The sequence below is a fragment of the Dendrobates tinctorius genome, unplaced genomic scaffold (genome assembly GCF_039654945.1).
Source record: "Dendrobates tinctorius isolate UK_male_01 unplaced genomic scaffold, ASM3965494v1 ptg000156l, whole genome shotgun sequence".
NCBI classification, from domain to species: Eukaryota; Metazoa; Chordata; class Amphibia; order Anura; family Dendrobatidae; genus Dendrobates; species Dendrobates tinctorius.
Genome location: NW_027361823.1, coordinates 20,963,944 through 21,036,032, shown reverse-complemented (window position 1 = coordinate 21,036,032; position 72,089 = coordinate 20,963,944). Strand labels below are relative to the sequence as shown.

The 72,089-nt window shown below is 45.0% G+C and overlaps 1 protein-coding gene across 1 annotated transcript; it reads left to right on the top strand.

Annotated features, from left to right (window-relative positions):
• Nucleotides 1-14,136: 14,136 nt before the first annotated feature.
• IPMK (inositol polyphosphate multikinase) lies at nt 14,137-59,975 on the top strand. Its single transcript, XM_073548248.1, has 6 exons — nt 14,137-14,593; nt 36,248-36,333; nt 39,541-39,637; nt 45,019-45,191; nt 55,918-55,999; nt 57,378-59,975. The coding sequence occupies exons 1-6, from the start codon at nt 14,452-14,454 to the stop codon at nt 57,986-57,988; spliced, it is 1,191 nt and encodes a 396-aa protein (XP_073404349.1). The 5' UTR covers nt 14,137-14,451; the 3' UTR covers nt 57,989-59,975.
• The last annotated feature ends 12,114 nt before the right edge of the window (nt 59,976-72,089 follow it).

The following is a 72,089-nucleotide window of genomic DNA, read 5'->3' as shown; positions in this document are numbered from 1 at the left end:
ACCAGATCTCAATCCAATAGAGCATCTTTGGGATGTGGTGGAACGGGAGATTCGCATCAGGGATGTGCAGCCGACAAATCTGCGCCAACTGTGTGATGCCATCATGTCAATATGGTCCAAAATCTCTGAGGAATGCTTCCAGCACCTTGTTGAATCTCTGCCACGAAGAATTGAGGCAGTTCTGAAGGCAAAAGGGGGTCCAACCCGTTACTAGCATGGTGTACCTAATAAAGTGGCCAGTGAGTGTATATTCAGCAAAAAGTTGAGGTACTGTAATAAAACATAACTTTTAAAAGATTAAATAAAACAAGTGCTGCCTTAAAAAAAAGAAAAAAGCTTAAGCCTCAGTCGCTATGTCAGAGGTATACAGTACGTAAAGCCTAAACAAAATCAGACATAAACTAATAGGTGCTCTGGCTATAGAGGTAACTGAACATATACTGGATGCAATGGTCACCTATAATGACAGCGCAATTTAGCTATCAAAAGCATCTACGTATGACCACATCCAATTCTGCAGTTTCACAGAGACTGGACAAACCTCAACTATCTACTATACCAAGATTAATAGATGTAACTAATTAGAACAATCATATCTACAAGGTATTTCTAGAAAGTCACTAACAGTGGTCAGAGGAAAATCCCAAGCAAAAGGCCCAATATCACCAATATCACAGCAGGCTTTAGCTATTCATATAGTAAAAACCAATGTAATAAACCCGTGTAAAGAAGCCTAAACATGAGAGGTGTTGGTTAAAAAAAAAACTTTATGTCACGGGGTCCTTCTCCGATACCACACAATCAACAGAACGAGGGAAGTGTGAACGATCCCAAGACCTTTATTATGGGCAAAATTAGAAGGTCCATAAACAATCCACCACACTGAGGATGCAGTAGTCCAGAACAAGAATGCAGTCCAGTAACAGGATAAAATGTCCAGGGAGATGAGAGTCCAAAACTCTAGCAGCCAGAGGATAAAATGGGTCCATACGCTTCCTTCTCTCTGACGTGACGTCTTCACACGATCATCACCACACAGGAACTGACTTGTCCAGCCCCTGTCCTCCCCCGCCCCCTCCTTATGTCCAGGGGAAGTCAGACAGGTTGGGGCGGTTTGCAGGCCTCCCAGAGGAGACAAAGGAGCCTTGGGGATTAAGGAACTACAGGGGGTCATCAAGAGACAGATACAGTCAGGCTATAGACATACAAGACAACAAGAAAAACACTTTGAAAATCAGTGAAATAGAAATATACACAAAATGATATCCACATAGCATATCACACCATCACAACCTCTTCCCCCTCATAATAAGTGAGCATGCTATGAGGTCTACACAGACCTCTGGCCTGCTCACTTTAGTCCACATTGCTCACTCATTTACAGCTCCTTGTACAGTGGCAGGGGTAGGTCGGCCTGGGGAGCCTATGGTTCTTCTTGTCGAGATAGACCATCGGCGTTCAGGTGTTGGCTTCCCCGCTTGTATTGGATGGAGAAGCTGTAGGGTTGTAAGGACAAGCTCCACCGCAGCAATCTTCCATTGTCCCCTGATACGCGGTTCAGCCATATGAGTGGGTTGTGGTCTGAAACAATTGTTAAGTCTCTGCCATACAAGTATGGCTGCAATTTTTTTAGCGCCCATACGATGGCAAGGCACTCCTTTCCAATAGTGGCATAGGCAACTTCCCGATCCAGTAGTTTCCGACTGGCAAAAGCAACAGGATGTTCTTCTCCGGCGACGTTCACTTGGCTAAGTACTGCCCCAATCCCAAAGGTGGATGCATCTGTCTGCACGAGGAACCTGCGCTTATAATCAGGGGCAGTCAAGACAGGAGGAGTGATGAGGGCGGTCTTTAACGCTGATAAGGCATCCTCGCATGCTGTCGTCCACGTCACATTCCTAGGCATGTTCTTGCAGGTCAGGTTGGTTAGGGGCTTGGCCAAGGTGCTGAAGTTAGAGACAAATTTGCGATAGTAACCAGCAGTTCCTAAAAATGCAAGTACCTGCTTTTTAGTCTGGGGTCTACACCAGTTGCTAATGGCTTCCACCTTGGCAGGCTCAGGCCTTAGGGTCCCACCCCCTACTCTATGCCCGAGGTACTGCACCTCAGCCATCCCTATTTGGCACTTATCAGGGTGAATGGTCAGTTCTGCAGTAAGGATACAGTCTAGCACTATGCCCAAGTGTTTAAGATGTTCCTCCCAGGTTGTGCTAAAAATGGCAATGTCATCTAAGTAAGCACAGGCAAAGTCCTGACATTCGAGTGAAGCCATCCCCATTATCACCCATGTGCCCAGTTTCTGCCTTTCACCTAAGGGCTGCTAAGGTAGTTTCACCCTCTGTTTCTCTCCTAAACTCCTCTCTGTCCCAAGACTCTCCCAATGTAGTAGCAGCGAACGTATTGCTTACCAACTCTGATGCGGTTCGTGGTGGTTGCTCCTCGGTGAGGTCCGGATGACGTAGTGCTTGAAGGGCCTGTAGTAGTTTGACTGCTCCCACAAATTAGCACTGTAACTCCCCAATGTCGTTCCCAAGGAGGATATCTGCAGGAAGTCCTCCCATAACTCCAATCCAACACAGTTTTTCTCCACAACCATAATCCAAACGCACAGAAGCTCGCTGTATATATTTGCAGGCACCCCCCGCCAGGACAATGGGAATTCCTAGACCCTGGTAAATTGCCTCAGTCGAACCACGCGGGGGTCAGCAATAGTCAGGAATGCCCCTGTGTCTCTAAATCCTGACACTTTGAATCCATCAATTAAGACATCCTGCAGTTGGCGTTGCCGTTGCTCTGAGTAGCTAAAGGACAGAGGCCGGAGTCCGTACACTCCAGGAGGAGTGTCTATGGTGCCGTGGTCCACTCTTGTGGGGGTGGTGGTAGCTCTTCCTCAGGCGGAGTGGAGTGTACAAGATGCACTGGATGAGGTGGAGCTGCATGGGGCTCCCTCCGAATCCTTGAGGGACAGCCAGACTGCAAACGTCCAGGTTGCCCACACCCATAACACCTCCTCTCTGTGATACCCCCAGGTCGATGGCGGAACTGTTGGGGCCCAGGATTGTGAGGCATGATTGTCATCCGACTAGGTGGAAGGGCAGATATAATCGGAGGGGGACGGGGCGCGGGAGCAGGCCCGTGGTTCATTGTCCAGAAGCCTCCTCCATTGCAGCCGGATAGTAAGGGCTTCATCGGCCAGGGATGCAGCTCTATCCACGGTACACGGCGTGCGCTCCCGGACCCATTCCCGTACCTCTGCGGGATGCTTGGCAAGAAATTGTTCTATAAGGAACACCTGTATAACATCTTCCACAGTAAAGGCGTTTTCTGCTTCCAGACATCTCCGACATGCCTGGGACATCTTATGTGCATACATCCTAAACGATCCCCCTGTGGTGCATGGGAGGTCTCGGAACTTGGCCCTATATGAGTCTGGGGTGATAGCATGGTAATCCCGGATGGTCTGCTTTACAATGCTATAATCCCGATTCCGCTGTGCGTCAATGGTTCGGTAAGCCTCCGCCATGCTTCCGTTCAGGAGTCCCACTAACAAACGCATCCAGCTAGAGTGGGGCACCTCCATCACAGCACACTGCTGCTCAAAGTCCTTGAAGAACCCCCCCCACATCTCTGGAAGCCTCATCAAATGGCTTAAACTCTGTCCGGGTGATCCGCACAGGCTCCTGGATCGTTGGGGTTACACTCCACATTGAGTTACTCCCTCTTTCAAGCTCCATTGTTTCTTGTCTCCACTGTGCTCAGCGGGCAGCCTCCTCCTTGTACTCCTGAGAGACGCCTGGGCCCAGAACCGCCATCTCTTCTTCGTACCACACCAACCACTGGCTTTTTTGGATGGGGATCCCTGTCTCCAGTGCTCGTCCTTCAGACATCTGGGGGGAGGAGGTGGCTGGGCTAGCGCCCACCAGTAGGTCAATTACGGATTCTTTAGTCAGTCCCTGGTAGGTCAGGCCCAGGTCTCTGGCTCTCTCCTGTAAACTGGATACAGTCCAATTTCTGTACTCACTCTGTGGGTGGTTCTCCAATGGGTTACACTCTGTTGATCCCACCGCTGCCACCAGTTGTCACGGGGTCCTTCTCCGATACCACACAATCAACAGAACGAGGGAAGTGTGAACAATCCCAAGACCTTTATTATGGGCAAAATTAGAAGGTCCATAAACAATCCACCACACTGAGGATGCAATAGTCCAGAACAAGAAAGCAGTCTAGTAACAGGATAAAATGTCTAGGGAGATGAGAGTCCAAAACTCTAGCAGCCAGAGGATAAAATGGGTCCATACGCTTCCTTCTCTCTGACATGCCATCTTCACACGATCATCACCACACAGGAACTGACTTGTCCAGCCCCTGTCCTCCCCCGCCCCCTCCTTATGTTCAGGGGAAGTCAGACAGTTTGGGACGGTTTGCAGGCCTCCCAGAGGAGAGAAAGGAGCCTTGGGGATTAAGCAACTACAGGGGGTCATCAAGAGACAGATACAGTCAGGCTATAGACATACAAGGCAACAAGAAAAACACTATGAAAATCAGTGAAATAGAAATATACACAAAATGATATCCACATAGCATATCACACCATCACACTTTATTTTTTGTACAGTTGGATACGTGGCGGAAAAGAAAAAGAGGGCACACATGTTAAAATACAAGCCAAGAACCTGGAGGGGTTCTAGATAAAAGAATTGTGGCCGCAGGACAGATGACAGGAGAGAAACATCATTAAATAGTAATATTGTTATTACAAATCATTCTCAAAAAATTATGATTGGATGGACAGTGTCCATGGAGTGATGGTCAGTGGTGTGATGTCAATAATTGCACATACCCTTGGGCTTATACAGAGGCGTATCTGGGGGGGGGGCAGTCGGGGGCGTGTGCCCCGGGCGCAGCCGGCGGGGGGAGCAGTCAGGCTTTCCAATGTGCAAACCAGACATGCCTAAATGCATCTGCACTAATACAGAGGTTGTGAACCAGAAGCCCTGCATTCCCTGTGTGAACACTGCCACATGCGGATTATTTCTTCTGCACTGGTGTACCACACGGCCAATCCCTGATTGTAGGCTGGCTGTTTCATTTGGTATTTATGCACCTGTGCAGCTGCCATTTTACTTGGGTCTGCTGCACCCTGTATTACTGCAGTTGCATTTAGGCCTGTCTGGTTTGTATCTGATTTTTTTGGAGAACTTTTTCCTCTTTTTGAGGTTTTCAAGCTTTCCAATGTGGCGGTCCACAGTGTCTCTTACAGACACAAGTACAATTGAAGCTCTGGCCCTGGGTTAGAGCGACATAAGCAGCGTGATCAGGTCATGTGATCACACTGCTGACATCACTCGCCCAGGCTGCTGAGGCGCACATTGGTGGTAAGTGCTCCAGTGGATCTGAAGACACCGAAGATTAAGTGCACGGGGTGGCGTAGATTTAATGTGCTTGGGAAGATTTGAAGTGGGGATGGCATGATTTAAGGCCGGGGTCACACTAACCGACGCAAAATACGGTCAGTATTTTACATGCATAATATGGATGAATGGCCCCTAAACAGTGCTCCGTATGTCATCCGTAAGCAAGGTGTGGTCGCGTATTTTGCGCATGTAAGCATCTGTATGTAATCCGTATGGCATCCGTATGGCGAGATTTTCTCGCAGGCTTGCAAAATGGACATATTATGGAGCCCTATGACAGGTTTTATAACAGAAACCAAAGAATAGATATAGACACATAGAATGCATATAATGCATATATATATATATATATATGTATTCTATGTGTCTATATCTATTCTTTCGTTTCTTTATTAAACCTGTCAGTGTGAGTTTACTGTATAGCGCACTGAATTGCCAGCTTTGCTAAAAGACACCGTGTGCGTATTTCTCGCAAGTCACATGTGTGGTCCATGTGTAATCCGTATTTTTTGTGCACCCATAGACTTGCATTGGCGTACTACGGCCGTAGTACGCTGACAATCGCAGCATGCTGCGATTGGCACGAACCGTAGAATACGGATGAGAAATATACGGCTGGTGCGAGTGACCCCATAGAGAATCATTGGTCCGTGTCTAATGCGTGCTTTTAGCGCCTCTCACTCGGCCGTATTCCTCGCCAGTGTGACCCCGGCCTAAGGCTCATTCACACGTCAGTATTTGGTCAGTATTTTGCATCAGTGTTTGTATGCCAAAGCCAGGAATGGAACTTACCGAGAAAAAAATATAATTGAAAGACTGACTCCTGTTCCTTACTTTGGAGACACTCCTGGTTTTGGCATACAAATACTGATGAAATACTGATCAAAAATACTGATGTGTGAAAGAGGCCTTAACCCCTTCACCCCCAAGGGTGGTTTGCACGTTCATGACCAGGCCAATTTTTAAAATTCTTACCACTGTACCTTTATGAGGTCATAACTCTGGAACGCTTCCATTGATCCCGGTGATTCTGACATTGTTTTCTCGTGACATATTGTACTTCATGTTAGTGGTAAAATTTCATTCAAATAACTTGCGTTTATTTGTGAAAAAAATGGAAATTTGGCAAAAATTTTGAAAATTTTGCAATTTTCCAACTTTGAATTTTTATGCCCTTAAATCACAGAGATACGGCACACAAAAAACTTGATAAGTAACATTTCCCACATGTTTACTTTACATCAGCACAATTTTGGAACCAAAATTTTTTTTTGTTAGGAAGTTATAAGGGTTAAAAGTTGACCAGCGATTTCTCATTTTTACAACACCATTTTATTTTTAGGACCACATCACATTTGAAGCCACTTTGAGGGGTCTATATGATAGAAAATACCCAAAAGTGACACCATTCTAAAAACTGAACCCCTTAAGGTGCTCAAAACCACATTCAAGAAGTTTATTAACCCATTAGGTGCGTCACAGGAATTTTTTTGAATATTTAAAAAGAAATGAACATCTAACTTTTTTTCACAAAAAAAATACTTCAGGTTCCATTTTTTTTATTTTACCAAGGGTAACAGGAGAAATTGGACTGCAAAAGTTATTGTGCAATTTGTCCTGAGTACGCTGATACCTGATTTGTGGGGGGGAACGACTGTTTCGGCGCATGGCAGACCTCAGAATGGAAGGAGCGCCGTTTGACTTTTTCAATGCAAAATTGGCTGGAATTCAGATTGGACGCCATGTCACGTTTGGAGAGTCCCTGATGTACCTAAACAGTGGAAACCCCCTACAAGTGACCCCATTTTGGAAACTAGACCCCCAAGGAACTTATCTAGATATGTGGTGAGAACTTTGAACCCACAAGGGCTTTACAGAAGTTTATAACGTACAGCGGTACAATTAAAAAATCATATTTTTTCCACAAAAATGATCTTTTCACCCCAATTTTTATTTTCCCAAGGGTAACAGGACCCTAAAAGTTATTGTGCAATTTGTCCTGAGTACGCTGGTACCCCACATGTGGGGGTAAACCACTATTTGGGCGCATGGCAGAGCTCGGAAGGGAAGCAGCGCCATTTGACGTTTTTGGCTGGAATTGAGATCGGACACCATGTCGCGTTTGGAAAACCCCTGATGTACCAAAACAGTGGAAACCCCCCACAAATGACACCATTTTGGAAACTAGACCCCCTAAGGAACTTATCTAGATGTGTGGTGAGAACTTTGAACCCCCATGGGCTTCACAGAAGTTTATAACATAAAGCCATACAATTAAAAAATCATATTTTTTCCACAAAAATGATCTTTTCACCCTCAATTCTTATTTTTCCAAGGGTATCAGGACCGTAAAAGTTATTGTGCAATTTGTCCTGAGTACGCTGATACCCCACATGTGGGGGTAAACCACTATTTGGGCGCATGGCAGAGCTCGGAAGGGAAGCAGCGCCATTTGACGTTTTTGGCTGGAATTGAGATCGGACACCATGTCGCGTTTGGAAAACTCCTGATGTACCAAAACAGTGGAAACCCCCCACAAATGACACCATTTTGGAAACTAGACCCCCTAAGGAACTTATCTAGATGTGTGGTGAACACTTTGACCCCCCCAGTGCTTCACAGAAGTTTATAATGCCCGGGCGTGAAAATAAATAATTCGTATTTTTTCCACAAACATGATCTTTTAGTCACCATTTTTTTATTTTCCCAAGGGTACCAGGAGAAATTGGACCCCAAAAGTTGTTGTCCAATTTGTCCTGAGTATGCTGATACCCCATATGTGGGAGAAAACTACTGTATGGGCACACGTCGGGGCTCGGAAGGGAAGTAGTGACGTTTTGGAATGCAGACTTTGATGGAATGGTCTGCGGGTGTCATGTTGCCTTTGGAGAGCCCCTAATGTACCTAAACAGTGGAAACCCCCCACAAATGACACCATTTTGTAAACTAGACCCCCCAAGGAACTTATCTAGATGTGTGGTGAGCACTTTGAACCCCCCAGTGCTTCACAGAAGTTTATAACGCCCGGGCGTGAAAATAAAAAATTCGTATTTTTTCCACAAACATGATCTTTTAGTCACCATTTTTTTATTTTCCCAAGGGTACCAGGAGAAATTGGACCCCAAAAGTTGTTGTCCAATTTGTCCTGAGTATGCTTATACCCCATATGTGTGAGAAAACTATTGTATGGGCACACGCCAGGGCTCGGAAGGGAAGTAGTGACGTTTTGGAATGCAGACTTTGATGGAATGGTCTGCGGGTGTCATGTTGCCTTTGGAGAGCCCCTAATGTATCTAAACAGTGGAAACCCCCCACAAATGACCCCATTTTGAAAACTAGACCCACTAAGGAACTTATCTAGATGTGAGGTGAGCACTTTGAACCCCCAAGGGCTTCACTGAAGTTTATAATGCCAGGGCATGAAAATAAAAAAATCGTATTTTTTCCAGAAACATGATCAATTAGTCCCCAATTTTTTCATTTTCCCAAGGGTAACAGGAGAAATTGGACCCCCAAAAGTTGTTGTCCAATTTGGCCTGAGTACGCTGACACCCCATATGTGGGAGAAAACTACTGTATGGACACACGTCGGGGCTCGGAAGGGAAGCAGTGACGTTTTGGAATGCAGACTTTGATGGAATGGTCTGCGGGTGTCATGTGCGTTTGGAGAGCCCCTGATGTACCTAAACTATTGAAACTCCCCACAAGTGACCCCATTTTGGACACTAGACGCCCCACGGAACTTATCTAGATGTGTGGTGAGCACTTTGAACCCCCAAGTGTTTCACAGAAGTTTATAACACTCGGACGTGAAAATAAAAAAATCATTTTTTTCCACAAAAATGATATTTTTGCCCCCAATTTTTTATTTTCCTAAGGGTAACAGGAGAAATTGGACCCCAAAAATTGTTTTGCAATTTGTCCTGGGTAGGCTGATACCCTACATGTGGGGGTAAAACACTGTTTGGGCGCATGGCAGAGCTTGGAAGGGAAGGAGCACCATTTGACTTTTTCAACTCAGAATTGGCTGGAATTGAGATCAGACGCCATGTTGCATTTGGAGAGCCCCTGATGTGCCCAAACAGTGGAAACCCCCAATTATAACTCCAACCCTAACCCCAACACACCCCTAACCCTAATCTGAGCCCTAACCCTAGCCCTAACCCTAGCCCTAACCCTAACCCTAGCCCTAACCCTAACCCTAGCCCTAACCCTAGCCCTAACCCTAGCCCTAGCCCTAAGGCTGTGTGCACACGCTGCGGATTTTGCTGCGGTTCCGCAGCGGTTTTGGCTGCTGTGGACCCGTAGCAGTTTCTGCTGCGGTGTACAGTACCATGATTCCCTATGGGAATCAAAAACCGCAGTGCAGACGGTGCGGAATTTTCCGCGCGGATTATCTGCGGTTTTCAATCCGCAGAAAGAATTGACATGTCAATTCTTTCTGCGGATTCTCCTGCGGTTTGCCATCTCCTCTATTGAGGAGATGAAAAACCGCAGGACAAAACCGCAGAGCAATCCGCAGGTAAAACCGCAGGTCTTTTGACCTGCGGTTTCACCTGCGGATTTTACAAAATCCGCGCGGATGAATCCGCACCTAATCCGCAGCGTGTGCACACAGCCTTACCCTAACGGGAAAATGGAGATAAATACTTTTTTTTTACTTTTATTATTTTTCCCTAACTAAGGGGGTGATATCGGGGGGTTTGATTTACTATTTATGGCGGTTTTTATATTTGGCGGCTGTCACACGCTAAAAGACGCTTTTTATTGTAAAATAGTTTTTGCATCACCACATTTTGAGAGCTATAATTTTTCCGTATTTTGACCCACTGAGTCATGTGAGGTCTTATTTTTTGCGGGACGAGTTGACGTTTTTATTGGTACCATTTTCGGGCACGTGACTTTTTTTATCGCTTTTTATTCCTATTTTTGGGACGTAGAATGAACAAAAACCAGCGTTTCATGAATTTCTTTTGGGGGGGTGCGTTTACACCGTTCCGCGTGCGGTAAAATTGATAAAGCGGTTTTATTCTTCGGGTCAGTACGGTTACAGCGATACCTCATTTAGGTCATTTTTTTTATGTTTTTGTCGGTTTTATGCAATGAAAACTATTTTATATAAAAAATAATTATTTTTGCATCGCTTTATTCTGTGAGCTATAACTTTTTTATTTTTTCGCTGATGATGCTGTGTGGCAGCTCGTTTTTTGCGGGACAAGATGACGTTTTCAGCAGTACCATGGATATTTATATGCGTCTTTTTGATCGCGCGTTATTACACTTTTTGTTTGGCGGTATGATAATAAATCATTATTTTTTGCTTCGTTTTTTATTTTTATTTTTTAAGGGGTTCGCTAAAAGGGTTAACTAATGGGACAGTTTTATAGGGTGGGTCATTACGGACGCGGCGATACCTAATATGTGTACTTTTATTGTTTTTTTTTATTATTATTTCCAAAAAATGGATTTATTGAGGGAATATTTTTTTTTTTTTTTCTAATTTATTTGGCGATTTTTTTTAATTTATTTTTACATTTTTTTTTTATTTTTTTTTTACTTTATTACATAGTCCCAGGTGGGACATCACTGTCCTGTGACAGATCGCTGATCTGTCACATCACAGATCACTGTGACAGATCAGCAATCTGTCACAGGCATTGAATTAGACTTCCTCTTGCCTGCGCTTTGCAGGCACTGAGGAAGCCAGCTTCCTCAGGTCCCCGAAGGCCCCCGTCGCCATCTTGGATTCGGGGGCCTGGAGGATAGGAGCCCCCCGCAGCAGCGCTGCACATTGCGCTGCCGTGGGGGGCTCAGGGAAGCACGGAGGGAGCCCCCTCCCTGCCGATGCTTCCCTTTAACTCCCGGTACACCGCGATCATGTTTGATCGCGGTGTGCAAGGGGTTAATGTGTCGGGGGCGGTCCGTGACCGCCCCTGACACATTGTGCCGGATGTCAGCTGTGATAATCAGCTGACACCCGGCCGCGATCAGCGGCACTCACCGCGGTAGACGTACTATCCCGTCCACGGTCATACGGGCCCGGGTACCGTGGACGGGATAGTACGTCGGATGTCAGGAAGGGGTTAATGTGTGTGGGGAAATATAGAGTGAGGATGGGGGGATTTAATGTGTGTGGGGAGATATAGAGTGGGGATGGGGGATTTACTGTGTGGGGAGAGATTTGGAGTGGGGATGGACGATTTAATGTGTGGAGGGAATTGAGGATACAAATGAGGAGCAAAAGGGGAGATGTAGAGCATGTTTGAGGAAACAGTATGGGGGAATGGGAAAAGACACAGAATGGTGAGTGGGGATGTATGCGGACACAGTATGAGTAGCGTTGGAAAAATGTACTCGTATGTGGACACAGTATGGGGAGTAAGGGTGATGGGATGTGTGCAGACTCAGTATGTGGAGTTGGGGGTATGTGTGAGCAGGCAGTATAGTGAGTGAGTGGGTAAATATATGAGGAGACAGTATGGTGAACAGGTGGGATGTGAGAAGAGACAGTATGAAGAGGGAGGAAACAGTGTGAGGAGACAGTATGGGGGGAGATAAGTGAGTGGTCACAGAATAGAGACTGAATAGTGGGGGTGTAGCATGGGGGGACAGTGTAACGGTACAGCCAGGAGGGGACAGTATACCAAGGAGTGGGAGTGTGGTCAGAGGGTACAGTATAGAGACTGGGCCCCATAGAGAGGACACAGTGTGAGAGGACAGTGTGAAGAAGGGGGCAGTATGGAAAGGAGGGGTCAGTGTGAAGAGCATGTAACTTAAGAGGGACAGTGTGGGGTCATATTTTGGGCAGACAATATAGTGAAGAGCAATTATTTATTCAGGGGCTCAGCATACTTCAGATATTTTTATTCAGAAGCATTAGGCCGGGATCACACATGCGAGGAATACGGCCGAGTCTTGCATGTTAATACCCGGCACTGCCGCCGGCACTCAGATCGGAGCGTCCGGCCACATAGTAATAAATGGAGCCGCACGCTCCACTCCTGAGTACCAGCGACAGTGCAGGGTGTTAACATGCGAGACTCGTCCGTATTCCTTGCGTGTGTGATCCCGGCCTTATAATGACACTTCTATCTTTAAGGGCATCATGTGGAGATTTGCTGCAGAAGACCGGAGAAGATGGAAGTCTGCAGAGATGGCTGTAGATGAGAAAACTCATCATGGGGTCGGCACAAGATGAAGACAAGAAGGAGAACGACTCCAGAGACGACGTCATCTATAAGGTACCTGATTGTAAATATTTTTGGTGATACTAATTCTCATGTTTTTATGTTAGGAGCATTAAATGGAATCTGTCTCCCCATTTTTGGCATATAAGCTGCGGCCACCGCCATTAGGGGCTTATCTACAGCATTCTGTAATGCTGCAGATAAGCCCCCTATGTAACCTGAAAGATAAGAAAAACGAGTTAGATTATACTCACCCAGGCGTCCGGTCTGGTCCGATGGGTGTCGCGGTCCGGCGCCTCCCATCTTCTAGCGATGACGTCCTCCTCCTTACCTCTGCCGCGGCTCCTGAGCAGTACTATATCTACCCTGTTGAGGGTAAAGTACTGCAGTGCGCAGGCGCTGGACCTCTCTGACCTTCCCCGATGCCTGCGCACTGCAGTACTTTACCCTCAACAGGGCAGATATGGTACTCCTGCTCAGGAGCCGCCGCAGAAGTAAGGAGGACTTCATCACTGCAAGCTGGGAGGCACTGGACCGGACCACGACACTCACCGCTTCCGATGAGTATAATCTAACATGTTTTTCTTATCTTTCAGGTTACATCGGGGGCTTATCTACAGCATTACAGAATGCTGTAGATAAGCCCCTGATGGTTGTGGCCACATCTTATAGGCCAAAAAATAGGTCACAGATTCTCTTTAAAGGGGGTTGTCCAGGTTTGTGCTGAGTCTGCAGTTATTCTATGTGACTGCAGACTTCTGAATTCTCACAGTGCTCACTGAACGCTGTTAGGATTCTCTCATGCTGGTAATTTACATCCATGCGGTCACATGCTGACTAGACATGTGTGGCCTCACTCAATGAAAATGAGCAGAGCGAGGCCGGGCACGTCTAGTCGGAATGTGGCCGGAAGTATATAAATCACATGCGTGTGCTGACATATGACCGTGCACTCTTGCCACCGGTACGGGAGAATCCTAAAAGTGTTCAGTGCATTCGTTGTGAGAATTCAGAAGCTGCAATGTCAGGATTCAGCTCTGCAGGTTCCAGTAGTCATCACATGGACACCTCACTCATATGTGACTTTCATACTTGTGGTCCTGTGACAACGAGCTTCTCTTCTGCTTCTCTAGGTTTTTCACTGACCATTGAGAGTATTGGGGAGAGCAGCTCTGTACACGAGTAAGTGCAAATTGCATGACTGCCCCGGGTGCCAGAAAGCCTAGCTACACCTCCAGGCCTATAGGTATTCCACTATACGTTATATTGCACATGCCCTATATAGCACGTATATCATGGGCACGTACCCTAAGTGGTTAATAGACGCTGAAAAGACTGGACATGTGCACAGCTCGCCGATGTTCCATACAAATGCATCTGGTCAGTGTTTTGAGCGCTCTCCTCCTGACAGAGCTGTGCTGCGCCCACCAGCACCTCCTCTGCCCTGACGTGACCTTTGCCCTCTAGCTGTATACATCTATAACCCGCTGATAACAACCGGCCCTGCCCTCATTCTGACTCGGAGACAGGAGGGTTAACGCTCGCGCACAGCACAACCAAGCCCGCTGCCGTGATTTGCATGGGGACCACGCCCCCTGTGACGTTGCGGAGCGGCCAGCGTGTGCCTTCTGTACTGGCAAGCGCGACGTGTGAGCGTCCGTGACGTCAGCAGGGGGAGGTGGGCGGCTACGAAGCTGCCAGAAAAGTAACGAGCTGACGCAGGAGGCTCAGAGCCCAGCTGCGGCGCCTTGTGGACGGGGATGTGCGGACCTGAGCCGGCGCTCGGCATGCCGGAGCTCGGGGACGGGGAGCGCGGCCGGTGAGCGGGCGGCTCCTCTCATCTGTGCAGCATGGCCACGCAGCAGCACGGTGGCAGCGAGCCCCTGGACCTCCAGCATCGGCCCCCCGGGGAGAAAGACAACAAGTTACTCAATGGCTGCGTCCCGCTGTCGCATCAGGTGGCCGGCCACATGTACGGCAAGGATAAAGTGGGTGTGTATCGCGGGGCTGTGGGGTCACATGGGCAGATTTCACAGAGATGTCACTGCAGGGGGCGCTAGTGCCTCTAGCTGTGATGGAGGATGCTGGGTGCTTGGGGTTTTCCTGTATGTGATCCGTATAATCCGGTGTCAGGAATGACCTGATTGGAGATCAGACCCCGGAAAGGGATATCACTTAGGTGGCAGGGACTTTTCCAGAAAGCGGCAAGTGTAGTCCTATAGGGAATGAAATGCAGCGACAGTGGAGCCTGCGGAGAAGTGGCCAGTTCTTCTGATTGTTGGCTCAGAGTCCAGTCCCAGTGGTCAGACCTTCCCGCAGCGATCTGAAAACTGTGACTTGTCCTGTGGATAGGTGATTGCTTCTTCTGACCGGAGCTGTGGAATCGTTATGACATGGACCTCCTCCTAAATAGATTGGGTTCAGTAGTACAATGCAGGATGTTTGTATTGGGAGCCTAATGAAATGTCTGTTCTGTTCCTGATGGAAGGATCTGGGCTTTGAGATAAATCTGCTGCACTTTCTGCACATGCTCAGTAGTGAGGGGGTTGGAGGTTTTGCTTACCAACTCCGCAACCCTACTTCCAGTTGGAATATTCCTGTTCACACTTGTCTATAAATGTAGGACGCTGGGAGTCTGACTATTGAGACCCTCACTGATCCTGAGAATAGTGGTCCTAGTAGTGATGAGCCAGTACACTCGTTGCTCGGGTGTCCTCTGAGTATTTTGGCGTGCTCGGAGATTTAGTTTCAGTCGCCTCAGCTGCATGATTTGTAGATGCTGAATACATGCTGGGGACTGCCTGTTAGGAAATCCACACAGCCACAAATCAGGAAGCTGAGGCGACAAACTAAATCTTGGAGGACACCCGAGCAAGCAGTATACTAAGAGCTCCAGTGTGTCAGGATCAGCGGTATGTTTGTGTAGTAGTGGGTACATACGTACACTGCTATTCACATAGTGGTCTTTGGAGCCGATGTTATCTGATCATTGGTCGTCCCAACAATCAGACCTCTTGTCAATCATAGTTATCAAATGTATTTAGTGAAATAACCCTTTCAAGACTAATATACCACATAATTATTATTGCTTTTTTTTTTTTTTTGGGGGGGGGGGGGTGATGGGTTGAGGATCTGTTAGATGGAATCTTCTCTTCCCCTAAGCTCTGTACAGAACTACATTTTATGTTTTTCCCCATGAATTAACAGTGTGGAGCATCTCTTCTTTGTACTCTGCTTTGTGCCGTTCCTCTGTTGTTCCTCCTAGAAATACATGAATGAATGGACATCTGGATTACCTACTTCAGGGGCGTGTCTGCACTCTGGCATTGTCAGCACTGATTGGACAGTGCGCAGGGCACGCCCCCTGACAGGTATGCCCAGCTTTACTTCCTATTACTAGGCGGAGTAGTGGGGACCGCATCAATGAGATCTACGAGATGAGCCCGCGATACTTGTCTGTTGGGAAATAATTCTGTAGTAAAGCGGTGCTGTTAGGGGAGTGTTATCATTGAGATGTCATCTGACCATATTAGCTGATGTGGAAAACCTCTCTGTTGGTCACATTACTTTCTCCTAAACTGCAGCTGTAAGGATATATGTAATTTTTTTTAAGCCATAAAGGGGATGTGTTGGGCTAACTCCTCAGCCATGATAGATGGGGGGCGCTACTGCTGGGGTCAGCTAGTTATTGGATCTGCAGCTTAAAAAAACAAAACTTGCTGTCTAAAGACATAACTTCTCGCTTTCGTGAGCAGAGATGATTGCGGATGTTGTTCATCGGCGCTGAACCTACAGGGTGTGACAACTATAATCCTACATGATCGCTGCTGGGTGATGAATGTGAAGGGTTGATGTACTCCATGGATAACGCTGTCCAAGGTATTGGAGTACGACTGGTTGTGTTTATTAAGCTGCCGCACTCTTTCTGAGTTTAACTCTTTCATATTTGGTGGAAGGGATGTGTTGCATTTTTTTCTGCCTCTTTTTAATGAACATTGACTTTCTGAACCCTTAATGGGGTTATCTAACGCTTCCCACTTTCACATTGGCTGGTGAAGGCGCTGTCAGTGACCACCTACTAGGTTTTGTACCCCTCTCCTACTTACTAGAAGACCTGAGTGTCTGTCTACACAACGTCGGGGCCTTTTGCCTCCCTATGCAAAAGTTGGTGCTGGGTGACTCCTCTGACTCTTCAGTACCAATTGAATTGGTTTCTCTTTAAACCTTTGGGACAAATATTCCTTTAGTCTTCAAAATATTAAGAGTACGGCAGCACAGAATGACTCGGTTACTTGCTGCGCCTCTGACGTGGCAAACAACTCGGTGCACCTTCCCACCTGCTCCTCGTTTTCCATCTCTTTCCTTCCTCACCTGAAGTGGAGATGGTTGGGACTGAACGCTTTGGCATTGCCCAGGTTCTCCGAGCACCTGTGCTTGGTTTGAAAAGTAATTTTCTGACCGACTCCTTATCACCATTCGCGGTCTCTGGGAACACGGTGTCCGCTACCCTCTGTCACTCTACTACTAAACAGCTTGGTGGTAAATCGTTAACAAGCGTGCCCCAATACTGGCACAGTGGGGAGCCTGAGATAGAAAGGACATGGGTGGCTTTTACTACGCCATCTGATCTTTGTGTAAATCATCTTGTAGTTTCCAGATAATAACGGAGGTGAGGTGTGAAAATTGTGATCTTTACTGATGCCGGATATGAAGATCTGAGTCTGATTTTGTAGAAAGCATTGGACTTCTACACTTTCTGCTGGAAATGCTCATTGCAGACCCGTAGGACTTGTGTACTTGGCATCTTTCTCAAGCGGCTTATGCCTGAAAAACTGCTCCCTACAGTAGACCTAATATACAGCAGTGTCGGAGCCACTTGTTCTCTTATGTCACTACTTCTAACACCTTGAGGGTTCGGAAGCCCTTAAGTGACCTGCTCAGTCTGACTCAGCGTTGCCTCAAGCGATTTCCACTGGAGCTTGTTGTTTTTGACTGCCTAACAAAAAAAACAACCCCATAACCTCCATGTGCATGTTATCTAAGGCTGTCCCTTATTGCACTAGCGGTGTGCTCTGTTAACCATTACTGAGCGGCGCCTGTACAAGAACCAGGGTAACTTGCAGTTAGACTGGTACAGCTTGGTCGCGTGATGCACCACACTTGTAAATGGAAGACATTTGTGTAATGGGTTAGTTATACTTCTGTGCATCACTACACTGTATATTTCCTCCTATTTTCTCTAAATTACCTATATGAATTGCAGTCATTGTTGTTTTCCAGTCATCTAATATTCTAGTATAATTGCAATATTTTTGAACAAACTGCCTATGAAAACAGTATATTTTTAAAAATAAGAAACACTCGAGATGCTTTTTCCAAATTATGCACAGCAGAGTTTTCAAACTTTTTATTTTGAACAAAAAAATGCGGTCAATTGTGAAATTATAAGCATTATCAGCTTATTACAAAACGAAATCAAACAGTTTTCAAGTCAAAACTTTTTTCTAGGTGATGTTACATTTGCACATAGGACCCTTTGTTCGAAAGAAGCTTCTGAACGCTCTCGTCCATTGAATTTGTCAGTTTTTGGATGGTTTGTGCTTCAGTTGTTTGGCATGTGGACAGAATACCCTCCCAGAGCTGTTGCTTAGATGTGACCTGCCTCCCGCCATCATAGACACTCCTTTTGATGATGCTCCAGAGGTTCTCAATGGGGTTGAGGTTAGGGGAAGATGGTGGCCACACCATAAGTTTGTCCTCTTTTATGCCCATAGCAGCCAGAGATGCAGATGTGTTATTTGCAGCATGAGACGGTGCATTATCATGCATGAAAATGATCTTGCTGCGGAAAGCACGGTTCTTCCTCTTGAACCATGGCAGGTAGTGCTGTTTTAGAAACTCCACATAGATTATGGAGTTCATCTTTACCCCTTCAGGGATCCTAAAGGGGCCGACAATCTCTTTCCCCATGATTCCAGCCCAAAACATTACTCTACCTCCTCCTTGTTGACGCCTTAGCCGTGTTTTCATGGGGTGTCCATCAACCAGCCATCCTCCACTCCATCCATCTGGACCATCGAGCGTTGCACGGCACTCATCGGTGAACCAGTTTGGAAGTCAGTCTTCATGTATCGCTTGGCCCACTGGAGTCGTTTCTGCTTGTGTGCAGTGGATAGAGGTGGTCGACAGGATGGCTTACGCACAGCTGCAAACCTCTGAAGGACCCTGCATCTTGTTGTTCGGGGGACGTTGGAGGCACCAGCAGCTTCAAAAACTTGTCTGCTGCTATGACAAGGCATTTTTGCAGCTGCTCTTTTAACCTGACGCAATTGCCTGTTGGACAGAGTCCTCAATTTTTCCTTATCAGCACGCACACGTGTGTGCTGGGAATCAGCTACATACTTCTTGATTGTGCGATGATCACGATGAAGTGTCTTGGCAATGTTGATTGTAGTCATGCCTTGACCTAAATACTCCACAATTTGTTGCTTCTCAGCAGCCGACACATCCTTTTTCTTTCCCATTTTGGCAAAAAATGTAGGCTGCTTAATAATGTGGAACAGCCTTCTTAAGTAGTCTTGCCTTTATTTGGACACACCTGCCAAACTAATCTGCACAGGTATCTGCAATTGCTGTCAGTGATATAAAGCGCCCTGACACACATCACCATCAATGAGTTTAAATGACAAACAAAAAAATTATAACCTTATCACTCCTAAACTCTTTTTGCATAATAATTTGGAACACAGTGTACATACTCTCTTGCTTAAAGGGAAGGTGCCATCCAAAAAATTTTTTTTCAGCAATTGAAAAAATGTAAAGAATTAATGTTTACGTTTTCTTAAAAAATATTATCGTTTGTTTTTAATTTTGCAAAATATGAAAAATAATTTTAAAAAGTTTGGCATTTCCACTTGTTAACACTAGGGGGAGCAGCTACTGAAATCTGGCACAAAAACCTATGACATCTATAGACACAGTGAGCAGCCATTTTGATGGGGCTTGCAAAGTTACTGACTGTCTTTGCATGTAAAGTCTGGATCAGAACAGGCCATCAATCAGCAGACATGTTTCCTGGATTTCTGTGGAGCAGACAAGCAGACGGTCCATCCATGTGAATAAAACACAGCGCTCTTTGTACAATCCCTGGCACCGAACAGGGCGCCCCCCATAGACCAGCACACTGCTCTCCTGAAATACTCTGTGCTGCTGTCGCCCTGCTCCTTCCACCATACATCAGGCCCCTGTCCCCTCAGTTTCACACATCGCCAGGACGGGATCTGAGGAGAGGAATGGGGTCTTCGGTCACCGAGGATGGCAGGCAGCAAGGATTCTGGGAGCAGAGTGACAGCAGCACAGAGTATTTCAGGAGAGCAGTATCACACGGGATAAGATTAGATACACGGCTCAGCAGGCAGCATCACACAGGATAGGATTAGATACACAGCTCAGCAGTCAGTATCACACAGAAGAGGATTAGATGCACGGCTCAGCAGGCAGTATCACACAGGATAGGATTAGATACACGGCTCAGCAGGCAGTATCACACAGAAGAGGATTAGATACACGGCTCAGCAGGCAGTATCACACAGGAGAGGATTAGATACACGGCTCAGCAGGCAGTATCACACAGGAGAGGATTAGATACACGGCTCAGCAGGCAGTATCACACAGGAGAGGATTAGATACACAGCTCAGCAGGCAGTATCACACAGGATAGGATTAGATACACGGCTCAGCAGGCAGTATCACACAGGAGAGGATTAGATACACGGCTCAGCAGGCAGTATCACACAGGAGAGGATTAGATACACGGCTCAGCAGGCAGTATCACACAGGAGAGGATTAGATACACGGCTCAGCAGGCAGTATCACACAGGAGAGGATTAGATACACGGCTCAGCAGGCAGTATCACACAGGAGAGGATTAGATACACGGCTCAGCAGGCAGTATCACACAGGAGAGGATTAGATGCACGGCTCAGCAGGCAGTATCACACAGGAGAGGATTAGATGCACGGCTCAGCAGGCAGTATCACACAGGAGAGGATTAGATACACGGCTCAGCAGGCAGTATCACACAGGAGAGGATTAGATACACGGCTCAGCAGGCAGTATCACACAGGATAGGATTAGATACACGGCTCAGCAGGCAGTATCACACAGAAGAGGATTAGATACACGGCTCAGCAGGCAGTATCACACAGGAGAGGATTAGATACACGGCTCAGCAGGCAGTATCACACAGGAGAGGATTAGATACACGGCTCAGCAGGCAGTATCACACAGGAGAGGATTAGATACACGGCTCAGCAGGCAGTATCACACAGGAGAGGATTAGATGCACGGCTCAGCAGGCAGTATCACACAGGATAGGATTAGATACACGGCTCAGCAGGCAGTATCACACAGAAGAGGATTAGATACACGGCTCAGCAGGCAGTATCACACAGGAGAGGATTAGATACACGGCTCAGCAGGCAGTATCACACAGGAGAGGATTAGATACACGGCTCAGCAGGCAGTATCACACAGGAGAGGATTAGATGCACGGCTCAGCAGGCAGTATCACACAGGAGAGGATTAGATGCACGGCTCAGCAGGCAGTATCACACAGGAGAGGATTAGATGCACGGCTCAGCAGGCAGTATCACACAGGAGAGGATTAGATACACGGCTCAGCAGGCAGTATCACACAGGAGAGGATTAGATACACGGCTCAGCAGGCAGTATCACACAGGATAGGATTAGATACACGGCTCAGCAGTCAGTATCACACAAGACAGTATTACAGATATGCCCACACTGGTGAAACTTCCAGCCCCCCCAATTATACACAAGACTATGGGGTGTATAAGTCACTGTCCTCCTCAGACAGCCATAAAAGCAAAGGTGTCAGATTACCGGAGATCACTGGGGCTGTGAGTGAGGAGGCGGAGACAGAGCAGGAGGACGCTGGAGCAGGAAGCACAGGGCCGAGCCTGGAGTAAGCAGTACAGAGGAGCATAGATGAAAGTCACCCGCACTCACCACTCTCCATCCTCCGGCTCCAGTGAGCGCTTCTCTCCTCTGCTGACCACCTTCTCCTTTTCTTCAGCCTCTCCTCACAACACAGGACCCGTTATGCCACAAGTGGTCCTGTGATAGAGGGTAAGTGGAGCTCAGCAGATAGCACTGGGCTACAGTAAAATGGCGCCCAGCCACACCTACAGCAGTGAATGGTGCAGCCCACAGGGGCGTGCCCAGTTCTCTACTACTGAGGCTGCATGGTGGGGTCAGGAGCCGACCGCAGTCTCCTATGTCCAGGGACGGCCATGTTTGCAGACTGTATGAGTCCTCCACAGATCTGCAAATCAAGATGGCAGCGCCCAGTGGCTACATGAAAACATTATTACAAACAAACCATAAATCCTGGTTAGTACAACATTTGTTTTAACAACATGTTTTGTAACTTACTATTTTTTTGCAAATTCTATAAAATTGCGGCACCTTCCCTTTAAAAAGGGAGCAGTGTGCATTAGAGGAGTGCGCTCTAGGCAATTCCCTAGGTCTTAGTTCCCATATGGCGTGTGTGTGGGTTTTTTTTTTTTTTCTTTTATATACAAATCTTCAGCTGCGTTTTAGGCTGGGTGCCCACACAATCCAGAAGTAGCAGCACTTTGAACGCATTGCATGTTTTGCTAGGTCCAAAGCGCTGCCGTCTATTGATTGCAGGTGAATCCGCATGTGTTCACTGAATACATTGTATGGGTGAAACCTCTCTTGTGGAGTCTCGTGTCTCTGCAAAAGAAACTGACATGCTGCAGTCTGGAGACACACCGCATATTACGCCATGTGCACATGTTGCGGATTCTGCTGCGGATCCGCATCGTTTCAGGGTCCGCAGCAGATTTAGGGTATGTGCACACGCTGCGGTTTTGGTGCGGTTTTGCTGCGGTTTTGGCCCTGCAGAACTGCAGCAGTTCCGCAGACATGGTACTTTACCATGTTAGCCTATGGGTTTTCAAAACCGCAGTGCTCACACTGCGGTTTTTTACCTGCGGAAAAGCTGCGGGTTTTTTTCCGCAGCATGTCAATTATTTGTGCGGATTCTGCTGCGGTTTGCCACCTATTCCATTGTCCAGGTGTCAAACCGCAGGGCAAAACCGCAGGTCACTTTACCTGCGGTTCTGCGGTGAAAAAACCCGCAGGTGAATCTGCAGTGTGTGCACATACCCTTAGGTGAGTTGTACAGCACCATTGTTCAATGGTAATCTGAAAAACGCTGTGCACACGCTGCGGATTTTTCAGCGTGGATTTGCTGCGGGTTCAAATCGCAGCATGTTAATTCTTTGTGCGGATTCCGCTGTGGTTTCACACCTTCTCTATTGTAGAGGTGTGAAACCGCAGGCTAATCCGCAGGTAAACCGCAGATCTTTTGACCTGAGAATTTACCTGCGGATTTCTCCAAATCCACAGGACCTAAATCTACGTGTGCACATAGCCTAAGTCTCTGTGGGTGATCCACGGGTAAAGCCGTGAGTGTCAGTGGGCATGTGATTTCTTGACATCCCATCCACTATGCTGTAACATCTGGTTGCTGCGGGTTTGATGCGGCTTAAATATGCAGCGTCCAACCTGCACCAACTCCGGATCGTGTGTACATACTCTTACAGTACCAGCTATGGCTGAGATTTCAGAAGTCTCATGCATGCAGCTTGGGTTTTTTTTTTTGTCATCTGGATTGTGCTTTGCATGTTGTCATTGTTTTTTTTATTTATTTTTTGCACAATGGAGCATGTCACTACCGTACTTAACTTTTTTTTTTTTTCACCCATTGAAATGAATGGGTGGTGGAAAAAATGCAGGTATCAGATTTTGTTGTGTTTTTTTGTGCCAAAACCTGACTCTATAGAACAAGTTTTTTTTTTTTTTTTTTTCCCCCCAACATTAAACTTCATCAGCATGCCAAAACCGCAGCAAAAAAAGCACAAGAAAAACCACGGAAAATGTGCTTTCTTGAGAAGATCAGGGTTTGCTGCAGGAAAAAAAGCTAAGAAAATGCCTAGTGTGAACTCGTTGTATAAGGCTATTTTATTACACTCCCACCACTGAGCCTGATGGCACCTGTTTTTCTGGCAATACTTCTCTCCCCTCCCTTGTAGCCAGCAGGATATCTCTCACCAGGGTCATTTCCCAGCCGCACCTTTTGTGTAATGTTTATTTTACGGGGTTTAACTTTGCTCTGTGACTCATTACTGTAGAGGTCTGGACTGAGAGCTCCAGCAAAGTCACCTGCCCCATAGTAAGGCGCCCTGTTGAGGGCGACAAAGTGTAAAGACCCCGTTACACCTATCAATGTCCCAGACTCCCAGAGATCCCACCAACGATCTGACGCGGCTGGGATCGCTGGGACATAGTTAGCTGATTGCTGGTTAGCTGTCACATAGACAGCCCCTCCAGCGAGCAAGCTGGTTTCTAATGTAAACAGTGGGTATCTAAGAGCCACGCGGCTCTTGGATACCCGCTGTTTACATTGGAAACCAGCTCCCAGCGTCGCTGATCGTTGGTCTCTCGCTGCCACACGCAGCGATGCGCGCTGGCCAGCGGGAGACCATCGATCAAAAAACGGCCCAGGACGATGCTGCACGATCAGCGATACCCGGCGGGGGGTGCAGTCACTGATGCATGTCACACACAGCGATATCGCTGGCGATCTCGCTGTGTGTGACGGGGCGTGTTGTGCGGCTCTCTGCGATCTTAAGGCATAACGTGTGTCATGGTCTGTGTGTGCAAGACAGAGTTGGGAAAGTGCTGATATACTTGATATTGCATTAACTTCCTTTCAAGGAAACCATTTACCGTACGTCTACTGAATGTCCTGTGCTTTACTGTCTTCAGTTGGCGCCTTGATTTAAAGGGAATCTGTCACCCATATTTAGTGATATCATGTAAAGATATCACTAAATTGTGCGTCCCATAAGGATTCTAGTCAGGCCTTTGACTCCCCCGACCCCGCACCTTTGAGGCATAAATACCTTTTTAGCTGCTTGTGGGTGCATGCAAATCACCGTGGTCTGGTCCAATGGGCGTGGCTTAGGAGCCTTCTCCCCACCTCCTCGGCTTGCTTCACGTAATCTGTTTGTGAATACCACAGACACCGTTGGTTTCCGCGCTTGCGCAATGTAAAGGCCCCCGGCGCCTGCGCAGTATGCTTTGCCCGACTGTGGGCAAAGCATATAATCGCTACTGCGCAAGCGCTGGTATTTTCCAGCGCGGTCTATGCCCCGGAAGTCTTCACATTCAGGACACACTTCTGGGGCATAGACCGTGTTTTTTGAGCGGATTTTTTTGGCAAATCCGCTAAAAAAAAAAAAAAAAATGCTAAAAAAACGCTGTGTGTGTGCACACAGCCTGAGGGTGCCACGTCCTGGGATCACTCCCTTGGGAGTATAGGCCGGTGTCCACACCGTGTATGGTGGCACCAGTGCTGTGCTTCTTGTTTCTGCTTCTTCAATAGATAGCAGTGATATTTAAAGGTAACGTCATTGTGACTGCAAACTTTTGTCCAAAGAACCAAGAAAGCCCCTTTAAATCTTTACAAGTGTGTTAACCCCTTCACCTCCAGCCTGTTTTCACCTTCTATTCTGACCAGCTTCACTTCATCGTAATAACTCTGGAACGCTTCAACTTATCCCAGTAATTGAGCGGTTTTTTATGACATGTTGTACTTAATGTTACTGGTAAGCTTGGTTTGATATGATTTAGTTTTTTATTTATGAAAATATAAAAAAAAAATTGGCAATTTTCAAACTTTGAAATTTTATGCCCTTAAACCAGAGCGTCCTATCACACAAAATAGTTACCGTATTTTTCAGGCAATAAGGCTGGTTTCACATTTGCGTTTTTTAGCGCTGGAAAAAAACGCTAACCTGCGCATGCGTTTTTTCCCCTATCTTTAACATGGGTGCGCATACTTGCGCGCTTGTAAGCGCATGTATGCGATTTTCATGCGCTGCGTTTTTTTGGGGTGTGCGATTGGATTTTCCAGACGCATCATGTTGCATTTTTTGGCCCTGCAAAAAAGCGCATGCGCACATATGCGCACGTTTTGCGCTAAAAAGGGCCATTATAGCCTATGGATGCGCATATGTGCGCACTGGCATGCTCATGTAAGCGTTTTTTTGCATATGCGTTTTTTTTTTTTTAACCATGGAATTTAGGGGTTTGAGTTAGAGTTAGGGTTAGTTAAGGGGGTTTAGGGTTAGGGTTAGGGTTGGGTTTTGGGTCAGGGTTAGGGTTTAGTATGGTTTGGTTAAGGGTTAGGGTCAGGGTTAGGGTCAGGATTAGGGTTAAGTATGGTTTTGTTAAGGGTTAGGGTCAGGGTTAGGGTCAGGGTTAGGGTCAGGGTTAGGGTTAAGTATGGTTTTGTTAAGGATTAGGGTCAGGGTTAGGGTCAGGATTAGGGTTAAGTATGGTTTTGGTCAGGGTTAGGGTTAGGGTCAGGGTTAGGGTTAAGTATGGTTTTGTTAAGGATTAGGGTCAGGGTTAGGGTCAGGATTAGGGTTAAGTATGGTTTTGTTAAGGGTTAGGGTCAGGGTTAGGGTTAGGGTCAGGGTTAGGGTTAGGGTCAGGGTTAGGGTCAGGGTTAGGGTTAAGTATGGTTTTGTTAAGGATTAGGGTCAGGGTTAGGGTTAGGGTTAGGGTTAGGGTTAGGGTCAGGGTTAGGGTTAAGTATGGTTTTGTTAAGGGTTAGGGTCAGGGTCAGGGTTAGGGTCAGGGTCAGGGTCAGGGTCAGGGTCAGGGTCAGGGTCAGGGTCAGGGTTAGGGTTAGTTAGGGTTTAGGGTTTGGGTTAGGGTTAAGTATGATTTGGTTAAGGGTTAGGGTTAGGGTCAGGGTTAGGGTTAGGGTCAGGGTTAGGGTTAGGGTCAGGGTTAGGGTTAGTAAAGTCATGGTTTGGGTAGTGTGAGGGGCCACCTAAAAATGTTGGAAAAAAACGCAAACGCGGTAAAAACGCGCTAAAAACGCATACAAACGCATAAAAACGCTGCGTTTTTTTCATGCATGCTCATAAAAATGCTTGAAAAAAACGCAGCAGTTGTATGCTTATGTATGCGTTTTTTCAATGCGTTTTTTTGCGGGAAAAACGCGCTGCAAAAAAAAGCAAGTGTGAAACTAGCCTAAGACACACCCCAAATTTTCAGGAGCAAAGCGGGAAAAAAAGTAATGCGTCGAATTCAGCTTACTGCCGAGGGGGCGGTGGTGGAGCGGGGGTCACAGGAGCTATTTGAAGGTGCAACTGCAGGGTGATGCTGCAAGTCTCATCCCAGGCTGGTAGAAGGGGGAGTTCAGAGGTGCGGGGGATCTGCCGACATTTTGTGATAGCCCGGAGCTCCCGCACTTCCATGGTTTCAGTGTGGTGGACTCTGGGGGGGGAAATAGTAGCCGGAGGAGGTGTGCATGTGCAGATCTCGATCTCTGGAGATCTCAATCTGTGCCGCTTCTGGCAGCCACTTTCCCGGAGTCCACCGCATTGAAACCATGGAAGTGCAGCAGGCTTTCACAAAATGTCGGCTGGTCACCCGCACTATTTAGCACCACTTTGGGACTTGCAGCATCGCACCTCCCAGCCCAGGGCCCATAGTATCGCCGGACGCCAGCCCCCCCTGGTAAGCTACACCCTCTTGAAATTTGGGGTAAGAAAAATATATTTAGTTAAAAAAATATGGTAACATATATTTTCCTCATGTCTACTTCACATCAGCATTGTTTTTGAAACATTAACTATTTTTTTGGGTTAGGTAGTGTTTCCGAATGTGTTTTCGTGCAACAGAACTTCTGGATGCCCGACACACGTTACTTTATAGCCTCAATATTAATTTGCAAAAGGTAATAAAACAATACCACTGCTGTTAAAAATGAAAACCCCTGGACTTTTACAAGGCAACTTTAACATGCAAGCTTATGATTGCTTACATGGTACACTGCACTACTCCTGTATTATTTGTTAGGTACTGTTTCTTAGGGTCCCGTCACACACAGCGATCTCGCTAGCGAGATCGCTGATTTTGTGACACATCAGCGAGATCGCTGTGTGACAGGGATCAGTGACCGGCCCCCCTGCCGGTTATCGCTGATCATGCTCGAGCGGCCTGGGCCGTTTTTCGATCGCTGGTCTCCCGCTGCCCAGCACATATCACTGCGTGTGGCAGCGAGAGACCAGCGACGCTGGTTTCTAATGTAAATATTGGGTATCCAGGAGCCGCGGCTCCTGGATACCCGATGTTTACATTAGAAACCAGTGTCGCTGGTCCTGATCGCTGAGGCTGTCTATCGATGTCCCAGTGATCCCATCATGTCGGATCGTTGGTGGAATCGCTGGGACATCGTTTAGTGTAACGGGGCATTAGGCTCAAGTTGAAAACTCAAATTGTATTGTCATTGGTGTTGGCCTTGATGAACACTCAGAAGGAGCGCCTATCCTCTGACAATGGCTGCCGTCATTGTTGTCTGGAACATGGAGAGGTTAATCGCTGTGAATGGGGCTAGCTCTGATCTTGATTGTTGCAGCAGGGTGTCAGTTGTGTGTTGGTTGTTGTTAATAATAATAATATAATATATAGTACCATTGATTCCATGGTACTGCACATGAGATGGGGTTACAGAAAAATACAAATCACTTACAGTAAGCAAACTAATAATCACAGACTGATACAGAGGGAAGAGGACTCTGCCCTTGCAGGCTTACATTCTACAGGATTATGGGGAAGGAGACAATAGGTTGGGGGTTGCAGTAGCTCCGATGGTGGTGAGGTGGCAGCGTGGTCATTACAGGTTGTAAGCCTTTTTGAAGAGATGGATTTTCAGGTTTTGTTTCAAGGATCCAAATGTGATGGATAACCGGACGTGTTGGGGCACAGAATTCAAGGGTATATTCGGGAGAATACTTGGAGGTGATTGGGTGATGAGCGTATAAGCGTGGAGGAGTAAAGGAGGTGTTGGGAGGACCAGAGATTACGTGAGGGAAGATATTGAGAGATTAGTTCAGAAATATACGGAGAAGTTATGGCTGGCTTTGTTGGTAGTTTAAACTGGATACACTGGGAAATTGGGAGCTAGTGAAGGGATTTGCAAAGAGGGGAATCAGGAATGTAGCGAGGAGAGAGATTATTTAGTTAGGCAGCAGAGTTAAGGATGGACTGGAGGGGTGCGAGAGTGTTAGAAGGTAGGCCACAGAGAAGGATGTCGCAGTAGTCGAGGCAGGAGATGATGAGGGCATGCACAAGCATTTTGGTAGAGTGAGGGTTGAGGAAAGGACTGATACTGGAGATATTTTTGAGCTGGTGGTGAGAGCTTGGATGTATGGTTTGTAGGACAGGGCAGAGCCAAGGGTTACTCCGAGGCAGCGGCTTTCAGGCACAGGGGAAAGTGATTTCTTTTATCGTGATGGATAGGTGAGGTAGGGAAGATAATTAGTTCAGATTTGTCCACATTAAGCTTGTGGAAACGAGAGGAGAAGGAGGAGGATATGGCTGATAGACATTCTGGGCCAGAGGGTGTTAGTGTAAACCTACCGATGACATGGGCTCGTCTGCTGAAGCCGCTCCATGCATGCACTAACCAGGTCACAGTGGCAAACTGATACTTCTTTCTTCAAGATCCACTCAAACTGCTATTAAAACGGCACGTGTGATTCTAACCACACAGCAGCCACATGGACGCAATGAAACCTCCGTTATAAAATTGGCTTCTATGAGCGGATGTTGTGGACATGGTCTGTGACCTGAGAAGGGAGGAGATGCGACATCCTTCACCTGTATTCTGCCTCTAGCTATACTAGACATGTCGCCTTTCAGTGTAATGCTTCCTGTGATAATAGCGAGATGATAAAGTGCTGGAAATGAAGCTTCAGCCTCCTGTTCGTCCTATAGAGGAACACCATTAGGAGGAAATGTATTTCTGATGTATGATGATGGGATGCTTTCAAAGAAAAAGTGAAGCATGAGACATGTGAGAACAGGAGGGAAAGTGCAGTAAAATTCCTTCAGCCTAGCGTCTGGTGTAAGCTCTGATGAAATGCTTGATAATGGCATATTTGCACGAGTTTTACTTCGGGCTCTCGGTCTGCAAATATGCAGTTTGTATAGTTTCCTATGACAGTCCCACTATCTAGAATGTCTTTCGGCTGGTCCCACTAATGAATGAAAAGAATTCTGCACTGATGAGAAGAATAGCTACTCCCTGAATAAAAGGCATGCGTTGTGCAGTAATTTACACTGTGATATGGTCCAGCAGGTTAGGGATGGGCACGGGAAAGTTTTGGCGGAATTACAAAGTTCATAATAGATCGCAGTGCAGCCTGTTCCTTCTGTTTGGTGCTATATCCAGGGCAGGAACTGATCTAAAGCTTAATCCGATATCTTAGTGTTTTCTGTGAGCAAATGGCACATTGCGGGTGAATTCTGAATCATTTCTTATATTCTGTCTGTGTTGTTAATATGACATTTATCGTAGGAAACATTACAAGGGACAAATTGTGATGGCTTGATGACTGGGTTAGTGCCTCAGAAAAAAGTCTTATACTGTGGTGCAGCGAACCACAGGCTCCATGCACCACAATGGCTTTACAAGCCCTTGGCCTGTCAGGCTGGCAGCTGACAGTCTTGAGTGGCGCATGATGTCACTGCTATGTGCCCCTATTCCTCTGCACCAGGTATGGAGCAGGAAGGACAATGGGTGGTGGGAGTAGGGACAGGCGAGATATTCCAAAAAAACTCAACACTTTGGGGTGTATTTTGTATGGAGCATTTATGGGGCCATCATGAACTGTATGGAGCTAATGGGCTCCTGATTCAATATGGATATTCAAAAACATTTAACTTACTGATGTCTCAATTAATTTTACTTTTATTGGTATCTATTTTTATTTTTGAAATTTACCAGTAGCTGCTGCATTTTCCACCCTAGGCTTATACGCGAGTCAAGTTTTCAAGAATTTTCCCTCGCCATATTTTGAGAGCTAAATTTTTTCCATATTTTAGCCGACAGTCGTGTGAGGGCTTGTTTTTTGCCGGACGAGTTGATGATTTTAATTGGTGCCATTTTTTTGGTCACATGATGTTTTTTTGATCACTTGCTATTTTGATATTTTTGTTCTCTTTTGCCCGTTCCACATGTTGTACAATTGTTAAGGCTGCTTTAGGCTTCAGGTCAGTATGATTACAATGATGCCACATTTTTGTAATTTTATGTTTTGGTGCTTTTACACACTTTTTTATAGAAAATAATTTATTTTAATTTTTGCATCTCTGCACTCTGAGAGCTATAACTTTATTTTTCCACTGATGGAGGTGTATGGCGCTTTTTTTTTTTTTTTCTTTTAAACTTCTGCACTGACACAAGCCCCTTGGTGGCATGGTGACCCCGGGTCACCATTGCAATGGTCGTGCCCACATGGTTTTGTCGCTGGGGCGCTGATTGGAGGGGAGAGGGAGCCCCCTCCTTCTCCCTACCTTCTAAATGCTGTGATCGATATCGATGGCAGCATTTAGGGGGGTTAAACTGGAGCGGTGTCTGAACCACTCCTGGAAATGATGTTAACCCCTTCACGACCAGAGCTTTTTCAGTTCTGCGTCTTCATTTTTCGCTCCCCTTCTTTCCAGAGCCATAACTTTATTTTTTTGTCAATATGGCCATGTGAGGGCTTATCTCTTGTGGGATGAGTTTTTGAACGATACCATTTTACCATGTTGTGTAACAGAAAACGGGGCAAAAAAATTCTAAGTGCTGTGAAATTGCAAAAAAGTGCAATCCCACACTTGGTTTTTTGTTGGGATTTTTTGCTAGGTTCACTAAATGCTAAAACTGACCTCCCATTGTGATTCTCCAGGTCATTACGAGTTCATAGACACCAAACATGTCTAGGTTATTTTTTATCTACGTAATGAAAAAAAAAAATTCCAAACTTTGCTAAAAAAATAAAAATTGCACCGTTTTCCGAGACCCGTAGCGTCTCCATATTTTTGTGATCTCAGATTAGATGAGGACCTACTTTTTGCATGCCGAGCTGCTGAAGAAATCATTTTGTATTCAAAAATATTAAACTTCACAACAGTATCACCGACCTGCCTGTTGTGTTCCTTGGTCTTCATGATGCTCTGTGCATCAAACAGAACCCTGAGGCTGAGTTCACACTTTGCAGTTTTTTCGCGTTTCCGTGGCAGTTTTAACTGCGTGATTTTGCCGCGAAAAAGAAGCATTCCTATGGGATTCCGCAATGCTGTGCTAATGCTGCAGTTTTTACCGCGGCGGAATCGCTTCGCGGTAAAAAAACGCAGCATGCTCATTAATTTTGCGGAATCGCGGAGATCCCGCACCCATAGGAATGCATTGTTCTGTTTACTTTCCGCATGTGGCTGTGCACACCATGCAAAAAGTAAGCAGAACATTTTGCGGATGGTACCTACGGTCCGGAGGAGAGGAGACTGTTCTCCGGGCTTTGGGTACCATATCCCTGTAAAAAAATATTGTTGTTCTCACCTTCCAACGTCCCGCACAGCCTTCCCGCCTCTCTCCACACTCCCGTTCCCAGTCAGCCTTTGCGAGCGATGACGTCCATTCTCGCGGGATCGCGAAGTCTCGCTGTCATTCGCGCGACGTCGCAATCCCGCGAGAACGGACGTCATCGCGGTAGTTCGCGCAAAGGATTACTGGAACCGAGAGCGTGGAGAGAGGCGGGAAGGCTGCGCGGGACGTCGGAAGGTGAGAATAACTTTTTTTTCTTTTTAAATTATTTTTTGCATGCTATCTTTTACTATTGATGCCGCATAGGCGGCCTCAATAGTAAAAAGTTGGTCACACTCGTCAAACACTATGTTTGACGAGTGTGACCAACCTGTCAATCAGTTCTCCAAGCGATGCTCCAGATTGCTTGTAAAACGCTAGCAATTCTGCAAGCTAATTACACTTGCAAAATGCTAGTTTTTCCACGTGAAAATCGCGGGAATTTAAAATGCGATTTTCCCGCGGAATGGAATTCCGGAATTCTCGCGGTAATTTCCGCAAGAGTTCCGGTACGTGTGAACCCAGCCTGAGACTATCACAGAGCAGGTGCATTTGTACGGAGACTTGATTACACATAGGTGGATTTTATTTATCATCATTAGTCATTTAGGACAACATTGGATCATTCAGAGAGCTACAATGAACTTCTGGAGTGAGTTTGCTGCACTGAAAGTAAAGGGGCCGAATAATATTGCACGCCCCACTTTTCAGTTTTTGAATTTCCACAAAAGTTTAAAATAACCAATAAATTTCATTCAACTTCACAATTGTGTTCCACTTGTTGATTCTACACCAAAAATTCACACTTGGTATCTTTGTTTGAAGCATGATATGTGGGAAAAGTTCCAGGGGGCCGAATACTTTCGCAAGGCACTGTATGTGTTATATATATTAGTATTTATTATTCCTATTGCTTGAAAAGGCAAGACCAATGCACTATATACTGTAGGTAGGAACAGGGGACCACCATTCTCGACCTTCTAATCACCTTTTTGCAACTAGGATTGCATCAATAACAAAGAGGCATCTTCTATATCTAGAGGGCAGAAGGTCTAATCTTACCACAAATGGTGATTCTTTTCTGTAAGAGTAGTGAGATTATGGAACTCTTGTACATGATGTTGTAATGCTTGATTCACTACAAAAGTACAAGGAGTAATCATAATTCCTAAATCTGTGCCGAAGGGTGGTTTTATGCTTACCGCATTCTTTGTGGTCCGTTTTTGCGGGCTGTATCGCCGCATTTTTTGTGGTGTACCGAAATAATGGGCCGCCCATTCCCCCTCCTCCCCCCCCCCCCCCCCCTCCAATACTATGGAAATAGTATTGGAGAAAAAACCTGTGTTCTGCAAAACCGGAAGTGAAGGCGCGCCGCGAAAACAAACTTCTGTTGATTTAAATGGGCACCGTGTCCGTACGCCATGAAAAATATCGAGCAAGCTCGATATTTTTTCACGGCCGTATATACGGCCCTCACGACCGTATGGCACACGGCGAACCATTGACTTTTTGCGGGCTGATATTGGGGCCACAAAATCGGCCCGCAAAAATACGGTAAGTGTAAAACCACCCTTACACTTTGCTAAACATATTATGCCCACAGCCTGTGAAAAGGTATGTAGTCACAGCAGGAGAGAATAATGCAACAACTCTTGATTATAAACTTTTATTATTTTATTGAAAGAATACGTATAAAATGAAAGGGAATACTTCATGAAAGGGACACCCAATCAGCTGGATGAAACCTAAGACCAACTCTGATGGTCAAAACAATGTAGCCTAGGGTACAAAACAAGGTGCTAGCAGTAACAAGATAAATGCCTATAGATATCCTTGGCATTAAACTAGTTTGATCCACTGGTTCCTATATACCTAATGGCAGCATAGCCATAAAACAATATGAATGGGTAAAGTTACCTGAAAGTAAATCAATTTGCTGACTATGGGGTCCCAGGTACTGTCTCACCACCCCAATTCAGTTTTGCCACGCATCTTGTGGGGGCGTAACCGAGATGAGGGACTGTTGCCTTAATATACAACTCTCCACCAATAGGGGGATGACTTGTCCGTATTGCCAGCCGCGGGCAGTGTCAGCAGTGCGTCTGTTCGATCCCATCGCTACTAAAGTGAATTTCCTGTCGGTATGAGCTGGAATGCAAGCGTGGAACGCATGTGATTGTGTGACCGCATAACAGGAAGACGGTGGGACTTGAAAGCGGCGTTCCGGAATTACCGAATAGAGAATCTAGCCATACAAGCCCATTGCATCTTACAGTGCACGTGTTCTAGGTGCCAGATATCCATATCAATACAATAATTATTGAGGAATGTGAAGTGAATGTAAAATATGTATTATACCCTTTGATGATACATAATTTATAGGATCAACCAAAATGAGTGAATACGGTGTGAGTGTGTAATAAATATATATATATATATATATATATGTAGTATATATTTTAATATAATCCCATTTACACATGTGCATATGAGGTGTGATTTATAAATATAATTAATCCATGCGTCAAAGTAAAACCCTGTAATGCCATAAGTGCAAATGTGTCCACAAAGATGATATAAAGTGGCAAAAAATGCACCTGTAATGCCATGGTACCTATATACCATAGTAAAGTGGTGAGTGAAGTAAAAAGTAAGTGATTAAAGTGCCAGTATGCCTAGTGAGAATATCACCAATAGCAAGGCTAGAAGAATAAAGTGACAATGTGCAGTGGTAGAGTTGGAAGAGACCTCCTGGGTCATCTGGTCCAACCCCCTGCTCAAAGATGCGTGTAATAAAATGAATATCACTTATACTAAGTGACTAGTGAATGAGAAAATGTACATGCCGTACAATGCCTAAATGTTGATCCTAAAGCTAAACAAAGTGATGGTGCTAAATAATAAAAACCACATCTATCCAGTAACCTCACCGAAAGACCATGTCAGTCATAAGGCTAAAAAAGATGACATTGCTAAATAGGGAGAAAAAAGAACCCTTTATGTAGTTGCCTCACCCATTACAACAGAACAGAAAATCCTGTCTGATCTATGTGAAGTCGGGAAACAATTTTTTTGCCTAATATTGGGCAATTGTCATCTGACTCATGGGGCATTTGCCTTCCTCTGGATCAATGTTGGGTAACTAGCTGCTGGCCCGATTCTAAAGAATATGGCCAGCGGGAGATTAAAATAAAAAGTGACACACTCACCATCCGACTACCCCGGACTGTGTCCCTCCTCTCCACACTCCCGGCATCTTCCGTTCCCAGTAATGCTTTGCGCCATAGACTGCTGTTGACGTCACTCTAGCGAGAGCGCAACGTAATTAGCGGTCTTTGGCGCAAAGCCTTACTGGGAATGGAAGATACCGGGAGCGTGAACAGGAGAGAAAAAGTCCGGAGGCCGTCGGAAGGTGAGTATATCACTTTTTTATCCCAATTCTATTTTTTACACGTTTATGGTACCCAGGGTCCGGAGGCGTGCGTTCTTCTAATTGAGGACTGCGCCTGTCGCTGATTGGTCGAGGCCTGGCGGCCGTGACAAATCGGCAACGCAGGATTTCTGTGACAGACAGACACACACAATCAGACGATTATACTGTGTATATATAGATATGTTGAACTCTATGGACTTGGCCTTCTTTTAGTCTTAAAACTATGAAACTATTACTGCTCCATTCTATGTATGGCTGCCTGAGATAGTTGAGTGGTCTAATAAGTTCTTTTTCTCGAGATTGGTGGGGGTCCCAGTTATCCTGGGGTAGGTGACAAAGGTTGGTGGACAATTATCTTAACGTGCAACTAAAAGCTTGTTAACGTTTTATTTTCTTTTCATTACAAGCAGATCAGTGGGTGTTTGGATCCTGAGATCCCCATTGATTGCTCAGAAAAAATGTGAAGTGTATAGCTAAGGAGACGGGAGGGCACCGCTGCCGTCTGAATGCACGCAGACTGGAGTTCATCCTGTACACTTTGGTCTCTTGAGCGGTGCGCTTCTTTAATAATCGGTAGGGGGGTCTGGTCCACCAATCTACCGTACTTGCAAATAAAAAGAACACATTTGGATTGCATCTTATCTGATGAATACCATTACTTTCCTTTCAGGCATACTGCAGCATCCTGATGGTACGGTTTTAAAGCAATTACAGCCGCCACCACGTGGACCAAGAGAACTGGACTTCTATAACATGGTACATGATTTGTGTGTTTTGTGAAATGCCACTGTTGAAAGGTGTGGGCCACCATCTCTGTCTGCATTATGTATGTAATGCTTAATTTTTCTTCTGTTGGAGCTATGTGGTTCTTCTGCTACAGGTTACAGCTGTCTGGACCGGCTTTGGGGAGGTGTCAAATTTGACAATTGCCCAGGGCAGCCACCCTTTTGTGTGCCCCAGTGTTTCAAGCAGGAACAGCATTGATAATACAAGTTCTGTATTATCAATATATTTTCCGAGGTTAAGACTGCAAAAGGATCTTTGGTGGTATCATGGACATGTGACCATGCTGTCATCAAAGGTCCTTTACGCCATCATTTGGGATGCAGTTAGTTTAATTTTAGATTATTTTTTTTTTTTTTTTTTTACTATTTATATATTGCCAGTCTTCGAGATCAGAAGTTTTACACATAGCGATATCTCTATAACGTCACTGATTTTGTGACGTTATAGCGATATCGCTATGTGTGATACTTGCCTCCGACTGGCTCCATCGCTGATCGCGCGAGAATGTCCTGCTCCATTTCTCGTCGGGCGCTTCCTGCTGGCGCCGACGAGCGACGCGTGGAGGCGAGCGGGAGGACGTCAGGATCGCTGTGTGTGAAAGGTGAGTATCGTGTGCTGCATCGCTGTGAGGTCTGCCTGTGTGACAGCTCATTAGCGACCATTTAGCGATGCACCAGCGATCCTGACCGGGTCGTATCGCTGGTGCATCGCTAAATGTAAAGGGGCCTTTACCCTGCGGGAGGCTAGAGGAATTGAAGAGGAGACAGACTTGGTTGTGTGTGTGTATACATCTCTGCTGGAGACTCACAGCTCTTGTAAGATTCCTAATGCCATAAGTGGTTTGCTCTTTCTCCCAACAGTCCTGTTCTTGAAGATTGGCTGAACGATGCCATTCTTGATGAATCAGGACCAGGGCTGTGGAGTCGGAGTCGGTGCTCATTTTGGTGGAGTTGGAGTCGGTATAAAATGGACCGACTCCGACTCCTAAAATATATAATAAATTGGGTACAGTAATTCAATGCAGGATGTGCTGAATATGTTTTCATAGGAGTTTGGGAAAGTTATGAAATGTCCTATAAATGGCTGTTATATTCCTGATCTAAGGCTACATTCACACAGCGTTTTTCCTGTGTTTTTTGAGGATACGTTTTTCCGCTGCAAAAGCTGATCATCTTTTTAAAAAACTGCATCACCTGAAAGGTTTTTGAGCTCATAGATAATGTTTTCAATAGCAAAAGCAGATTAGAAATCTGCTCTATCTATCCATTTATCCTTATCTGTCTATCCATATCGTATCTGTACCAAAAAGAATGAAAACCGGGTAGTACACCAATATATATTCTGTTCTATCTAAATATCTTGATTATTGGATCATAAAAATGATTAAATGTCTGAGGTTCACATTGTACTACAATAAATTTTTCACTTAAATATAAGCAATATGTGTGGGAGTCAGAGTCGTGGAGTCGGCGTCTGAGTCGGTGTAAGGGAAATTGAGGAGTCGGAGTCGCAGGTTTGGGTTACCGACTCCACAGCCCTGATCAGGACCACTGTTGTCGGTGATCTGTTAGGCTTTCTTCACATGTCCGTTTTTTGTTTGTATGCGGTCCGTTTTTTAAGGCGGCGATTATGTTCACACACACCCGTTGTATTTAATGGTGGTGCGCACATGTCATGTTTTCCCACGGACCGTGTGTGAAAAACCCGTGTGTGTGTATATATATATATATATATATATATATATATATATATATATATATATATATATATATATATATATATATATATATATATATATATATTATTTTTTTTTTTTTTTTTTTTTCGCAGCACGGACAAAATGCATGCCACACACTGCACTAATGATATACGGATGACAATTTGCGCTGTTCCCAGGTGACGGTGGCTGAAGGCAGCTTTCATTGTCTCCTGCGCGTGCTGGAATCAGCATAACCAGGACATGGTTGTATTCATTTGGGAGTTGTATTCAGCAGCAACTGTGTAACTGATGTGTAAAATAAAGAATTAAATTAAAGCTGCGAGGGCTCCCTCGCAATTTTCATAACCAGCAGAGGGAAAGCCTACGGCTGGAGATTGATGTAAATAACCTGGAACAATATTCCATAAGGGTCCCAGGCTATTGACAGCTCACAGCTGTTTGCTTACCCTTTACTGGTAACTGGTAATGACTTGTTCATTATTTATTTCACCCGCTGTATATAAGAGAGATGACTAAAAATATTCCTTCAAATGAGGAAAGGGAAGGGTTAAGCAACTACAAAGGCCATGTATGGCCCTTTCCCTGTTATCCCTTTATGTCTCCCTATATAGTACGTATACTACCTCCTGATGAAGATGTCTGACACTTCATATGGTGATCACGGTAACAAAGCCTCACCTGTTTTCCGATGTACGTTCTGTCAGACACATGAGAGTAGGACTGCATGTTCTGACTACATAGATTTGTTTGTAGTCTGTTACCATGGAAGCAGGTCTGAATTGAAGCCGTAAAACCAAATAATTTCTCTTTTAAACTCTCGTATCTGCAATATTGCTAAGTTGTAATAGGTACCACGTTAGACTAAGGCCACGGGAACTTGGAATCCGTGTAAAATATTATTGGGTTGATCAGTCACTCTCGAAAGCCTCTGTCTGCTGGGGTGATGTCCCAGCTGATCTAGAGATATGTCTACTCGGGAATGCTGGTACAGTTGAGATGATTTGGGTAGTAGAGTGCAGGGATAACGGAGCCCATCCTATATGAAAAGATGTACGCCATCATTTGGGATGCAGTTAGTTTAATTTTAGATTTTTTTTTTTTTTTTTACTATTTATATATTGCCAGTCTTCGAGATCAGAAGTTTTTCCGTTGCTTCAAGGAATTCTCATCCTTGCTCGCTCTGTGATATTTCACTTTGTCTGAGCGCCGGCTATTGGCAGCAGTGTCTGATATTTTGAACCAGTGAACTTCACGTTTGCTCGATTACGGAATCATTAAGCGGAATGTTGACTTCACAGCTACTGTATGTCTGATGTTTTCTCTTGTCCCGAGGGGATAAAAGTAGAAGATCAGTCACTTTAACACTTCACAGATGAGTCTTCACTGCCAGAAATTACAGCGAAACAGCCAAATATATATACAGTATATATATATATTTTTTTTTTTGTTTGTTTCAGGTTTTCTCAAGTGACTGCACTGATCCTAAGCTGCATGACTTACAAATATTTTTACCGAAATATTTTGGCACATGGTCGCCCCCTGGATCTACTAATGGTATTATTTATTTTCCCATTTGTATTTTAATCACTAAATTTATTCAACTGTCTGCACACTCACTTCCCCATATGCCGCCCCTTGCAATTCATCTATTTATTAATGAATAGAAGCGGTTTGGTTTAAAAAAAAAAAAAAAAAAAAATCTTTCTCTTGCTCTGCTCTGTTTTGAGTATTATGTAGTATTGTTTCTAGCTATCACTAGTCTGCAAAAATATTAAGGAAATTAATATGATTGTTAATTAAAAAAAAGCTTAGTTTTTAAAGATGCTAAATTAGAGACAGTTTATCGAACAACCCCCTTTAACCATAAAGTAAGTATTCAAACACTCAATTTTGCTATACTGTATGCCAGAAAATTGGGTAAATTGGAGTTGAAATCTTCAGCTCGTAACTGGCTTAATTTCTGGTACTGACTCATGGGAAACTCAGATGCACAATTGAAATGATAAAGTCTTGATAAATTCTCTAAAAACCAACAAAAGGAAAACTGAAAGTTAAATGCCATAAAAGTACCAAATTTAAAAACTGACGCACCTCTCCCCCTTGGAAAAAGCTACACATGAAACGCACGTCGGGGCACCGCCACCATTCAGATAATGTGTTGGCATATCTCCTTTTCATGTTTCTTTTGCCATTGTACTCTACTTTTTGTTGGTGCTTCATACTTATTTACATCACTTGGTTGACCTGGCCACCTTTTTTTGTCACTAATATAGTACAAAACCCTCTTTTTAGGAGTTTATATGCACAGTTAGCTGTGGTTTGGAATCCTTGTTAATGTTAGTTAGCCGTTTATACCATTTTAGGAAGTTGTTTCAACTCCTACACAAAGACCTCTTTATTCATGCTTAGGCCTGTTTCATACCTCCGTCGTCGGCGGTCAGCTGAAATCCGCCAAAGGTTGAAAGAAACTGATCCGTCTCCGTTTAGCGATGTCGGATGACATCGGCCCACGTAGGAGAACGGATCTGTGGAGCGGCGTGATTTAAAGGGACCGCGGGAGGTCGGCGCTCGCTGGTGACGGTGGGAGCAATGGTCGGAGTTCGGGTGAGGGGAGAGAGAATATTTAGGGGCTCCTGGAACGGCATGTATGGGTTAATATGCTTCAATTCTGGGCATGCGCGGATCGAATTAGCGCTCCGTCAGAGAAAAAGAAAACGTTGCAGTGCCCCTCTCTGCCCGGGAGCCGCTAAATTCTTGGAGGATCCGTACAAAAATGGATGGGACGGACGACCGTCAGTCAGGATCCTCCAATAATCTAAGTCTATGGGGGGAGAAAACGGATCTGCCCCTTTTTTGGCTGATCCGTTTTTTAAAAAAATTGGCGGATTTTGACTAACGGGAAAAAACTGTGTGAAACAGGCCTTATATGTTGTATGGATTTAGATTCCTTTTCATAATCATTACCTGTAATTAGTGGCTCTCTTTTGCATTGTTTGTCCCCATTTTACTTTTTTTTTTTTAAATTGTTTAACCCCTTTCTGTCATGTGACGTACTATCCCGTCCATGTGCCCTGGGACTTAATTCCCTGGGACGGGACAGTACGTCACAGCGATCAGCGGCGCCCACGTGGTGAGCGCAGCTGATCGCGGCCGGGTGTCAGCTGATTATCACAGCTGACACCCGGCACAATGTGTCAGGGGCGTCACGGACCGCCTCTGACACGTTAACCCCTTGCACACCGCGATCAAACACTATCGCGGTGTACCGGGGGTTAAAGGGAAGCATCGGCAGGGAGGGGGCTCCCTCCGGGCTTCCCTGAGCCCCCCACAGCAGCGCAATGTGCAGCGCTGCTGTGGGGGGCTCTTTCCCTGCAGGTCCCCGGATCCAAGATGGCGACTGGGACCTTCGGGGGCCTGCAGGGAACAGGCTTCCTCAGTGCTTGCAAAGCGCAGGCAAGGTGGAAACCTGCACACTGCCTGTGACAGATTGCTGATCGGTGATGTGACAGATCAGCGATCTGTCACAGGACAGTGATGTCCCACCTGGGACAATGTAATAAAGTTAAAGTGTAAAAATAATTTTAAAAAAATCGCTAAAAAAAAAAAAAAAAAAAATTCCCTAATTCATTTTTTTTGGAAATAAAAAAACAAAAGTACACATATTTGGTATCGGCGCATCCGTAACGACCTGCCTTATAAAACTGTACCATTAGTTAACCCCTTTAGCGAACCCCTTAAATAATAAAAATAAAAAACGAAGCAAAAAATGATTTATCATACCGCCGAACAAAAAGTGCAATAACGCGCGATCAAAAAGGCGCATATAAATATGCATGGTACCGCTGAAAACGTCATCTTGTCCCACAAAAAAAACGAGCCGACACAGTGTCATCAGTGAAAAAATAAAAAAGTTATAGCTCGCAGAATAAAGCGATGCAAAAATAATTTTGTATATAAAATTGTTTAAATTGCATAAAACCGACAAAACATAAAAAAAAGACATAAATGAAGGTATCGCTGTAACCGTACTGACCCGAAGAGTAAAAGGGCTTTATCAATTTTACCGCATGCGGAACGGTGTTAACGCCCCCCCCCCCCCCTCCCCCCCAAAAAAAATTCATGAAACGCTGGTTTTTGTTCAGTGTCCCAAAAATCGGAATAAAAAGCGATCAAAAGATGTCACGTGCCCGAAAATGATACCAATAAAAACGTCAACTCGTCCCGCAAGAAATAAGACCTCACATGACTCGGTGGGTCAAAATATGGAAAAATTATAGCTCTCAATATGTGGTGATGCAAAAACTATTTTTACAATAAAAAGCGTCTTTTAGCGTGTGACAGCTGCCAAATATAAAAACCGCCATAAATAGTAAATCAAACCCCCCGTTATCACCCTCTTAGTTAGGGGTAAAAGAATAAAAAAAAAAAAATGTATTTTTTTCCATTTTCCCGTTAGGGCTAGGGCTGAGATTAGGGTTAGGGGTGTGATGGGGTTAGGGTTGGAGTTAAAATTGGGGGGTTTCCACTGTTTGGGCACATCAGGTGCTCTCCAAATGCAACATGGCGTCTGATCTCAATTCCAGCCAATTCTGCGTTGAAAAAGTCAAATGGTGCTCCTTCCCTTCCAAGCTCTGCCATGCGCCCAAACAGTGTTTTACCCCCACATATAGGGTATCAGCCTACTCAGGACAAATTGCAAAACAACTTTTGGGGTCCAATTTCTCCTGTTACCCTTAGGAAAATAAAAAATTGGGGGCAAAAATATCATTTTTGTGGGGGGAAAAAAAAAATAATTATTTTCACGCCCGGGCGTTATAAACTTCTGTAAAGCACTTGGGGGTTCAAAGTGCTCACCACACACTAGATAAGTTCCTTAGGGGGTTTAGTTTCCAAAATGGGGCCACTTGTGGGGGGTTCCCACTGTTTAGGTACATCAGGGGCTCTCCAAAAGCAACATGTCACCCGCAGACCATTCCATCAAAGTCTGCATTCCAAAACGTCACTACTTCCCTTCCGAGTCCCGACGTGTGCCCATTCAGTAGTTTTCTCCCACATATGGGGTATCAGCGTACTCAGGAGAAATTGGAAAACAACTTTTGGGATCCAATTTCTCCTGGTACCCTTGGGAAAATAAAAAAAAATTGGTGACTAAAAGATCATGTTTGTGGAAAAAATACCTTTTTTTTTTTTTTTATTTTCACACCCGGGCATTGTAAACTTCTGTGAAGCACTGGGGGGGTTCAAAGTGCTCACCACACAAATTGCTCAATAACTTTTAGGGTCCTGTTACCCTTGGGAAAATAAAAATTGGGGGTGAAAAGATCATTTTTTTTGTGGAAAAAATATGATTTTTTAATTGTACCGCTGTACGTTATAAACTTCTGTGAAGCCCTTGTTGGTTCAAAGTTCTCACCACATATCTAGGTAAGTTCCTTGTGGGGTCTAGTTTCCAAAATGGGGTCATTGTGGGGGGTTTCCACGGTTTAGGTACATCATGGGCTCTCCAAACGTGACATGGCGTCCGATCTGAATTCTAGCCAATTTTGCATTGAAAAAGTCAAATGGCGCTCCTTCCCTTCTGAGCTCTGCCATACGCTGAAACAGTGGTTTCCCCCCACATATCAGGCATCAGCGTACTCAGGACAAACTGCACAATAACTTTTGCAGTCCAACTTCTCCTGTTAGCCTTGGTAAAATAAAAAAAATTGAACCTGAAGTATTTTTTTTGTGAAAAAAGTTCAATGTTTTTTTTTTTTTTTTAAATATTCAAAACATTCCTGTGAAGCACCTGAAGGGTTAATAAACTTCTTGAATGTGGTTTTGAGCACCTTAAGGGGTGCAGTTTTTAGAATGGTGTCACTTTTGGGTATTTTCTATCATATAGACCCCTCAAAGTGGCTTCAAATGTGATGTGGTCCGTAAAAATAAAATGGTGTTGCAAAAATGAGATCGCTGGTCAACTTTTAACCCTTAACTTCCTAAGAAAATAAAATTTGGGTTCCAAAATTGTGCTGATGTAAAGTAAACATGTGGGAAATGTTAATTTTTTTTGTGTGCCGTATCTCTGTGATTTAAGGGCATAAAAATTCAAAGTTAGAAAATTGCAAAATTTTCAAAATTTTCGCCAAATTTCCGTTTTTTTCTCAAACGCAAGTTATATGAATGAAATTTTACCACTAGCATGAAGTACAATATGTTGCGAGAAAGCAATGTCAGAATTACCAGGATCCATGGAAGCGTGCCAGAGTTATTACCTCATAAAGGCACAGTGGTCAGAATTGTAAAAATTGGCCCGGTCATGAACGTGCAAACCACCCTTGGAGGTTAAGGGGTAAATATATTTTGCTCAATAAATGTGGTACTTTTTATGGCATTTAGCTTTGTTTTCCTTTTGTTGGTTTATATTGATTTTGGGAAGCTGCTGCTGTTTTCCCAGTTGTGCAGTTTGCTCTGCTATGATACACCCTGTGCCAAGAGGTGGGAGAGCATGTTAGCCGTGGGCTATGTATTGCTGGGTCAGTGTCCAAAGCCAACTATCTAAGGCCTCATTCAGACGTTCATTTTTTACATACATGTTCTATCTGTGTTTTTTCATGTATAGAGCACATACCCATGAGTCTTTGGGGTGGTGGTGGTGGTTTTTCTCCCTACCACAACATCACGGATGAAAATTACTGATACAAGTCTATGGGTTCACTAAAACCATGGACGGCACACAGATGGCATCAGTCTGCCTTTAGTGGGTTGTGTGTGACTAACATTACAAAGCTTCTATCATTTACCCATATGTAAAAATCGCTGATGAAACTGATGGTAAAGGCTGACACTTAGATATCAATGAGGCCTAAAGAAGTTTCACACGCTTTACAAAATAATTTGCATTTAGAAGCAAAAAAGTTGGTGTATCATAATAAAGTTGTGTATTTTGATTTTAGATCTTTATTTAAAACTGGAAGATGTAACCCGAAAATTTAACAAACCATGTATCATGGATGTAAAAATAGGCCAAAAGAGTTATGATCCGCACGCATCAGCCGAGAAGATCCAGCAGCAGATCAGCAAGTACCCTTTGATGGAAGAAATTGGCTTTTTGGTTTTAGGCATGAGGGTAAGAACGTTTCTTTCCAGTATGTTTTGTGGGAGAATGAAACTTGCCACAATGCTTGTTATTAAACCAGTTTGCACCAAAATATTTTCTTTGAACCGATCCTTTCCACGTTCTTGATCCATTCCTGAACTTCACATTGTAGCCTCCAATTCTGGAGGAGTTAAGGTTGTCAGCATTCTAGCAGCGGCCTCCGGTGGCTCCCGTCCTATTTCCCGCCACAGCGGTGTTCAGTACAGGTCATTGAACTCTATGAAGACCTCTCGGAGGCTGACAATGTAATCACCAGTATAGCCGAGCACAAATACGGAATGTCCTGTTATACGTGTTTTTTTTTTTTTGTCTAGAATGCAAATGTTCAAAGAATAAAATATGCAAAAATGAGATTTCTCTAGTGCAGTTTGCTCAGTAAAGGCACCCACTGTAGAGTATATAACATGCGTCACATTTGGTGCCATCCATAGCCACCTACTTCCACATTGGTGTGAGCAATGCCGATAATGTTACAACCACTATACACCATCGGCAGATATTGCGCTCATGTCCTGTTCATTAGAACAATCCCTGTCGACTGAGCGTAGGTGATAATATCATCGGCACTGCTTATTTCTCATCTCAGCGTCTCTAGACGTCGCCCCTTTAAGATGGCAGATTCACTTTTATTTCTGATTAGTAGACCTGGTGTTGAAAGTGGAAGTGATGCAGCCCTCCTCCTCTTCTGGCGCTTTGGCCCTGTCGCTGACCAGTCCCTTGTCGATCTCCACTTCCTGCTGCAGTGACGGCCAACTGACTAGGAATGTGGAACCATCTTGCGCTACTGGCTAAGCGGTCACTTTCTTTTTGTCTAGGGGTGGGGGGCTGGGTTGCATTGAAACGGGATCGTCAGGAATCACTGAGAACTTATTTTTTTCCTCTTAACGGTAGAGATAAATGCATAAACTAGGCATGTTTCTGGCTGTCTGGAAGTGATTTAGGTTAAATGCTGCTAATGGAGCTCATTACCCCTTATCCCTCACACAAAGCCTTTACACCTACTGTTCTAAATCCTGATTTGAGTATTGGAACGCAGTCAAACATAATAAGCCTGCGGGGAACTAATTTTCCTTGGAGAAAAAAAAAATCACCCGATCCTTTTCGATGAGTCACGTTGTCCGGGCCAGGCTTATCTGCTGAAGTTAATAATTTTTTTTTTTTAAATTCCATGATGTGTGAAAATGGAATCTGTAGGCCAAATGGAACTTTGTCCCGATGCAGATTAAGCTTAATGTTTTGTCAGGAGTTTGTCAGCACGCCACTGGAATGGGAAAGCAGCCGGTATCTGTCCTGGTTTTCTGTAATAAAGCTTGTAAGTGCAGGACCCCACACATCCAAAACTAGTGGTTTCATTCCTCTGCTTTAACCACTTCATGACCTCCATTTTTGTTCCCTAACTGCTTGGGTGGGTTCGGAAAGTATTCAGACCCCTTTAAATTTTTCACTCTGTTTCATTGCAGCCATTTGGTAAAGGCAAAAATTTTTTTTTTTTTTATTCATGTACACTCTGTACCCCATCTTGACTGGAAAAAAACAGAAATGTAGAAATTTTTGCTAAGTTACTACAAAAAAACAAAACAAGTATCACATGGACATAAGTATTCAGACCCTTTGCTCAGTATTGAGTAGTAGCACCCTTTTCAGCTAGTACAGCCATGAGTCGTCTTGGGAATGATGCAACAAGTTTTTTACACCTGGATTTGGGTATCCTCTGCTGTCCTTCCTTGCAGATCCTCTCCAGTTCCGTCAGGTTGGATGATGAACTGTGGTGCACAGCCATTTTCAGGTCTCTCCAGAGATGCTCAATTGGGTTTATATCAGGTCTCTGGCTGGGCCAGTCAAGAATGGTCAGAGTTGTTCTGAAGCCACTCCTGTTGTGAGTTCATTTTTCCCTTCACCATTGAGGTCTGATGAACTCCCTCCTCTGGTGAAGGAAGGTAGTGAGACTGATTACCAAACACCTGGGCAGCTAGATGATAACTGGGTGGCTGGAATTGAGGACTGGATATAAGGCTGCCGACGCCCTTCTTCCTGGCTGGTGATTTTCCTGCTGGATTCTTGGAGACCAGTCTGATTCCTGCGTCTCAAAGCTAAGTTTTTCTGCTCTGCTTTGTACTCCAGTTTTGTTTTTGTTTTGCCTTGTTTTTTGGGAGTTCTGCCATCCCCGGCCGGGGGTGAGCTGAGTTCCATTTTTGTCTCTGATCTGTTGATCTTTTGCTTGGTCTTCAGAATATACCTGAGTGCTGATATAGTCTTTTGAAGCCTAGCGACTTCAGGGCCTATTTTTCATATCAGTCGGTTGGCTCATTTTGATAGGGTTTTTGCGGATGGCAGACAGCAGCTTTCCTATCCTGTCCTATGTAGTTAGCTTGGGCCCCATCATTTGCTCAACCTATCTTTCTATCTGTGTTAGTGTTTTCATCTTGCTTCACCGTCATTATATGTTGGGGGCTGCCTATTGCTTTGGGGTCTGCTCTGGGGCAGTTTAGTTTTTCCCCTTTCTGTCTTTAGGCTATGTAGCTCTCCGGCTGTGATCGAGGGGTCTAGGGCACCGTAGGAACTTCCCACGGCTACTGCTAGTTGTTGTGGATAGGTTCAGGGGTCTGCAATCTGATAGCTGCCAACCTCTCTGGTTTTTCTGGACTTAGCTGGTATTTTGTTTTTTCCTCCTTCGGTGACTCATCATAACACACTCCTTTGTTATTTTAGCTGTGTGCTTAGGGTCATTGTCTTGTTGGAAGGTGAACCTTTGGCTAAGTCTGAAGTCCAGAGCACTTGGCAGAGGTTTTCATCTGGGATATCTCTGTACTTGGCCACATTCATGTTTCCTTCAATTGCAACCAGTCGTCCTGTCTCTGCAGCTGAAAAACACCCCCATAGCATGATGCTGCCTCCACCATGTTTCACTGTTGGGATTGTATTGGGCAGGTGATGAGCAGTGCCTGGTTTTCTCCACACATACCGCTTAGAATTATCACCAAAAAGTTCTATCTCTGTCTCATCAGACAAGAGAATCTTATTTCTCGTAGTCTGGGAGTCCTTCATGTGTTTTTTTTAGCAACTCTGTGCGGCTTTCATATGTCTGGCACTGAGGAGAGCTTTGCGTCAGACCACTCTGCCATAAAGGCCCAACTGGTGGAGGGCTGAAGTTGTCAGCAGAAGGACTGGGCTAGTGATAACTTTCTTGCGCTGGGTCCAGAACTGTTGGGGCTGGCTCCTCTTTTGTCCCGGGGAAAGTTTAAAGAACTGGACCAACCTTTGCACTTGGCAGCAGGGGGCGTGTCTGATGCTAAAAAGCAAAAGCATGCGCGGAAACAGGCAGACTTGGTGGGAACTGACAGTGCGCAGCAGGGGGAGGTGAGTGCTCCTTCCCTTGAGCACCGTAGCAGAGCAGGCCCGTGCTCCAGCATCCCCGCTGCCGCCCGCAGAGACTGTGTACAGAGATATAGCGTTTGCACGTTGGCCCCCGCAATGCAAGGTGCCAAACGCTCCAGGCTCGCGAGTACCGCGTGCGTGCCGCCTAAGAGGTGCCGGGTGTGTGACCGTGAACTGAATCCTGACCCCCCCACCCCACCCCCGGTGCATTTGTTGGGTTCTGACATTGCTGTGGCCTGTGCCTTACCCTCCACAGCACCCGCTGGACTGACAATCCCGCATGAAACATCAGAGACTCACTGCTGCCGGGAGGACGCAGCACATCGTCTTCAGGACTACACCAGATTAACCCCGCGCTGAACCATTGTTGGCGCCAACGGTTATTTCATGGACTCTACAGTCTGGAAGTCGTCGGATTGGTTAAGTTATACCTTAAGAACTGCCACCGTCATTTTCCCCTGCATTTTTCCAAATTGCATACCCTTTATTACATACTACCGGCATTATCCCTGGTTAACTCTTTATCTCCCTGCGTGGAGTACAAATTTGTTAAAGTAAAATACGTTAGAGCAAGGGTTATCTACTGTCCGTCACTGCATCCCGCAACCTGCTCACACAGTGTTAGTTGACTTTGTGGAACTTTCTCCCATCTCCCTACTGCATCTGTGGAGCTCAGCCACAGTGATCTTGGGGTTCTTCTTTACCTCTCTCCACAAGTCTCTTCTCCCATGATTGCTCAGTTTGGCTGGACTGCCAGGTCTAATTATCCTACTGGTGGTCCCAAACTTCTTCCATTTAAGGATTATAGTGGCCACTGTGCTCTTAGGAACCGTGAGTACTGCAGAAACACTTCTGTAACCTTGGCCAGATCTGTGCCTTGCCACAATTTTGTCTGAGCGCCTTGGCCAGTTCCTTTAACCTCATGATTCTCATTTGGTCTGACATGCTCTGTCAGCTGTGAGGTCTTAGGGCCCCGTCACACACAGCGAGATCGCTAGCGAGATTGCTGATGTGTCACAACATCAGCGATCTCTCCAGCTATCTCGCTGTGTGTGACATCCATCAGCGACCGGCCCCCCCCGCCGGGTATCGCTGATCGTGCAGGATCGTCCTGGGCCATTTTTTTGATCGTTGGTCTCCCACTGGCCAGCACGCGTCGCTGCGTGTGGCAGCGGGAGACCAACGATCAGCGACGCTGCACGCTGGTATCTAGGGTAAACAGCGGGTAACTAAGAGCCGCGCGGCTCTTGGATAGCCGCTCTTTACCCTAATGCCAGCTTGCTCGCTGATCCTGATCGCTGGTGAGTCTAACTATGTCCCAGCGATCCCATCCATGTCGGATCGTTGGTGGGATCCCTGGGACATTATTGTGTGTAACGGGGCCTTTATATAGACAGGTGTGTGCCTTTACAAATCAAGTCCTATCAGTTTAAATAAACACAGCTGGACTCCAATGAAGGAGTAGAACCATCTCAAGGAGGATCACAAGGAAATGGACAGCATGTGACTTTAATATGAGTGTCTGAGCAAAAGGTCTGAATATTTGTGACCATGTGATAGTTCAGTTTTTATTTTTTAATAAACATGCAAAAATTTCTACATTTGTCTTTTTTTTTTTTTTTTTTTCAGTCAAGATACCCCCAGTGTGTACATTAATGAGTAAAAAGAACTTTTTTGCATTTGCCAAATGGCTGCAATGAAGCAGAGTGAAAAATTTAAAGGGGTCTGAATACTTTCCAAACGCACTATATGAGTGAGAAATAGCTGGTCAACTTTTAACCCTTTTAATTTCCTAGCAAAAAAAAAAATTGCTGATGTAAAGTAGACATGTGGGAAATGTTGTTAGACTTGTACTTGAGTGAGGGTCCCAGAAGACTGAGAGGAAGCGGTGGTTCACAGGAGGCTGTACCTGGCTGCTGCGGCTAAAGCCTGTGCCCGCTGCTAAAGAGAAATGAATATTCACTGCTCTTTAATAGCGGGCACACATGATCGTCCTGCCGTTGATGGCATCTGAACAAGACGCTGCGAGGGAGCGTATGGATGGTAAGTAGGATGGTTTGTTTATTATTTTTTTTTTTTTTTTTTAATGTTTCTCCATTAGACAATGTGCACACCAGGATGGAGATGGCTGGGCCAATGCACATCAGGCTTATACTCAAGTCAACAAGTTTTCCCAGTTTTTGTGGTAAAATTGGGTGCCTCGGTTTATACAGTGAGTCTCTGAATTAGTGGAATCCGTTGAAGCGTTCCAGCGTTATAACCTCAGTGACAGTGGTCATAATTGTAAAATTTGGCTTGGCCGTCAAGGTCAAAATTTACTGTCATTAATGGGTTAATCTATTTCCTCCCCATGTTGTTTTTACATCATAGTGCGGATATATGGGACTGGCTAGGCAGTTGTAGACTGCCTCCTAACAATGCGCATCTCTAACAGCAGCAACTGAAATTCGATCAGATTATGGCATTTAATGAGTTAACAGCTGCAATCAATCAAATGACAGTGACCCCTAAATTGGGCAATTCTCTGTCTGTTCTAGAGCCCATCTGCCTCCCTGCAATGCAACTGCTGAAGGCCGTTGTACCTGCCTGTACTCCCTGACCGTATTTGGAACTATATACTGAAATATCTCCCGCATTCTGTAGAAGCAATTAAACCATTGCCAGGTCGAGTCCCACACAGAGTAAAAAAGTATTAAGTAGGAATAATAAATATATATTTTCATAATTTTTTTTTTTTCTATTACTCCAATTCTCTCTTCTGTCCAGTTGAAAATAAAGACCATTTTTTTTAAATGTAGAAATCCTTGACGTATTTAAATTCACATACAGGTTATGTTAAGGGGTGTGTTTTTAGTATTGCCATAATCTTACAAACAAGGGGAATCGTGTTGCCAATTAATCTTTACAACATGATTAACACCATATTCATGAAACCCAGAAACTTTACAGAATTCAACTGACAAAATTGCGCGCTTTTTTTTTTTTTCTCTCTCTCCTCCTCTCAATTACTTCATTTATATGGCAAAATCAGTAGTTTCAATCAAAACCTCATTGGGCAGTACATTTTGTTCCCACATTTAAAAGGATTTTCCACTACTCGGACAGGCTGTTTCCCTCTTGTATAACACCCATGCCTACCTCAGGCGTCGTTCTAGTGATGGTTTCACTCTCCTCGTCTTTGGACAATCCACATACGTCCAGAGGAAGTGAGAGCTGGTGTGTGAGAGTGGGGGAAGTGAAGCCTAGTTCTTATTGGCCCCAGGGATTAAGTGACATAAGTCATGCTATCCCTGGGAGAGACTGAAACGGCACTGGTACCGGAGGCGGGTATAAGTTATTCATTTACAGGGGGGAAACTGAGATGGAGAAGGGGTTTAATCTGTATGTAGTGTGTCCATCTTTAACCAGTACTGTATTGTTTACATGGGTTCTCTGCTTGGAGGGTGTGGGGAGCTCTTATCTATATAAGTATATTAAGACACTCCTTTTTAATGTTGTTTTTTTTTTTTTTTTCCTGCAGTATTTGTTTTGTGGCGTGTAGCAGCGTAATAGAACGACTCCGTAAACTGACAGTATTTACTCTTTTTGTAAGGAGAGCTATATGGCGTGTGTTTATAGGCAGCATATGGAAACCATATTCACTGACTACGAGTCTGTCAGATGTAGCAAAGTACAGCACTCCTACTATTTCCAGAAGTCTCATAGACAATGAAGAGGAGATTGAGCTCGCGCGCCTCCATTGTGATTGCCAGGGTCCAACTGATAAGTTAGCTGTTATCCTGAAGATGGGAATGCTTCGTGGAAAAGGCCACGTGCTTGTGTGAACACTGACCGTGCGCTAATATGTGTTTATTATTGACTGATGGATATATAATACTAGATGGTGGCCCGATTCTAACGCATTGGGTATTCTAGATAATAACCTTTTTTTAATTATTTTTTTTTTTTTTTCTCACCTTCCGACGGCCCCCGATCTCCTCTCCACGCTCCCGGCATCTTCCAGTCCCAGTAATGCTTAGCCCGAAGGACTAGAGATGACTTCACTCTCGTGAGAACGCAACGTCATCAGTGGTCTTTTGCGCAAAGCATTACTGGGACCAGAAGATGCCGGGCGCATGGTGAGAGGAGGGAAAGAGTCTGGGGGCCGTCGAAAGGTGAGTATATCACAATTTTTTATTTTAATTCTATCTTTTACAGGTTTATGGTACCCAGGGCCTGGAGGAGAGTCTCCTCTCCTCCGGACCCTGGGTACTATCCGCACATTGAGCGCTGCGCCGGTCATCTCCCGGCTGTGTCGCCGCTGATATCCGTGCGGCAGGAAATGACCCGCGGCAACCGTTGGGAGATCCGCGGCGGTGGCGTGCGTCGTTCGAATTCCGCGCCAATTCGCGTCCGGACTGCGCCTGTCGCTGACTGGTCGCGCCTGGCCGGGCGCAACCAATCAGCATCGCGGGATTTCCGTTAGACAGAATTAGAAGATTAATGTTGCAGTGAATTTTGATCCATAAAAATTATTGTAATTTCTGCAGGGTGTGAACTTTGCATGTTACTGACACTAAAGCGACTGTCACCGGACAGCCGCTCCCACCTTGCCCTCTCTCTTGCATTTTAAAGATTGGCACAGGACATTGCTGCACATGGCCATTTGCCTAATGTCTGTCTGGTCATATTTTTCTAAGCTGTATATCTTGGCAGTGCAGCCTGAAAAAATGTAAGAAAATTTCAATTTTTTTTTTTCCTTCCCTTAACCTTCTTTCCTTCAGTCTAGTACAAGCTTGGGGTTATATGAATTCTGAGCCTGATCTGGTGCCTCGGTGTGCCCGTGTGCATAGCATTTCCCCTAATGTAAGCACTCTGGCTTGGAATGATTGGAAGATTAGACGACTTGGCCCTTTTACTCCCACGACTGACGGGATTTCCAGGCTTTCTGGAGATTTCTGGCGAGTGCGCACTATGTAGCTGGAGACTCTCGACTTTTAATTGGAAAGGAGGCTTCACATTAAACAGATTACATCTGACTGTCAAGTGTTTGATCACAGGGGAAGGCGTATTCTGTGATCGCAGGGGACGCACAAGCTTAGATAAACACGTCGGCATTAAGAGCCATCGCAGCCCTTTAATCAAACGGACGCCTTATGAATCTGATTAGGAGCTTGGACGTGACGGACTCAGAATTTTGTTTGAAATGTTTTTCGTGATTTATTTCAATAGAAATTCTTCACTTTATTAGTGTCAGATTGTCCCCCAGCTTTCCTGGGGTTGGGGGCTATAATCTATCTTGTATACAAGCATCTTTATTTATAATCTGCCAGATTGGTGTATGGTGACACCCCCCCCCCCAAACACATGTTTGTGCAGCAGGGGCCGAAAGGGAACTGGTCAGCAGTATTTTGCCATATAATCTGAGTGCAGCATGACGTAAGGGACAGAGACACTGATTCCAGTGATGTATCACTTTTTCAGAAAATCCTTATTTGTCTGATGTAGAAGAGTTGACCCGTCTGGGCTGTGTATAACCCGGTCCACACCACTGGCTGCTTGCTGGCAATGCGCAGTGTACACAGGAAGCTGTCATCAGAGGTGGGGGGCGGGGGTTACACAAAACAGCTGGACTGACCTGCCCTGAGATGTAGTCCTGTAGTGTTAAGGGGGCTTTACACATAGCGATATCGCTAGCAATATCGCTAAAGCGTCACCGATTTTGTGACGCAACAGCGATATTGCTAGCGATATCGCTACATGTGATACTTACGTCCGACCGGCTCCCCCGCTGGCTATCGCTGATCGCGCGAGATCGGCCTGGTCCATTTCTCGTCATCGGCTTTCTGCTGGCGACGCGGGTGGAGGACGTCATCATCGCCGCGTCTGAAAGGTAAGTAACAACTGCTACTGCGTCGCTACATCGCTGGTGAGATCTGTCTGTGTGGCAGCTCACTAGCGATCATTTAGCGATGCACCAGTGATCCTGACCGGGTCGTATCGTGGTCGGGATCGCTGGTGCATCGCTAAATGTAAAGGGGCCTTTAGTCTCCTGCTGATTAAACACTGATTTGTATTGACACTACAACACGCATCCTAATGATTGACACATCCCTGGAATTGGACTCTTGAGTCCTCTATTATGCTGCTTTCGGATTAAATTGTAAAAACCTGCTGACAGATTCCCTTTTTAAAGGAATAGCGGTCATCAAGCAACCATTATGTGGCAATCTACCTGTGGTCTGAGATGTGCCAGTACTGCCCGGGTCCTTCTTATCTCATTTTTAAAGAGCAGGCGATTGAAATTTCATTTTTTTTTTTTTTTTTTCTTTTTAAAAAGGGAACCTGTGAGCAGTTTTGGCCAACATAAGATGCGGCCATCACCTTTCGGGGCTTATCTACAGCATTCTATAATGCAATGTGGTTGCATACATAGCTGCAAGTTTAGTAGCCACATCGTGGAGGGGAGGGTTGGACATATCTCTGCCTTTGGCAACTGTATAGTGCAAGTGGCGCATCACTGGAATCAGGCTTTATGTCCCCACATTGTGCTGCTTTCAGATAACATAGCCAAAAATGCTTCTGTAAGTAGTGCCACACAGCGCCCTTATTGAATACTGAAATATGCCAACTGCCGTGACGAGGAGTTCTGGAAACGTAGCCTAAGTGTATATGCACATGATCCGTAAGCGCTGCAGGTTAGACGCTGCGTACTTGTGCAGCGTTCAACCCGCAGCGTCCAGATGTTGCAGCATAGTGGAGGGGATTTCCAGAAATCCTATTCTCACTATGCGTAGTGTACGCAAAAAGCTGCCAGTCAGCAGTGGGGGTGATCAAATCTTTATCAACAGGAGTTTATCAGAACAACAGCAAGCAGCCCAGTAAGAGACACTGGAATCAGGGTCTGTGTCTCTACATGATGCTGCCTAGTGACAGCTATATAATGTTTAATGGGAATAAACGAGTGTTAAATAACTGCCAGAATCCATCTCCCTGTTTTCCTGCTGTTATCCTTTGGTATCCAGAACATAAGTGTCTTCATAGATTTGTCCAGTAGATGGCAGTGTTGTCCCACACATGTCTATTGTGTCCTCTATGACAATTTTTCTTTTTTATGAAAATTACATAGCACATATATTTTTTGCATTGGCCCAAACACCAGGTCCATCTTTTAAATAATGTTCCAAAATGGTCTTCCAATGTTCCCAGAACAAATCGTGTCCTTGTTACTTTGGAGAGCATAGCGTTTTTCTCTGCCTTTTCACATGGCGGTTGTGTGCTGATGTCCTAACCTGGATTTTATTTTTTTCCTTCTTTCCTTGTTCTGTATTACTTGCAATAGATTTATCACATGGATTCTGACAGCTTTGAGACTCAAAACCAGCATTATGGACGGAGCCAGACAAAAGACACAATAAAGCAGGGTGAGTAGCGTCCAGATTGTGAGAGCGCACAGCGGACAGCGCCAATGTGAACGGACCTGTAACCGAACATTAGGCACACGCTTTATCTCCATCCATTAGGGATCTCCAAAAGGCGCCCAGGAGTTTAGCCACTGATCATTACTCCTTGCTAGGCCTTATTATACGCCCGAGGAACTATTCAGTATTGCTCTCCATGAAAGAACAACTTTTGTGATTTTTGCAGCACTTTGATCCGTATTATTCTGCTTCACCCAGAATGACCAAGCTACCAAAGTCTGCGCCTGCGGACTTAGCACTCGATTACCATTCTATCTGCTAGCTGTGTCTCCAGCTTCCACATTTAAAGGGTTTTTTCCAGAACTGAGATAACGGTCACCCGTTAGCATAGTTCATCAATATCAGATCGGTGGTGGTCTGACACCCAGCACCCCCACCATCAGCTGATGGAGAGGCTGCAGAAAACCCTGTATGGAGCAAGGACTCCACAGCGCTGGGCAGTGGCTCCTGTTAGGTACTTCACCTCCACTTCCATTAAAGTCCTGGCATAATTTACAGATTATTATGGACGCGTACGGGATCAAATTCTATAGTGTGATCTTTGCGTCTTCCCATCTACCCAATGCTGATTGCAGATTATATGGTAAGAATATCTGCTGCTTTTAATATTGACTGTGTGCGGAGTTCTTGGTTTCAGTTCTTGCCGTCAATGTTTAATCAATTTAAATAAGCGATGGATGGGGAGGAAGCTGTAATGCGGACCTCTGATGAGGCAGATTTGTTACTACTGTTAGACAATGTCCCAAAGCTGTAGCCACTTAATAACCTATTTTCTACTGCTGCTCCATTAGCACTTAATTAACACTGAAGTTTACATTGATGGCGCTCCGTTTTTGAAGAGTGGGTTCCTGATACCTGTATCTCCCACCTACTTCTACAATGAAAAGGGCAGCGATGTTCCAGCTGCAGCTCCTTCTCTGCAGCTCCTTCTCTGCAGCTCCTTCTCTGCAGCACATGGTAGTGGGCTAAGCTGCAGCACCGCTGTTCTCAATGTCGGCGGTGGCCAGATGTGCTCAGATGTGGATATGCACAGCTCTGTCAACTGCATAGTGGCCACAGTGTGGTACTTCACATCTTTTGTCCATTCAGATACATATGAATATACATAGAGGCAGATGTGCTGTGGCCATTGTATAGTTGATGGAGCTGTGCAGCTCTGCAACTGATCATATCCTGCTGGCATAAAGTTAGCTGATCAGCAGGGGTTGGCGGGTGTCGCTCCCACCCAATCTTAGATATTGATGACTTGGCCTGGTTGGCAGCAGCAGCACCAATAATTATTTTACTTATTTTTTTTCTTTTTCTTTTTTTTTTAATTTAGGTCTATCCAGATTCTTCCACAATGGCTGTTATCTGAGAAAAGACGCGGTGTCCGCCTGCCTCCATAAGGTGCAGCACATTCTGCAATGGTTTGAGGATCAGGACACGCTGCACTTTTATGCAAGCTCGCTGCTCTTTGTGTATGACGGTTCTTGCCCACAGTTGGCAGTTGATGGAAAAGTCCACGAGAAGAAAGGCTGCACCACTGAGCTGCTCCCAGAGGACGAGGTAACGGAGTGTAACAATAACATCAGCATAATGAGTTCTATGGAGAATGGGAAAAGCGAGGAACTGGCCGAGAAGAAACACTGTAAAATCTATGCCGTGCACAAAAAGACGTATCCTAAAAGGCTGCACAGCGAAGCCTTTATGGAAGAAGACACAACCCTGAAAAATCAAAATCGTGCTCCACAGGAGCATTTAAATGGAAACCACCTCACTAAACTTGAAAGTGTACTTTGCCACGTCTCTGCAGATACAAGGGATAGCGCACAAGTCGACGTGAGGATGATTGATTTTGCTCACGTCTTTCCTAGTGACGGCCAAGACCTTGGGTATATCTATGGATTGAAGAACTTGATCGCCGTCTTGCAGAGTATTTTAAACGAATAGATTTTACGTGATTCTTATTGAGAACCAATGACCAGATAATCAAGAACTTACCTTCAAGAATATTTGCACTTGTAATTGTGGTAACTTTTTTGTTTTTTCTTTTTCCTTTTCCCCTTTTTTATCGTGGTTCTTCATTCTTTTGTTTTTCATCTCGGTGGGAGGGGTATACCTTTTTGTTCTAATATTTACTCAGGAAAACTGAAGTGATATGTAGGCATTAGAGAAATTATGGAGGGTGAGCAAACTGGATAAGGTTCTTCTCAGTGATTGGTTGATGATGATTGGAAGAGGAGGTGTTGGTGCTATGGTGGAAACTCCTGCAGTTTTGGACAGGTTCTTGTTAAAATTGGGACCATTCTTCTAAGACCGTATATTGTATATGGGGAGTCTCTATGTAAAGGAAACCGTGCCTTCCTACAGAGATCACTATGGTCTTCTTCTGGTCTTGGAGAAAAATATTCTACCTGAATGGAAAAGTAGAATAGTTTAACTAAAATGCATCCTCCTTGATACTGAGCCATTTATCCATGTATGTTTAACCCCAATTTAATGGTTTACAAAGATTAAAACTGGAAATGCCTATGGTAGATGGATGTATATACGTAAATGTACTAAATTATTAGATGTCGTCTATGGGAAGAACCCATCTTGTTAATTTGGCCTGAGTGCCCTTACGAACTCGTCATAATTGATACTACTTTAGAAATGTGACTAATGGCTTCAAAGTAAAAGACGGTGTCTAGGCCTTGACTAGTAAATCGTCCTTCCGTGAAGGCATCCATCGCGTGTTGATGAGGGGCCTAGCGGAAACTAATTTGAGGGGCGTAAAAGTAGTAAGATATGGAGAGATGGTGAAAGGAAACTTGGAGCAGTAGCTTCGGTGTACGAAAGATGAAATGGAAGAAGGCGTTATTCTTGAGTTGATGTGGTGTATCTCACTATTCATTGGTTTCTTCCACCAATTAGTCCCCGAAACCTGCAGAACGGGATGCATGGTCTGTTCACCTGCATCAGCGTGATGCCCAGGAAGCTTTATGTTCTCCCATGTTCCAATATAATCTTGTTCTCTGAATATCTGTAATGAAAATGAGCGCTTTCTTCTATATCCATAAAATATTCAATCCGAATATTGAATTACCACTGTGAGCAGTGTCATTCCTATTACTAGACCGATCATATGCTGCTTGGTTACAAGAGAAGATTTCTACCTCTCTAAGGAAATGAACCCTAACTTTTTATTGCTGCACCGGGAAATTCTACAATTGCTCTGTGAGATATATATTTTTTTCCCTTTGCAAATCTTCAATCTGATTTTTGCCTGCTGGTTTCATTTTGTTCGTTTTTGATGTGCACCTTAGCGGCAGCATAAAATTGGAAGGCAAACGTGTGCCTCCCAAATCTCCTATCCTGATTGATTTCTAGATGTATTTACCTGCGATGTCTCATAGTGAACTGTATTTTATTTTTATTTTTATTTTTTTATTTTTGTATTATTGCACTGCTCAGTCTTTAAGATGGGTAGATTCTGCTGAACTGGTCACTTCATTTCCATCATCCATGTCCCATGCGGCAGGATGGACGATTACCTTATAGAATGTGCTGTAACCTTTTTATCTGCAGGTTGACGGTATAGAATGAAATGACTGTAAGCTGCCAGTAAAGCACATGCATAAGTTTTGGGATCCATTTTAAATGGTACAATATTACCTCTGAATGGGGAGTAAAATGCACCCTAGTCTTAGTGATTGACACCACTATATCCCTAATTGGAATATATAATTTCTGCCACTGCTTCAGTCTCTCTTCCATGCTTCTCAGGCTGATTTATATTGTTAATTTGCTGAGACTGGAGGAGGGGGTCCATTTCAGGGGTACCCTCCAAACCCATTAAAATGAGGGGTCGGGCCATTGTGGCAGCACCCTCTCTATTTCTCTGGGAGCTCGCTGCTGGTGTTTTTTTTTTTTTTCTTTAATGGACTAGACAGTTTTGCGTAGGTATTTAACTGGAACCTACCACCTGATTCTTCATGTGCTTAAACCACAGGAAGCATGAATCAGAGCCTGGTAGCACAATTGCAACCAGGAAAGGGTGTGTTGTGTTTTTTATTTTTTTTCCTGTAAAGATCTGGGCACTACTGGGAGCGATGAGACTAGTTTGGCTCTGCTCTCGGCCATCTCTTCCCCGTGCTGCTGCAGGTGATGGGCAGCACTCTTCCTATGCGCACACAAGGGAGAGTCTTGTCAATCGTCTGCAGGAATGCTGGGCAGAGCCGGCCAGGGGCAGAGCCAGACAAGTCTATTCTGTGGTCAACAACCAGATCTTAAAGCGCATTTTTTTTCACAAATGACTGAGCATTTCACTGATGTTTCTTTATTTTGCCTGGCTGCATTTGTAGAGCCCGGATCTGTTTTAATGCATCACACTGTTTGACCAGTACAAATCGGATGACTGGTGCTCTTTGTGTATGCCGCGGATTGATTATGGTTTGTAATACATTAGTGCTTTCATCTCATTACTTATTTCTACATTAATTTATGCTGCTGTGATTTAAACCTTGAGGCATTTCGCCATGCTTCACTTCAGGATTAGTAATGTATTTAAAGTGGTACCTGCCATTTCTTGGCAATGATGGAAGGTTGCCTCTGCTTCTTGTACCGTGATATAGAGCATTCTGGATCTTTGTGGAGAAGCAATCATGGGAGCAGGCTCAGTTGTTAAGACCTCTGTAATGATCATTGAAAAATCAATGATTTTATCTTTAAAGGAACGTTCCAAGCAGGGCTGTGGAGTCGGTAAGCCAAACCTCCGACTCCTCAATTTATGACGCTGACTTCGACTCTACCAAAATAGGCGCCAACTCCACTACTCCGACTCCACAGCCCTGCCAGGACTGTGGAGTCGGTAAGCCAAACCACCGACTCCTCAATTTCCTTGATGCTGAGTCCATAACCCTGGTTCCAAGTATTTCTTGGACAACTGTATACCTAGGGCAAAGCTTAGGGAGGTTGTACGTGACCGTTCTGGTGTCGTTCAAGTTCCTTCCTGTACTAGGTATAGCATGGTACGTAAGATAAAATGTCAGCTCAGAGCACATAAAAAGAAAACCAAGCCCTCACTCTAGTTTACCTTCTCTTACTAAGCTTATATTCTCATGAGAATTCCATTTTGTGTAAGCAATAAAGCTTAAGAAACAAAAAACTTGGTTAAAGGCCCGGTGTAAAGCGCTGGAGAGAAAGGGGAAAAAACAACTATTTGAGTGTTATTCTTAAAAACTGAAGCGATCTTACATGGGCACGTTATAGGATTGCGGCTTCCCTGTGCTCCAACATATGGAATCCTTTTGTTGGCTGGCTGCTCCCGTTTCCACACATGAAGGGATTGGACAAGAATTTTGAGACTGGCTGGGAGTGGATTGATCCACTGATTGGTTTTCCGATTGTTAACGGCAATACATGCTTAATGGTTGCAACATTGTGATAAATCGGAATATAAATTGACCTATATACTAGTTTTTATACACAAGACGTGTCCCATTCTTGGTGCCTGCAAATGTCCCTAAAGTGTCAGTTTATTTTGCACTCTATCCATTACCCTTGTTCCACCACCCATTCTGAACTTGCACTAAGTTACAGTCTCCAAAACTAATTCTAACTATATAGGATTTTTTTTTATATCCATTCTATTCTTTTGTGTTGGATTTTTACTTTAACATGTCCTGATTTTTCTTTGAAGGCAGGGGAATTCTGGTTCTGAAATGACAGGGTCTTCTGTAGCAAAATAGTACGTGTCCATAGCAATATCTGAGCGTTTGGGGATTGATTCTACCCCCCCCCCCCCCCATTCTGCACTGGGATGAGTCAACTGGGTGAAGGGACAAAAGCTTTGAGCTATAAGGCCTGTAGAACCCAGGTATCTTAGTTGGCTAATAATGGAGGTGCCATGTATAACTAATAGAAATGGTGTACAATATGGTACCGTGTTAGCCAGAAAAATCGATGTAAATACTTGTCCCCAAAAAAATTGACAAAAGTATTCAAGGAGTGATACCTTTGTTGGCTAATCAGAGAAATTACATTTGCAAGCTTTCAGAGCTCAAAAGGCCCCTTCATCAGGCTATATTACAAGTGAATATTCACTTGTAAAAATGCCTGATGAAGGGGCCTTTTGAGCTCTGAAAGCTTGCAAATGTAATTTCTCTGGTTAGCCAATAAAGGTATCACTCCTTGAATATTTTTGTCAATTTTTGTTTTGGGGCTTAAGTATTTACATTAATAAAAATGTTAAATTTGGAGGCTGTGCATTGTCTTGGATTATAGATGGAGAACCCTACCTAACCTGTGTGTGTGGACCATTTTCAACTAACCAAGGAAAGGCACAGTGATTTATTTTTTTTTCCACCAGATAATCTGGTGAAGGTCAGTGACCAATGTTGCTCGTCCGAGGCAGAAACAACGGCTGTGCCATCATAAAGGTAATAAAAGTTACTCTACCTGCAAAGGAAAACTGTTTTGTTTCCTTTTACTCTGCAAGCAATATAGACACCTAAACTGTTAGCAAAACTCAATGTTCGCTAATGTGGTCTGAAATAATTGCATGAACTTTATAGACCCATTTTGCTTGTGGCTCTTGTGTCCCTAGTAGCATTTTCTGTGCTTTGACGGTCCTGAAATTTTGCAGTGAACATTGATTTTTTTTTTTTTTTTTTTTTTTGACCTCTCTTCAATCTGAATTTGCTCTACGATACTGTGCAGAGCTGTTTTGTCATAGAAGTTTAGTATTCGTTCCATCTTTCTGATAGAGAAATTCAAATTCCCAGGATCAACATGGATGAAGGGGTTAACAGAGCGACAATTGGTAGCCATTCTAATTCTAGGATATCTGGTAACTTTACTTGTATGCTGTCCTTTTTGATTCCTCCTGAATTTTGGATTCAAGTAATGTCTGAGGTTCTGGTGGTTTTCTAGAATTTTATGAAGTGCTGACAGTTGTATGTGAAAGACTGATCGCCCCTTTGCCCCTCTCCTTTAGTCAGTAGGTCATCAAGCTCCTGGCTGCTGGCCGCTTTCAGTTCTGGCTCTCTTGGATGGATGGTATCACAAAGCATGTGCTGGCTCACATTCTGTCAATGTGCACACGCTCAAGACCTTCCAGTGAATTGTGCCTAGGTATAAGAAGAATGGAAATATAGAGACTTGTGATAATGTATTATCAGAGCATGCTCGGGTTTTATCAGAGCATCCGTCTAGTTCTCGTATATTATGTTTGAGTCCCTGTGGCTGCATGATTTGCCTGAACAAGTGGGGATTTGTAACGGTACCCTTACATTTAGCAACGCACCAACGATCCCGACAACGATACGACCTAGTAAGGATCGGTGGTGCGTCGCTAGTAAGCTGTCACAGGCAGATTTACCCAACGATGCAGCAGCAATCCGTATAACGACCTCGGCGGTCATTGGGACCTTGTCACACAGCAGCGATTCTGACTCCCGCCTGCGTCCCTGATTTGAGTGGCTAACGAGGTCGCTCATCGGTGTCAAACACAGCGATGCGCGCTGGCCAGCGTGACACCAGGGATCAAAAAATGGCCCAGGGCATTCGAGCACGATCAGTGACATCGCAGCGGGGGCCCGGTCTCTGCCAAGTGTCACACGTAGCGAGATCGCTGGGGAGGTCGCTGTTGCGTCACAAAATCGGTGACGCTTCAGCGGTCTCACTGTGAGACGGGGCCTTAACAATTGCAAATCATGCAGCTGCAGGGACTCGAACATAATATACAAGCATGCTCGGATAAGACATTATCCGAGCATGTTCGCTCATCGCTAATAAAGATCTTTTAAGAACTAGTTCTTCTAGGAATTAAAATTCAGATTGAGGATCACTTAAGGCCACATTCATAATGCGTATGTGTGTACGTAGTGCCTAAAGGATTAGACGGTATATATCGACCGGGAATACTGGAAAACTTTCTCGACAGTTTGCATTGGGGAAAACCTCTCTAATCGGTCCCTTTCTTACTCCACATACTGCTCTTTATAACCAATTATGAGCTAATACTGCAGTGTGAATGAATCCTAACTTTTATTAAGTTTTTGTATTGAATAAAATCTCAAAACTGACCACTTATCCATGAAGCTGCAATGCGGCTGGGCATTGTACGTTTGCATTGAATGATGACCTTGTATGCACGCCGACACTTTAATCTCTGGGAGACATACTGCAAGTTGTATGAAAGATCTGGAAACTAAATAGAAAAGTTTGTCTTAAAACTATTCATAACTCCAGTACTAAAAATCTATTGTACTTGATAAACGAATGTACGACAAGTGGTATAAGCGTTGTTTTGATGTAATTATAACCTGGATGTGTTAATTTTTGGTAATCTTGGTCACTACATGTAGATAAACAAACAATATTTTACCTGTGATCTTAGTGGACATTTTATTTTTCAAAACGGTCTAATCCACTTTTTTGTAATGTAAGTGGTATTTAGCTAAATATAATTGTATATTTGACATACCTGAATTGCTATTAAAATCTGTTGTACAATAATTTGCTTGTTTTTATTTGTGTTTTCCTGGATAATGAATTACACTTTCCCCAATTGTTTGTATCATGTAATCATACCCTATCTCGTTGCATGGTTTTTTGCTGTAATTTTCCAAAATTGTGGTAAAGTGGCTGGTTTTGATACCACGATTTTATACTTTTTGACATTTGAAATTGCAGCACCAAGAAAAACAAATTATGGAACTCACTGGACTGAGAAACCTACCACTGGTATGCAAATGATGAAGAAAAGTGCTGAAAAACCTTTAGATTTATTGTATATTGAAGGTGAGTACCACTTGTAGAAACACACACACTTGCACACCTTGGCATGTTAATTATTAATGGTCACCTGTACAATGTTCTACCATGCTGAATGCACTGATAGTAAGTCATCAAGATCTGCTGCTGGCAGCTCCCTTTTCACTTGCCCACTAATAACGTCCTAGATGTGCTCAATCGGATACTCCATCCGGAGATATTCAGACCACACAGACTACTCGCAGTTTTCGGTTAGGGCTGAAGGCTTTAACCTTTTGGAAGATGATCCGTTGTGCTGAGGAAGCATGTTTCAGATGATTGGGTATGCTCTTGTGACGTTTTGAGAATGTTGGAGGACTATGTGAAGGAAAGACGTAGGTCTTGTCTTGTTTAGATCGGCGTTTGTTGTGTCTCAAGTTAAGAGCTTTGTTTGGAGGTTTATGAGGAAGGCAAATTATGGATGTCTTTTTTAGTATATTTAGACTTGATTCGCTGGACAACTGGAAACCAATGAAGGGATTGGCAGGGAAGTAGGGATGGTACATCTTGATTATTTGGGCAGCTGAGTTAAGAGTAGGTCTGAGAGCTGCAACAGTGCTAAATTGGCCACAGAGGAGGATATGGCAGAGGTGTATCTAGGCTTTCTGCCACCCGGGGCAAGAATTCGGTATGGCCCTCCCCCCCCCCCCCCCCTCAAAAAAAAAAAGTACGCATGCAATTTGCACACTTAATCATGTACCGACGAGCTGCTCTTCCGAATGCTCTCAATGTTAAGTGAAAAACTGAGAAGCTCGTCACAGAACCACAAGTATGAAAATCGCATATGAGTGAAGTGTCCATGTGATGACTACTGGAACCTGCAGCGCTGAATCCTGGCATTGCAGCTTCTGAATTCTCACAGCGAATGCACTGCACACTTTTAGGATTCTCCCGTACTGGTGGCAAGAGTGCACGGTCATATGTCAGCACAAGCATGTGATTTATGTTGAATCTATTTTTATTGAAAAAGAATTTAACATATAACATACAGGACAAAAAGTACAAGATGCAAGTTTATACATGGATATGCACCAAGCCCTACTGGATCACAGCAATAGTGGTTCGTGTTCAACAACAGTTTGCCCATAACCTGTGAAGGTGTGTTGCAAATACCCAAGAGAGAGAAGAATCAGAGAGAGAAAGAAAACTCACAAGAGGTATAGATAGAAAGGGGAGAGAGGCAGAGAGAAAAGAAAAAAAAGGCGGGGGGGGACAGGGGGATGGGTTTCAGACCTCCGAGCCGGCCTCTAAGAAGCATTTTCCATCAGTCTGAGTAGTCCAGGCGTCTCCCTGAACACAATCCAGGGCTGCCATGTTTGAATCAAACGGGAATTATCTCCCTCCAATTCAGCCATCAACTCCTCCATACGAAAGATGTCTATAAACTCTGATAACCACTCTGCTATAGTTGGCTTTGTCGTCGTACGCCAGTGGCGTGGGATCACTATCCTTGCTGCAGTTATACAAAACCGGAGAAGGCTCTTTTGTGTGGATATGGAACCCGGGAGAATTGACAAAATGGCAATTTGTGGGGAGGGAAGGACACATTTTCCAGAGATCTCCTGGTAGGCCCGAAACACCCCTTCCCAGAAGGGTCGTACAGCAGGGCATTGCCACCATATATGGTATAGCGTGCCCCTCTCCATTGTACAGCGCCAGCATATATCATCCACTGCTGGGAAAATGGACTTCAATCTAATGGGAGACAGATACCACCTAGTCAGTATCTTATAATTTTTCTCCTGAGCGCCCTCGGCCGGAGACATTTAATGTGTAAAAAGAAAGGCTTTGTCAAGGTCCTCCGTCGAAAATTTGCAACCCATCTCCTCCTCCCATGCGCGGATGTAACTTGGAACCCCCTCCGAGTCCCTCGAATGAAGTTCCTTATATAAAAAGGAAATCGGGTGCGAGGGAGGATCCTGCATTTGTAAGAGAGCTTCCAGCCGCGTCATGGGAGGATGAGAGGTACGGTCGACCAAACGTCCCCGTATAAACGATCCCAACTGGTTATATTCCAACCAGGCGAGCGACCTATTGGGGAACTTTTCCCGTAAGGCATCCCATGTCGGAAGTTTTCCGTCTACTAGTATCTGTCCCAGTCGTAAGTCAGAACTCCTATGCCAACCCAAAAATCTGTCTGTGACATCCTGGAGGAAAGTCCGGATTACCAAATATCGGTGACAGTGGGTTCAAATTGCTGATCAGTTTCGTTTTATATTTAACACGATTCCAGGTCTGTAGAACCTCTCGAGTCAAGAAGCCTGTAGGTCCCTTATAGTCATTTGCGACCTGTTCAGTATGTCTGATCCACGGGAGATGACGCAGTGGGACGCCGAAAGACGTCTGTTCCAATTGAACCCATTGTTTAGAGCGGTGGCCGAACTGCCAGTCAAACAGACATGCAAGTAAGGAAGCTCTATGATAGAGTTCCAGGTCAGGGAGGCCCGCTCCACCTCTGGGTTTCGGGGTGGTTAGAATAGAATATTTAAGACGAGGTTTAGATGCCTGCCAGGTAAATTCGGATTAACGCAGATCTAATGGTCTGAAAGAATGTCCTCGGCGGCACAATCGGGACCGCCTGAAATAGGTACAAGAACCTAGGAAGAATGTCTATTTTAAATGAATTCATCCTGCCAAACCATGAGATGTTCTTCCGTCCGTATTCCCTCAACCGTTTCAGAGTCGATTCCAACAGAGGCACATAATTTAATTTATATAAGTCAGTCATGTCAGTAGGGATTTGAATGCCTAAATATTGAATGGCCCCAGTCTTCCACCGGAAGGGGAAATTTCCCATAAGTCTTGTAAGTTCTGTCTGTCCTAGGGATATGTTAAGAGCCTCTGTGTTTTGAAAGTTAATCTTAAAATTACTGACCGCTCCGTATTTTTGGAACTCTTCCATCAATGATGGGAGAGTAATATGTGGCTGGGATATATACAGTAAGAGGTCGTCCGCATAGAGAGAGACCTTATAATGAATATTATCTACCCATAGACAGTGTACACTAGGGTTCTTCCTGATCGCCACTGCCAAGTGCTCCATAACTATTGCGTATAAAAGGGGCGACAAAGGGCACCCTTGCCTGGTCCCGTTTTCGATGGTCAGAGCGTCCGAAATTGCTCCATTTACCCTGACCCTAGCCGACGGGCCAGAATATAGGGCCGCAACCCTATGCACGAAGCGGTTTCCCAGGCCCATCTGTCGTAGAGCTGAGAACATGAAGCCCCAGTGCACACGGTCAAAGGCTTTCTCCGCATCCATCGACAGTACGACCAACGGTTTACTTTTTGATTTAGCATAGGCAGTCAGGTTGAGGGTCTTACTAATGCCGTCTCTCCTCCCTTCCCCGCACAAACCCCACCTGATCTGAATGTATTACCGAGGGCAAGAGAGGAGCCAGCCGATTCGCCAGAATTTTGGCATATAGTTTTACGTCAACATTGATGAGAGATATTGGGTGGTAATTTGTTACTAATTTAGGGTCCCTCCCTGGCTTCGGCAACACCGTAATAAAAGCCTCTAAAGACTGTGGGGTGAACGGGGACTCAGCTGTGATAGAGTTTAAACTCCCACGTCATAATAGGGCTAAGTTGTTCTTGAAACATCTTATAAAAATGAGGGGAAAACCCATCCGGTCCCGGGCTTTTACCAGCCGGAGTATTTTTGATGACTTCAACAATCTCCTCTGTCGTAAAGTCCGAGTCCAGCGGGATAGTTAACTCTGTGGCCAGTGTGGGAAGGGCGTTGTCGTGAATATAAGATTATATGCGTGGTTGAGGATCCAAGGGTGACTGAGGGGACAATCTCCACCAATATTATATAATGCATGATAGTAACACCTCATTATGTCCAAAATTTGTCGGGTTTGACGTCGTTTGACCCCCTTTTTGCTGGAGAGATGAGATGTATGTAGTCTGGTTACGTGGATGCAAGAACCTGGCCAGCAGACGTCCGCATTTGTTAGCTTGACCGTATAATATACTTTTAAAGCGGTTTCTGTGCTGTCGGTATTTTTCACTCAGTAGGGAATTCAGATCGTCTCTGTATTTAAGCAGGTCAGTCAGCGTTTCTGTATCCTTGTCCGTCTTATGCTTCGTCTCTAACGTCAATATCTTTTCTGTCAAGTCTTAATCTCTTTACTTTTTATTCGTTTCAAGCGAGATCCATGCTTAATGAGAACCCCTCTAAGAACGCATTTAAGGGCCTCCCATTTAACAGGGGTGGCAGTAGTATCATGTGCATGGTCTTCTAGAAAGTCTGCTATGGTGGACTTGACGTCGGCCACGCAAGTATTATCTTTTAAAAGATTGTTGTTCATTCTCCACGTCCACTGCCGCAGCCCTGAGTCAGGAGGACTAATGTCCAGAAATACTGGAGCATGATCCGACCATAGAAAGCTCCCGATAGAAGGTCTCGGGTTCCAGGCCAATGCACAGTGACCAAGGAGAAAGAAATCAATCCTACCATATGAGTTATGCGGCGTGGAAAAAAACGTATAGTCTCTTTCATTGGGATTACAAAGTCTCCAGACGTCAGTGAGTCGTAAATCCTGGAGATCCCTTTTCAATGAGGACAGCTGACGATATGATAGATAAGACTTCGCTGCCGTGGAGTCTAGCGTCGGATTAAGAGTCATGTTAAAGTCACCTCCCAGTATGACCACCCCCTCAGCAAACTCAGCCACGATCTTCAAGAAAGATCTAGCAGCTCGTATTTGGTCTCGGCCGGAGGCGTACCAACCTGCTATAGTATATGTGGTTGAGAAAATTTGAACTTTCAAAAGCACGTATCTGCCCTCCGCATCAACCAAAGTGTCCAATATGGTATGCTGGAGAGATTTATTGAGCGCTATAGATACCCCACGGGATCGTGATTCCGGATTAGCACTATGGAACCAGGTTGTGTAGTATCGGTCGTGAATATTAGGGATATGTCCAACTTTAAAATGTGTCTCTTGTAAGATTACTATTTTTACTCTTTTCTTGTGCATACCATATAAAATATGTGACCGCTTCTGCGGGGTGTTAAAGCCTCTAGTATTCAAAGAGCCCAGTGTTATCTTTTGTGCAGTGGTCTTACCCGACATTGTATCCGCAGCGAGAGGTCGAGGATGCAGGTTACGGCTACCAAGATGGATCGGCTTCGGAGTCTTACGCCCGCTGTTGACGAGGGAGGGAAGCTAGTAAAGGGAGTGGGTATTAACAAAGAAAGTAGATGAAAAGTTAGAGGGGGAAAAAAAAAAAAAAAGGGAGACAGGACGAAAATATAGGAAATTTTAACTATACGAGTGTAAGTAAGCACACTCCAGTAAAACCTGTTGGAGGTAAACTATAACAGCTGCGTGCCTCAATGGCAAAACGGCGCCTCCAGGGGTTAAGTGTACAGCAAAAAGAGGAGTTGGAGACACCGTCTCCCCTGGTTCCCAACCCCGTAATGATCTAACCATCGTATTCCCTTTATAACGAGCATTAAACAGATAGAGAATATACATATATTATCTAATTATAGGCTGGTGAAGCATGCCCCAATTCTTAACCATTTTCAATATCAACAACACTGATAGTATTATGGATACTTCGCTTATTAAACTCAAAACCAATATAACCTTTTAGACTGTAAATTAACCCTCAAAACATGACACCATAGGACCACCCGCATCTCAGGACAAGGCATGCTAACCAGCCTCGTCGTCTACCGGATGCATATGCCCTGGACCATTGGGCCGACCCCTGCGACGGCGTTGCTGCTGGGGGTTCTGGCCTCTTTGGAGACCCTCAAGACTATAGCATGATGGCAGGGTTGGCCAGTCAGGTATGTCCACTTCTGTTAGATCCAAGGCAGCCGAGAATGCCGGAACTCCGCCAGGGTGGCTCAAACAATGCACTCTACCTCCCTTCCGAACCCGAAGACAGAATGGAAATCCCCAAGTATAGGGAAGGCCGCGTCGTTGTAGTTCATCCAAGAGGGGGCGGAGAGCCCTGCGTCTCTGTAGTGTCCATCTGGACAGATCTGCAAAGAGCTGTATACGAGATCCCGAGTGGTTTATGGATTTTACTCGCCTGGCTGCTCCCATGACCGCATCTTTAAGTTGGTACTTGTGGACCCGACATATCACATCTCTTGGTGGGTCTTGCTCGCCGGGGCGCGGGCCCAGGGACCTATGGGCACGATCCAGTTCCAATGGAGCGTCCTGAGGCCTGTCTAGTACCGAGTTAAAAATGCCTCTCAAAGTGGTTGTCAACTCCTGGGGGGGTATAGATTCGGGCAGTCCTCTTACTCTAATATTATTTCTGCGCCCCCTGTTCTCGGAATCGTCCAGCATTTCTGCTAGAGTTTGCAGCTGTCTTGCTTGTGCGGCTGTGGCGGTTTCCTGAGCCTCCATTCTTTTGGTCAGAGAGGCTATAAGCTGGTCATGAGATTCCACTTTCTCACCACATTGTTGAATATCATCTCTTAGTACAGAAAGTTCAGCCTTGTAGGAGCATTCCAAACGAGCAATATACTGCTCCATATCCTGCTTCGTCGGGATATCTTTTATCTTGTTGTATAATAGACTGAAATCGGCTCCCATCGGTGCTTCGGAGTACCCTGTCGAGAAAGAGGGCGATGTCCCGTGCTGCGGTGCTAGGGGTGCGTCCGGACGGTGAGCTGTGTTATATTGCGGATCTGATACTGCAGTGTCCGTCATCGTGGGGTCCGCCGCTCCCATTGCTGCAGAGGCAACTGCAGTGGCTATATCGGCATCTGGGGGGACACTGCCGCCTCTCTGTAATGTGAGGAGTTCCGTATTCATCCCCCCCGGGGTTCCCGTCTGACCCACCGACCTGTGGCTGCGCGGGTCCGACCGCGTGACTCCCCTGTGAGTGACAGGCCTCCCGAGCCCCAGTGGATTTATGTGGAGGAGAGCGACTCCCCGACCGCGGGGCCCCCGTGGGTGCGCCACTGTTTCTCCCAGGGGGTCCTCCACGGCCTGCCGTCTCTCCGGATCTCTCTCTCTCCCCGCCTGCATCTTACTTCCTGGTGGCGGCGGGGCCTGCTGCGCTCCGGTCTCCACTCCTGTCATGGCGCCTGCGGTCTTCCCTTTCCCCGCTCCTATAAGGTAGCGGGAGATGCCTCTGGGAGTGCTGTCGGGTGCTGAGGGGCCTGCGGACGTGTTCCCCCTGGTCCTCCTAGCCGTCATCGGTAGATGTAAGTATATTGGGCTCTGTTCGGGTCGGTCACCGGTGTGGGAGCGGGAGCTCTCGCATGCGT

What these genes read in the sequence shown, in the direction of transcription:
- IPMK (XM_073548248.1), top strand. Translation starts at nt 14,452, where the DNA reads ATGGCCACGCAGCAGCACGGTGGCAGCGAGCCCCTGGACCTCCAGCAT. An exon ending in GCCCCCTGGATCTACTAATG is followed by an intron (nt 39,638 to 45,018) that starts GTATTATTTATT and finishes TTTTGATTTTAG; the next exon opens with ATCTTTATTTAAAACTGGAA. An exon ending in TTTTGGTTTTAGGCATGAGG is followed by an intron (nt 45,192 to 55,917) that starts GTAAGAACGTTT and finishes TACTTGCAATAG; the next exon opens with ATTTATCACATGGATTCTGA.